Below are 67,734 nucleotides of genomic sequence, written 5' to 3'. Positions count from 1 at the left end.
ATGAACTGGACTGTCTGGGAGACAGCATACATCAGCAAAACACCTCAGGATTCAGATCACTGATGAAAATTGAGATGGAGTCACTGGGCAGAGCTGTGTAAAGGAGGAGGGAAGGGGAGGTGCATATAGCGTTTGCCTTCCCAGACATCTGTGGTTCTTCTGCCAAGAGCATCCCCTTTTAGGGTTGAACTGTTTCCACCTTACTTCAGTATTGTGGTTCAGTGGGTGCCAATCTGATTGCTCTGCTTTCCTGGGTACAGGATGGGTGTGTGACTCAAAGGTATTGAAGTCCTTGGGAGATGATGTTTAACCTGGAAACAAGGAAAGAGAGTTCCTTCTTCTCTCACAGCAAAGATGATACGATCACTGGCCATGGTTATACGCTTGAGGAGAATGCCAGTTTGAGTGGATAAAATGATGTGAAGAGAGAAGCAAAGTTAGAAAAGAAAGACATAGGCTGGGCGCAGTGGCTTAAGCCTATATTCCCAGCACTCTGGGAGGCCGAGGCAGGCAGATCACCTGAGGTCAGGAGTTCAAGACTAGCCTGGCCAACATGGTGCACCCTTGTCTCTACTAAAAATACAAAAATTAGCCAGGCACAGTGGTGGGCGCCTGTAATCCCAGCTACTAGGGAGGATGTGGCAGAAGAATTGCTCGAACCCAGGAGACAGAGGTTGCATTGAGCTGAGATCATGCCACTCTGCACTCCACTCTAGCCTGAGCAACAGAGTAAGACCCTATTTAAAAAAAAAAAAACAAAACAAAAACAAAAAACAAAGAAAGACATACACAGATGGTCAGGTGCGGTGGCATGTGCCTGTAATCTTTGCCACTTGGAAGGCTGAGGTGGGAGGATCACTTGAGTCCAGTAGTTCAAGGTTGCATTGAGCTGTGGTGATGCTACTGGACTCCAGCTTGAGCAACAGAGCAATACCCTGTCTCTAAACAAACAAACAAAACAGAAATAAAGCATACCGAGATGCACACCTCACAGCATTTTGGTTTTCCGTTTGGATTGACCCAGAAGTGCAGCCTTACCCTTGTCCACTCACCCTGAGGTTTGGTTTCAGGTTCCATGCATGGATCCATTTCTTTTCTGCCTAAGCTGGTTGGAGTTGGATATCTGTCATTTTCAATTAAAAGAGTCCAGGGATACAGCTCAGGGCATTAGACATACGCCACCCAGCATTCCTATAGGGTGGAGGAGACTTTCCTCTGAAGATGGACTAGGCTATTGCCTGCCTTTCATGAGAAAACAAGGAGTAGCAGGAAAAGGATCTTGAACCCTAGACTAAGAGCAAAGGAAAAAGATCTGGTTTCTACTCCCACCATTAATGTGTGGTTAGTCTTGGGTGAGTTACTTTTTGGTTTTTCCCTTTCTACACTCCAACTTTCTGTAGTATTTGAACATTTAAAAGTGATCATGTGGCCAGACGTGGTGGCTCACACCTGTAATCCCAGCATTTTGAGAGGCAGAGGTGGGTGGATTACGAGATCAGTAGTTTGAGACCAGCCTGGCCAAGATGGTGAAACCCTGTCTCTACTAAAAATACAAAAATTAGCCAGGGGTGGTGGCACACGCCTGTAATCACAGCTACTCGGGAGGCTGAGGCAGGAGAATCGTTTGAACCTGGGAGGCAGAGCTTGCAGTGAGCCGAGATCGCGCCACTGCACTCCAGCCTGGGTGACAGAGCAAGACTCCGTCTCGAAAAAAAAAAAAGAAAGTGATCATGTGTCACATTTGCCTCAGGAAACCTTAAAAGGGATAAAACCGTTATGGAACAACAAATGCTATTAACATTTTTCCTACATAAGGAGATCTAGAAAAACAAAGGCAAAGTATCAGATGTTTCTTCAGGTACTAAACAGTGTATAAACATGTCAAGTTCAACCAGTAGAGAAGAAGAGAGACTCTTCTGTTCACTGGGTCTTCTACATAAACACATCTCAAGATTTTTATTGCAAACCAATAGCTTCTCCTCTGAGCCATATCCCTAGGATAGTTAGACATTTTCCTATGGCACTCAGCAGTCGCAGAAACATCGAAGTCCAGGACAATGGCCACAACTAACTTGATGTTAAACAGACAATGAGAGGTAAGAATTAGCTGAGTATGAAAAGAGAAAAATGGAAAACCGTAACCCAGGCTGCTTAAGAGACTCTGGATAAAATCTGGGGGTGGCAGGATAAGGGGGCATCACCAGCAAAAAGCCACAGGAGCACTCTTTGAGGCCCTTGTCTCCTGTTTGGAAAGGATGCAGCATTTTATTGAGGGAGCGGCAGCATACCCAGGCAGCGGGGCAAGGCAGGGCATGTCATACGCTTATGCAACAGCTTCCTTGGCTCACACCCTTGACTTCTTAGATCCCATCTGATTGCTCAGGTTTAGTTTGTATTACTCAGAGCTTGCTCTCTTCTGGGACAATTTAAATGACTTTACTGACACCTTTAAGTGATTTTTAAAACAGGGCAGTGTTCCTAACAAAAAGGGTTGTATTCTTTGGAATACAAATGCAGTGATTTGATGTTCTCTCCATGGTTCAAAGCCCAGAACAGACTCCTGGTGATCCTGGACAAATCCTTGGTTTGGGTTTCAGCTTTTCCTTCTATGAAGTGGAAAAATATGTTGCCAGTAGGTTCCAGGACGTCCATGTGTGAAGCCACAGGTGGAAGAACTGGTCCAGCCTCGCAGCATCACTTTACCTCCTTGCATCATTTTTCTTACCAGAAATTGAAGGAGTTGGCCTAAATTTCTGAGATTTGTGAGTCAAATTGGATAATTCAATAACAAACACCCCAAAATATATGTAAGACACACTGGAAATACTTCATCTTTTGATACATGAAAAAGACCCTGTGTTGTCTGAAAGAGAGTGGGTGCTCTTGACATTTTTTGTCATAAGCACACTCGGTGAATTTCTTCGATCTCTAACCTTACAGTTTAGAGTGCTTGCAGAGTTCCTTTTGGCTCCTAAATTCTACATGGTCAGTATACCTGATTAGGATTCATTAATCATCTTCAGCTGTCCAAGGAGGTTTATGCATGTTTAGTGACTGGAGACATTGGAGCCAGCCTGGGGACACCAAGTCATTCTATGTTATCTAAGAGTTCCATTTTGGCAATGAAAGTTAAAGTATGCTGGGATATACAGAATCAGCATAAATGTTATTACTTTAAAAATTCTTTCATCTCACTCCTCAGTTCTGCAAGCCTCCACCCAAATCCTTGGGCAATCATCTAGGAATGGCTTTGTACTGATTTACAGGACAATGTAATTTTTCCTCCCCACTGCCTCTGGACAATGCTGGGAGACACTGGCTCTCAGAATGCATGGGTAGATGATTCTAGATGACATTCCAAGATTCCTTCCAGTTCTGTGAGTTTGAGAAACAAACATATGCTACCCTGTGGGCCTGGCTCTCTAACTCTTCTCCCTCCACAAAATACATTCCTTCAACAGCCTGCAACTTGCCACGGTCTGCCATGAACTTTGAGTTGCTGTGCAAATTCAGGCAAGTGTGACTGGATCCAGTGCAAGCTGAATGGAGGTGGATTATGTGGTGTATTCATCCATTCTTGCACTGCTGAGAACTACCTGAGACTGGGTGATTTATAACGAAAAGAGTTTTAGTTGATGCACAGTTCCATTGGCTGTATAGGAAGCACGGCTGCGAGGCCTCAGGAAACTTATAATCATGGCAGAAGGCAAGGGGAAACAAGCACATCTTAATATGGCAAAGTGGTGGGTGTTGGGGGGAAGTGCCACACACTTTTAAACCATCGATCTCATGAGAACTTACTCACTAGCATGAGAACAGCATGGGGGAAATCTGCCCCCATGATCCGATCACCTCCCACCAGGCCCCTCTACCAATATTGGGAATTACAAATCAGCATGAGATTTAAGTGGGGACACAGAGCCAAACCATAAAGCTCCCACATGCAGCTTCACTCAGCATTGAAGACACTGTTCTAGAATCCTAATTGCACGGCGACGTGTTAGGACTCGATGAGGCCTTCAGCCTCGGCAGAACTGACTTGTGGGAGGATGGGCCTGGGGAACCACAGGCTCTCAAAGGGTACAGAGTGGCATCCCACGATCTTCAGGGGTTTTTGGTGGTCTTATGCCTATCCTCACCTCACTCTTTTAGAATTATCAACCCAGCAACAGACTGTTATCATTTTCATTAATTTCCTTCTTCCTGCCCTGTACATTCACTCGAGAAATATTTATCAAGCACCTAATATGCTTGATACTGGGGATACAGCAGTGAAAAAGGCAGGTGCAGTCTCAGCTTATCTGGGAAGTTACGTTCTAGTGTGGAAATGGACAACAAACAAGTACTATTGCAGAGGCTGGTGAGTTTCCAGAGAAATAAACAAGGGCTGAGCCAAGAGAAGACCAAGAACCAGGCTAAGTAGGGTCTTGTGGGCCCATGAGGAGTCTGACAGTTGTTCTAAATGTAATGGGAAGTTGTTAGAGGGCTTTGAGCAGAGAAGCTACATGATCTACCTTATGTATGTTTTCAAAAGTTGACTGTGGTTGCAGTTTGGAGAATGGATTCTAAGGTGGTGATGTCAATGCAAGGAGTCCAGGCCCAAGAGTCTGGAAGAGATCATGGGAGCTTGGACGAGGCAGGCAGCATGGAGACAGAAGTTGATGGAGCAGAGAAAAGTGGTGAAGCAGAACAGATTGAATTTGAGGATGAGGAAGGATGAAATCTCCTTTGAAACCTTGCTGAAAGGGGTGCAGGATAATTAATAACAGTAAGCAGTGTTCTGTCTGTAGGGGTGAAGACATCAACTTTGGAACAGACCTCTCTTTTAGCAGAATTATCACAACAGGTATAGTATATGTAACCTCATTCTTTCATTCAATAAATCTTCACTGTATTCAGTACAGTAACATGCTGTATAGGCATGTAGTCTAGGAGCAATAGGCTGTATCATATAGCCTAGGTGTGTGCAGGCTGTGCCATCTAGGTCTGTGTAAGTGCACTCTATGATGTTCACACAACGATGAAATCGCCCAAGGATGCATTTCTCAAAAGATATCCCTGTTGTTAAGCGATGCGTGACAGTATTTGTTGAATGAATGAATCTGAATGCATTGGTTGATGTTCTCACTTGGGACCATAATTTGTTGTCTAAGTTTGAGTAGAATTTGTGACTCCAAGGACGTGGGCTTAAAAAAATTGTTTTTGGAGATAGTTAATCGTTGTGCTGATGGGAAGCAGCTTTTTCTTTCATTTCGATATTTCATACGAGGTGTATTCTTACGTCATTAAAAAGTCTTCACACACACCTGCTTGGATGTGCCTCAGATGCACACACCACAACATGCTGAACCAGTCTTCCCTCCCCTCCAGCTCCCTCCCCTCGGCCAGCTGCTCCCCTTGCCCCTGCCCAGTTCGTTTTGATGGTTACAGAGATGCCTTTCAGTCCTAGCAGTTTTGAATTCTTGTTATTTTTAATTAGTCTTTGCTGCCTTCCTGTACAAAACATAAGCCAAACAATACAATTAAATGACAGTCCCTGCTCATCTCGGAGGGAGTGTGTGTGGTTCTTTGGAGTTGGCACTCAGTTTGAAGCATGAGAAAAACAAGAGGAAGAAGCAAGACTTTTCACATCCTGAACTGGCTTCCGCTCCCATCATCCCTGGATTTTCTCTCTCTCTGTTTTGCCTTAGTATTTCCTCTGGCCTCATAAAGAAAAGGAAAGAATAAAACAACCCACAGATTATCAACTCTACAAAAGTCGTTCTCAAACAGACTGGATGGTTGTCTGAAATAGGCACGTGTTGACTTTGCACAGGTGGTGAAATGAGTGGTCTGTGGCTGGTTTTCAGGCTTCCACGTGGAACCCTTCTGTGAGGCAGCCCTCATGAAGAGTGCTGATCCCAAAAATGCACTCGCGTATGAGCAGAGCCAGCGGGGCTAAGAGTGGAGAATACCAGTGTGTAAACATGTTACAGAGATGGTGCGAGCAGTTATGCTCCTTTCTCTTAAAAACAAAAGAAAAAAGTAAAATAAATTCTGATGCTTTTTCCACTTTGGAATCTTTTTAGGATGTAAGAAGTAGAAGCAGTGTGCATCCCCTGTATAATTCTGCCCACTAGTCCACAGACAGCATGCCTCTTAAATAACCTCTTTAGGGATTTCGCTTGTGCAAAGCTTGCAGATCTTTTAAAGATCTATAATAATCTTTAAAAATAAAGTAAAACGAGGCGAGGGGCGATGGCTCATGCCTGTAATCCCAGGACTTTGTTGGACTGAGATGGGACGATCACTTGAGGGCAGGAATCCGAGACCATCCTGGGCAACATAGTGAGACCCCTATCTCCACAAAAAAAATATGAAGCACAATGGATAAACCTTGAAGACATTATGCTAAGTGAAATAAACCAGTCACACAAAAGGGCAAATTATTTATGATTCCGCTTACAGGCGGCACTTAGAGTGGTCAGTTTCATAGAGACAGGAAGTAGAAGGGTAGTTGCTAGAGCTGGGGAGTGGAGGGAGTTATAGCTTAATGTGTACAGAGTTTCAGTGTGGGAAGATGAAAAGGTTCTGGTGGTGGATGGTGGTGATGATTGCACAAAAATGTGACTGTACTTACTGCCCCTTAACTGTAGACTTGAAAATGGTAAATTTTATGTTATACATGTTTTATCACAAAAAAAAAATGAAGCAAAGTAGGTAAGGAAATAAACTGAGGTAAAGACAGTAGGATGGATATCTTCTCCTATCTGTTGGGGTCAGAATAAAGAAAGTAATAGGATTTTGGCTTTTGGTTTCTTTTTGCTACATAAACTATGATTACTGCCTCTCTCCCACTTTTTAAAATTGTTGTTTGTTTTTGAGACAAGGTCTCACTCTGTCAGCCAGGCTGGAGTGCAGTGGTGCAATCTCGGCTCATTGCAACCTCCGCCTCTCAGGATCAATCATTCTGTATGATTCCGCATACAAGAGGTACTTACCGTGGTCAGATTCATAGAGACAGGAAGTAGAATGGTGGTTGCTGGAGCTAGGGGCAGTGATTCTCCTCCCTTAGCATCTTGAGTGCTGGGACTACGGGTGCGAGACACCATGCAAGGCTAATTTTTAATTTTTTTTTTTTAGTAGACACGTGGTTTCACCATGTTGGCCAGGCTGGTCTCAAACTCCAGACCTCAAGTGACCCACCTGCCTAGGCTTCCCAAAGTGCTGGGATTATAGGCGTCAGCCACCGTGCCCAGCTTTCCTTCCTCATGTTCTCTGGAAATAATGATAAGGGAATTGGATCTTTAGCTCCAACTACAAAAAGGGCGGCAGAAATAATCTTGTCTCATTCCAAATAGATTTTCTCCCCTGAACAACAATGTTGCCTGCTTCTCTTCTCACTCCCCTCTAAACAGGATGGCTGGATCTGACTGGGAGTCACAGCAGAGCCCAGCATCTTTCACATATAGAAGTACTCAATGAATAATACTTGTGAAAATTGAATTTCTGCCTTTTTACAAAATATGTATTTCATAAAGAAGCTTCTTTGTACCTGCTAAATGAGAATCTTCTAAGAGGGGAGGATCCTTCCCGCAATGCAGGGGTTCCTCTGGACTGTCTTTACAGATCAGTGCAAAATAGGCAAGAAGGACAAAATAATATTTTGAGATTAAAGTATGTTTCCTCCTTTGCTGCTGCTTTATTCAAGCACTTAGCTGAGAGTGTTCCTTGTTGAACCGGAGGAAATTTGGGAGCAGAACACTATAAACAGTCCTTCGGAGAGCTTGTTACCTGTAGGCTCAATAAGGCCTCAGATAAGCTGGAGTTTGCCCCTCAGAATATTGATTTGTACAGTGTTTTGCTGAAATTTACATTTGTAGATGTTTAAAAATGAGGAGATGTCACATAAAAATCTGGGTTCCTGGGTTTTCTTTCAAAATGTGAAGATAGCTCAAGCAACTTCATTTGCCTGCTTGGCAACAACCAGCTGGATCTGAACTTCAGCTGTTGCATTTAGGATGGCGTATTAATTAGGATAATGTGAGCTGCCATAACAAATCGCCTCTCATATGTCAGTGACATAGCACAAAAGAATTTGATTTCTCACTTACATATGACAAGTCTGGTGCAGGTGATTCAGGGACCTGGGGCTCCCTCTTTGCTGTGTCTCCACTGTCCTTAGGGGCCAGGGAGTTTTTTGTTTTCAGCCTGTGGAATGGGAAAAAGGAAGTGGAGAAGCACACCCATTTCTTAACCGCCCTGGCCTGAAAGTGACACACATCCACTTGGCCCACATTCCACTGGGGGGACCCAGTCATGTGGCTCACCTAGATGCAAGGGGAGCTGGGAAACATGAAGCCGGTGTGGGCAGCCACTTCCTGCCACCAACCCTATCCCATGGATGGGGGAATCACAAATGTGCAGTGGCCGCTGCACCTGTACCGCAAATGGACAAATGAACTCAATTTGCCACAGTTCCCACTACTTGTTTCATATCCCCCAGTGGCCCTTGAAGGCATTTGAGTTTGTGGCTCTGGTTTAATTTGTGTTTGGGGACACAGTGTGAGGAAGAAACATGGAAAAGACAGATTTTCCCTAGACCGAAAATGAGATTGCCCCTGGGCGGGAGGAAGACAAACAGAGATCAGTGGGTCCTGAGGCTGAGGGTATGTGTGACTTGTGTCCCTGAAGTACGGTCTTGGAAACTGCAGGACCCCTGGGAGGAACAGCTGCAGGGAATGTCTTAGCAGATGAGGCAATAGCCCCACCCCAAATTCCTGTGCCCCTAGTGGGATACAGAAGTAGGAGGGAGCTCATCAGCCCAAGCAGCCACATGAGCCTGGGCAGTGGAAACAACTCAGTCATATTTTTTGGGAACAGAGGACCAAATGGATGTGCCGTCCCTTCTCCCAACCCACTACATGGGACTGTGTAAATCCCTGGTGTTAGGAACTAACTCCAGGAAGGATGAAGGCTGACTCCCTTACTCCCCAGTAGATTAGCTGCTAGGGGCAGCTACTAATATATAACGTAAAAATATTTTCTAATATATAATGTAAAAATAACTGAGTTATTTTCATAAAACAATGGATATGTGACGCTTCTTGCATGCCTGAGTTTCTGGGCTGAGACTTATTCTCTCTTCAGTGTTGCGGTTTTCTTAATGAAGTTGCTGAGGAACGCAGGGGCTTTGTTCATTTTGCCTTTTTCTGGAAACTTTGTCTTCCAATTCCCAGATCCAGAGCAGTGCCTCTGCTCTCAGCCCCATACTGCCCACATTCTCATCAGGAAAAGCAAACAAAAGCCAAAGTCCTGACCAATTACAAGCCTTCTCTAAACGGGGCAGTTGCATTGTGTATATTCCTGGCGCATCAATTTTACTCAGACTGGGAAAATATTTTTACATTAAAAGAAACTAGCTTAAATTATGGCACAGAATGCAAAATTCATAGTTTAAAAATGATGAAATTCCAGACTTCAAAGGAACTTCTTTCTTGCAGGGTAGGGGGAGGGTTTTCTGTTTCAGAACCCCATGCGGGTCTCCACTGGAGTTCTTTTTGAGAAGGGCACTTCTGTGGAAAAGTTTGAGCCGCTCTGGCCGTGCGCCTGGCCTGGCTAGGGGCCACCTTCCTCTGGTTTGGGCTGCAGCGCCCTAAGGGTATTGCGTTCTTGTTGTTATCTCCTCACGTTTCTCACAGGTTGTCAGCGCGGGCGCAACCTGAGAGCTGTCGCAGGGTTCCAGCTCACTCGTTTCACAAAGGAGGAAATGGAGAATCAGCGATTTTAAAGGGCTTGCCTGGCGGACATCCACGCTTGCCAGGCTATCGCTCCTCCTTGCGTCCCTGGCCACCTCCGTTCTTTAATCCTGCAGGAACTCAGGACCCACGTGCAAATACAAAGAACCTTATCCACCCACCCCCGGCCCTTCTTCATCCTGCGCTTCCAACCTTGGGGGGGGGGGTCCTCTCTCTCCACTGGGGTATCTGACGCCCGTGGGGGTGCTTAGAAAAGTTCGGTAGATTAGTGACTTCTGGTTCTGGAACAAATACATCACAGCCCAAACTGGGGGCTGGTGGTGGAGAGGTGGGTGGATGGGGGCGACAAATCTGTTCGGCAACTGCCCTTTCGGCCAAGAGGGAGGAGCTGGGGTCCTCTGGGGTTGGAGGACTGGAACCGGCCTGACTGAGGGCTCAAGGGGCGAAGGCAGGTTGGCAGGGGCAGCCTCTTCCCGCCGCCTACAATCCTCGGGCGGGCGCGCAGCCGAGCCGGCTCTGCTGGCTGGCGCAATCTCGAGCGCTCCTTGCATTAATCAAAAATGGGGGTTGAAACAGTAAACGCGAGGAGGAGCAACTGCTCGGACTCGGTTCAGAAGCGCGACCAATGGGGATGCGAGCTCCTTCGCGCGAACCAATCAGCGCAGGGCCTGCGACAGAGCGGGCCAATGGGGCGCCGACTCGGCCCTGGAACAGGGCAGGATTGCGGAGCCGGCTGCAGACTCTCACCGCGGCGGTCGGGAACGCTAGCAGTTCACGCGTTCGGTCCTCCTTGGCTGACTCGCCGCTCTAGCCGCCGCACCATGGACGCCCCGAGGCAGGTGGTCAACTTTGGGCCTGGTCCCGCCAAGCTGCCGCACTCAGTAAGTCCCCGCGAGCGGACGCCGGGAGTGAGGTTCAGGCGGGAGCACGCGCGCGGGTGGGTTTGCATCCCTGCGTGTGGCACTCGGATTCACGCTCCCCGCCTTGAGTCCCCTAGGCGCTTTGCATCAGCATGCATAGCGGGATCAGCAGCTCTGGCAAGCGGGCTTCGGCAAGAATGCAGTTGGTGAGGAAGCTCAGCGAGGCGTGCCGGTGCAGCTGCCCCTGGCCCTGACTGCTGGTGCGAGGCAGTGCACGACTCAGTTGGCCGGGGCCTGCTGCCCCGCCGGTGCCGCGCACCTGCAGACTCCCGGGCTGTGCCATCTCCTGGGCCGGGCCGGGCCGGGGGCTGGGGCGGGGCGGAAAAGAAAAAGCTCTGATCTCTTCGTTCGCCTCGCGCACTTGTGCGGCGAGCCCGGGCAGTGTGATGCCCGAGCGGATGCATGAATGGACATAGCGTGAATGAGTGATGAATGGAAATGAACCGATGGCAGGTTTTGCATATTGCAGTGGATCACGTTAGCTGAAAGGGGTTGCAAACTTAAAGGTCCGCGTGTGGGTGCCCCCCGACCCCCTACACCAGTGTTTGCTTTAGCGAGCACTTAGGAACACTGCTTTTCAGAAATGTAAATTTGAAAACCTTCAGTCCAACTTTCCCCTCCTTGTCCCCCATAGAACCTACCCTTTGCTAAAGCCTTTATCCCCACCCCTCTGCTTTTTTTAACCTGCTTGTTTGTCCCCTAAAGGCGTTCGAGTATTCGAACTCTGGTGGGCTTTGGGCTGCTTAACCCAATTATCTGTTCATTTGGTTCTGGAATAAACCGAATGATTGAATTCTCCCCCGGGCCACAATCAGATCTTGCTGGTGGAACTCACTCTCTGCCTTCCCAGGCCCCAGCCTGGCTCCTCCCCTCCCCCGCCAAACCCACCGTCCCCAGCCCCACCCGCAGTGAAGAAGGCAAAGTCTCTGATGTGCCTTGAGCTCATTGTCAGGCGGCTGCCACTGCTGTTAGACTTTTATTTTTCTAACCAGGATAGAGCTGATAATATGTTAGAGCAGCATGGGGCAGAGCCAAGTATTTTACAATTATCAATTGTTGAGCAGAGTAGAAATCTCCCCGGTACAGAGCCTTCTCTGTGTTGTGGTAAGAATGGAGAATCCACTTTTAAAGGGGAAAGAACGTCTTGCTTTTCTAGGGGCAGCGCTTACAGTAGCTGAGAGGACAGGGCTTATTTTTTCTCAGTGATTACAGTTCATTTTAGGCGAGATTCCCTGCTCCAGCTGTAGAAATGTTTCCTGTAGCCTCCTCCTTCAACCCTCCCCCCCCCATGCTTTGGAGTGTTCCCAATATTTGTTCCGTAGGTAATTTGTTATTAATTTATTGCTGTAATTGTAATGGCAATTGTCATCAGTAATACAATTATTTATTATTAATTTTTCTGGGAGGATTTTTTGTCCTTGGATTGCATGTAACCTGGGAGGTAGGAGGGCGGAGGGCGGGCAGATGTTGCTTTTTATGTGTTTCCTTGATTTAGTTGAATTGTAAAGATTAGAGAAGCTTTCAAACTTTTTTTGACTGTAAACTACAATGAAAAACGTGTTTACAAAATGACAAAGTATACACTTTGAATTGTAACAAAAATAAATGCCTTATGAAATGATGAGTAACCTAATTACCTGTGACATACACTATTTTGTATTCTATCCTGCTCTAGTCTGTTCTGTTTCATTTAAAAAGTTAGTCGTGAGCTGGGTGTGGTGGCGCAAGCCTGTAATCTAAGCAACTCAGGAGGCTAAAGTGGGAGGATCTCTTGAGCCCAGGAGTTTGAGGCTGTAGTGAGCTGTGATTGTCCCACTTCATTCCAGGCTGGGTGACAGAGCAAAACCCTGTCTCTTAACAATAGCAAAAGAAAAATTGGTTGTGATCCACAAGAGCAATGCATTCTTCAACTGGAGAAAAAAAAAAAAAACCGATTGGATTAGGAAGGTGTAATTTTTGTGTAGGAGTCTTTAAAACTCTTTGTAATTATTTTGGTTATAAACTTTTATAGATCTGTTTTCTGTGAATGCTGTCTATAAGAAAGATACAGCCTCAGAGCAAGTTCAAAGATTATTCACAGATGAATGTTTCTCTTTACTTAAAGGAAAGATTCACTCTAGTTTATTTGATCAGCTAGTGTTAACAAGCATCCAGCATTTCAGAAAACAATAACACATTCTTAGACCCAGTCGTCAAGGCAGTCTTTTTTTAAATCTAACTCTTTTTTTTGTTTTTTTTTTTTGAGACGGAGTCTCGCTGTGTTACGAGGCTGGAGCGCAGTGGCGTGATCTCGGCTCACTGAAACCTCCACCTCCTGGGTTCCAGCGATCCTTCTGCCTCAGCCCGAGTAGCTAGGATTACAGGCACCCGCCACCACGCCCAGCTAATTTTTGTATTTTTAGTAGAGACGGGGTTTCACCATGTTGGCCAGGATGGTCTCAATCTCTTGACCTCGTGATCCGCCCGCCTCGGCCTCCCAAAGTGCTGGGATTACAGGTGTGAGCCACCGTGCCCGGCCTTGTCTAATTCTTTATTGTTAAAATACTGTTTTTTGAGTCAAGTTGCAATCCAGTTTAAGTTATAGCTGTGTTTTAATGATGCCCTCCTTAGCAAGCATCTTAAAAAAAAGTGCCTCCTATTTGTAGACTTTCTCTGGTTGCTTTTGCACTTATTTTATGTTCATTTTTAAAGCTTTTCTTTTTCCCTTTATTTTTTATTATGGGATTCCTCACATACACAAAGATAAAAGTAGTGTAATGAACCTCCAAGGACCCATCTCTGAGACTCAATGACTATCAACATTGTGCCAGTCTTGTTGCAGCACCCTGGGACAAATCTTATTCACAGCAGGCTCTTCCTTCTTCCTGCCCACCCCACCACGCTTCCCAGTCTAGCACCTTACACCAAAAGACATCGGAAAATTGAGTTACCTGTGTAATCTGGACACAATTGTTTTTATTGTTGTCCCTTTAACCCAGAACTTTATGCATTCTGTACTTTAGCTTTAGGGGAGTGGTGAATGAGATTTGTGAAGGGGACATTTTCTAGGGGATTGGTAAATTCAGGACTTTGGAAAAAGTGTATCAACATCAGTTACATTGCCTAATTTCATGCTTACCTTGTGTGTAAGTTGCATCATCGCTGGCTTTGTGGACATGGGGAGGAAAGGGACTGGCTGTGGGTGGGGACGGATGCCTGGGGACCTCCCTGTAGACCCTTCCTCGTCCCCTCCTCAGGTTTGTATGTGCAGAGGGAAAGCCGTGTAGAGCATATTGAAATAACCTTATTTTCCTTTATTTTTTTTCTAGGTGTTGTTAGAGATGCAAAAGGAGTTATTAGACTACAAAGGAGTTGGCATTAGTGTTCTTGGTAAGATTTACTTTTGAATGATGTGAATGTCCAGGTTTCAAAGGAAGCTTTTTTTTTTTTTTTTTTTTTTTTTTAAGAGGCATGGTCCTCCTCTGTCACCCAGGCTGGAGTACAATGGCGTGATCATAGTTCACTGCAGCCTTCAACTCCTGGGCTCAAGTGACCCTCCTGCCTCAGCCTCCTGAGTAGCTAGGACTATAGGTACATGTCACCATACCGGGCTAATTTTTTAAAAATGTTTAAAATATTGGCCAGGCGCGGTAGCTCAAGCCTGTAATCCCAGCACTTTGGGAGGCCGAGACGGGCAGATCACGAGGTCAGGAGATCAAGACCATCCTGGCTAACACGGTGAAACCCCGTCTCTACTAAAAATACAAAAAAAAAAAAAAGTTTAAAATATTTTTTAAAGATCCCATGAGATGGGATCTGACTTTGTGGCCCAGGCTGATCTCAAACTCATGGCCTCAAGCAATTCTCCCACATTGGCCTCCCAAAGTTTTGAAATTACAGGCTTGAGCCACTGAGCCCTGGCCCAAAGGGAACTAATTTAAATGCATCAAATATAGAATTACATTGCCTACAGGGTCTTCCTATAGGCCTTTATAGATACACTTTTAAACTTGAATAGCTTGGGTTGCATGTTTGATAGAAAGCATTTTGAAAATAGCATAAATGCTGGTGAGAGGCTCTGACATCTCAGTTTACCCTGTCATAATTGGTTTTTGCTAATCATAGGATCTAGGATCAGAAGGTACTGTATATTTGCGTAATATTGCTTCTGAACATTTATAATATTGCTTTACATTTAATTTACAGTTTTTATTGTACTTAAATACAACCTCATTAAAGTTTAAAAGTACACACGCCTTTTATGAGGTCCTCGAACATTGATAATCTTATTAAGTTTCCCCTATATTTTTGGGGAAGAGGACCTCTGCATTCTAAAACTTCTTTTCTTTTATTTTTAGTAGTTCTGAAGACTGCATGGTATTAAGAGACCATAGGGTTGACTGTATTGCTTATTTCTGTTAAATTTTGTTCCTGTTGGTTTGGGACATATACTTAGATTTCTGTGAAGAGAGATGACAGCATGGAATTTTGTGCTGTAGACCTAAAGGGCAACTGTTGGACATGATTCCTGTTTGTGAGAAAGAGATTGTAAGAAGAATCACAGAGAGCATCATGGAGTGATGAATTAACAACTAGCTTGCTCAATGAATGTACCATTTGAAAAATCCTTCTGCTATGATGATAAAGCTAAATGTTTGCAATTTGAAAATCAGTGTGGATGGTCCCCTAAGCTGAGTGAGCCTTGGCCCACAATTTGAATGCAGAATAACTGAAATTTCCCTGTATTGTTGTTTACTTGCAAATATCATAGGTATTTCTGTTCACTTGATTTTGAACTGGCATTTTTGTTGTTGTTGTTGTTTATCTTTCCTTTCGCAGAAATGAGTCACAGGTCATCAGATTTTGCCAAGATTATTAACAATACAGAGACTCTTGTGCGGGAATTGCTGTAAGTTTAAAAAAGACCAAATTCTGTTACTTTTGTTAGATACTTCCTAAACCTGGATGTCTTCCATTATCTTCTACACTCTATTGTTTGTTCAGAATATTTCATAATTTAAAAGAATCCTTTTAAGATTCTCTCTAACTCACTATTAGTACATAATGCTTTTTACTTGTTCCCCATTCTGTTTGTATGTTTTTGTTTTTATTTTATGTGATATTTCCAAAGATTTGAAGTCACTGTATCTAGGGAAGATTTTTCAGCACTGTGGCAGTTAAACTGGCATGAAAGAGATAAAAATGACAAAGAAATGGTCATCTTTGTCAGCATAATTGACTATAAACTAGTTCAGTTGTTCTCGAAGTTTGAGTTTCATACCATCAGAGTCACCTGGTTAGTGGGGAGTATTAAAAAATTCAAGTGGGGCCGGGCACAGTGGCTCACGCCTGTAATCCCAGCACTTTGGGAGGCTGAGGTGGGTGGATCACGAGGCCAGGAGATGGAGACCATCCTGGCTACCACGGTGAAACCCCATCTACTAAAAAAAAAAAAAAAAAAAAAAAAAAAATTAGCTGGGCATGGTGGCACACACGTGTAATCCCAGCTATTCAGGAGGCTGAGGCAGGAGAATCGCTTGAACCAGGGAGGCGGAGGTTGCAGTGAGCTGAGACCACGTCACTGCCCTCCAGCTTGGGTGACAAAGCGAGACTCCATCTCAAAAAAAAAAAAAAAAAAGGAAAATGAAGTGGTGGGCACCACTTAGTCCTGCTGAATCAGAATCTCCGGAGAGACTTTGTTTTTAACAGGCTCTTTGGGTAATTGTAAGAGTTCTGAACTCTAGGAACTGCTGCCTAGACGAAATCTCCTGGGTTATCTGCACTGCCTTTCCTATCCAGAGGACACCTTATTCTTAAATAGATTGCTATTTAAAGGAGAGATTTTTATATATTATATAAACATGTTCATATAACATGTTTATGTTCACATAAACCTACAAATATGGCAAGTTTGAAAGCATACCATTTTTTTTTTTCCTGTTCACAAAAATAATGCACATTTATGGTAGAAAGTTTAGGAAAAACATTGTAGCTCACAACTCAACTGGAATTAACTTCAACCCCACTAATCAGGGATAATCACTAATATGTTAGGACCCATTCTTGCATCATTACATTAACAAAATTTGAATTATACTTATTATTTCAAGTTTTTCAAATTGCTTGATAAAGTGATTCAGATGGGGCAGGCTGGGTGGGATTTCTGTGAGGAGCAGCAGACGCTGATTGCAGTGTGAATGTTCAGAGCTGGTAGCCATCTGCTTGGCCTCTCCCATCCGTTGGCCTGCTGAGTATCATGTCACATTCATAGGACAATCCTGTCCTTCATGGAGTGGGTATTTGGAACATTAGCCTGAAGAGAGATGGCATTTGACCACATGGCTATGAACTTCCTCTGACCGGGGTCCCAGTTCAATTTAAGGACCTATGTTTTCTTCTCCTAACCTGGTTCCTACCTTGTATACCTGTACCTAGACCTCGGCCTGGTTTCCTTCCATCTAATTCTTGGCCTTGTTAACCGCCCTGCATCTGAATAATGTGAACCTGGAACTCTGTCTTGGGTTATCAGTCTTCCCAGCTGCTGAGAACCTCATGGCGAGACTCTCCTAAGACCTGCTGGTTGCTTGCTATCCTACTAAGCACTGAATGTAGGTCATGCATCTTTCAGGACAAGATATTTACGCACCTACCACCCCATTCCCCAAGACCCTGCCACGTTGCCTTGCCCTTTATTAATTTACCTCTAGATCTTTGCTGGAGCTCTGTTCCCAGGCCATCTGGCTTCTGTACACCTATTCCCAGGCTCTGACCTTACTCAAAGGCTTGGGTCCAGTTTCCATAGCCTTGTCCTTTTGGAGCTGGGCTTATTTCTACTGCCTGCAGCCATTCTCATCGTTATCTTAATTTTTCATCCTGGAGTCAAAGAATTTTGCTTTTTATTTTGATGTATAATAGATATATGGTTTCATGGCCAGACCTAAAACATTATCAAAACCTCCTGCCCAACATCCACCTGGTTCATAACATGGTGCATAGCACAGGATTATTGGTTGTAAGTTATAGGACCCGCAACTCACTGGCTTAAGTAAAAAAGAAATGTATTATCTCACCTAACAGATAAATGCAGGAGGATTTAGGTGCTTCTAAATGATTGCAGGAAGGTGATTTTCCCACATCTTCTGGCTCTGCTTTCTTATGTGTTCTCTTCATTGTGTGGCCACCACTGGTTGCAGGATCAGCTCCTACAAGTTTCTTCTTTCCCTCAATAGAAACAGCTTTCCTTTCCAAGAAGTTCGAGTAAAGGTCTCAGTACCAAATTCCATTGGCCAGCCTGGGGCAGGTGCTCATCCCCTTGAGCCGGGGTTGACCACAGTTGAACCATGTGGACTGAGAGTGGCAGAGGGGTAATTTCCTAAAGGAACATCAGGCTGTTGTCACTAGGAAGAGGAGGAAGACCTGCAGGTCCAACAGTCACCCTAGGCTTTCAACACAGTCTCCAGTAAATAGTTGTTCAAGGATTGCATAAATAAATGAGTAAATTAGGGAAGACAAAGTAGTATTGGAACATTACCATATTTCTTGTAGTAAATCCACCCAAGGTAAAGCACTTGGTAGAGCATCACTTGTTCTTAATCTTTGACCACATGAGTTTATGTATTTACTGTTGTTACCTGTGCTTCTGCCCAGAGCCGTTCCAGACAACTATAAGGTGATTTTTTTGCAAGGAGGTGGGTCTGGCCAGTTTGGTGCTGTCCCCTTAAACCTGATTGGCTTGAAAGCAGGAAGATGTGCGGACTATGTGGTGACAGGAGCTTGGTCAGCTAAGGCCGCAGAAGAAGCCAAGAAGTTTGGGACTATAAATATCGTTCACCCTAAACTTGGGAGTTATACAAGTAAGTTCTGGGAGCTGAGCTGGGTGGTGAAATGCTGACTGGTGGGTTACCCCAACCCAGGGCAATCTGTAGTTTTCAGTTCTTTTCTGCCCTTGTCAGTTGTTATTTCATTACCATTTAGATTGGGTGGCTGTACTAGCTAAAACTAGAGCCTATGCATACTCTTATTTTATTTTATTTTCTGTTTTTTTTTCTAGACAGAATTTTGCTCTGTCACCGAGGCTAGAGTGCAGTGGCATAATCTCAGCTCACTGCAACCTCCGCCTCCCAGGTTCAGGCAATTCTTCTGCCTCAGCCTCCCAAGTACCTGGGATTACAGGTGCCCACCACCACACCTGGCTAAGTTTTGTATTTTTAGTATAGACGGAGTTTAACCATGTTGGCCAGGCTGCTCTTGAACTCCTAACGTCAGGTGATCCGCCTGTCTCAGCCTCCCAAAGTGCTGGGATTACAGGCGTGAGCCACTGTGCCTGGCCTATGCATACTCTTACTGCAGAAGCTAGTGAGTAGTTAGTAGTAGTTTTTCAGCTAATTAGCTGAAAAAGTCCGGGGGCTGGTTTGGCTTTAGATGTGGCCTGATCAGGGGCCCCACCAATGTCTCCAGGACCTGGTGGCTCCACAGGCAGAAAAAGCTGTCCGTTTCTTGAAAGGTGGCTGCAGCTGCTCCTGACCTTATATTCTCCCAAGTTTCAATGCCTTTGTGGAGCATTGCCGGTGACAGTCTCATGTCTCCTGTGCCCTATTCTGAATCAGTCCCTGTGGCTGTGCCTGAGTTGCATCCTCCCTCTGGGCTGTGGGTTTCACTGGCCCCCCTGAAACTACATGGGCGAGAGTGGGTGAGGGCTGGGGTCCCAAAAAGAAGCTACTAGTCCATCAATGGATGTAGGGTAGATGGATACTGGGTGACAAGTAAAAACTCAGATATCTCCCATGCCTTTTGAAAAAATTTACTTTATTTTATTTTGCTGAGACACAGTCTTTGTATGTTGCCCAGGTTGGAGTATAGTGGCTCTTCACAGGCATGGTCATAGCACACTGTAGCCTGCAGCTCCTGGGCTCATGTGATCTTCCTGCCTTAGCCTCCTAAGTAGCTGGGACTATAGGCACATACTACCATGCCCACCCTCCCATGCCATTTTTGAAGATGATTTGTTCCCAGTAAAAGTCAAAAGGTTGGATCGCTCATCCTCTCAGGATGTTGGTAACGATGGTAACAAAAGATGAGATCGGGAGGGTGCTTTCACTTGTGCAATGCTTTGAAGTCAGTTGGTCTTTCCCTGCTAGGGGAGGCCTGTCATCTCCGGGTTGACTCCCATCTGTGTAAGAAAAGAGGAGAGTGAAAAGTGCAAAGTCTCAAACTTGTCTTCTATGATAGAAATTCCAGATCCAAGCACCTGGAACCTCAACCCGGATGCCTCCTATGTGTATTATTGCGCAAACGAGACAGTGCATGGTGTGGAGTTTGACTTTATACCCGATGTCAAGGGAGCAGTACTGGTTTGTGACATGTCCTCAAACTTCCTGTCCAAGCCAGTGGATGTTTCCAAGGTAGAGTATAAAAGGCAGGGTCGGGGGAAGCCACTGACTCGGTTTCTGCAGGGACATTTTAATATATACAAGAGCGGGAAGAACCATGGGTGTTTGGGGCCTGCAGAACCCCTGAGCCAGGGCAGCTGCCAGTGAGCAGGCTGCCAGGTGTGAATCCCCAGCTGTTGCAGTGCCTGAGTCCTGCTGTTCCCAGCCTCGTGATGATGATTGCCTCGCAGGATCCCACTCGAGTCCTTGGGGGACTACCTGCTTTTGAGAGTGGTTCTTAGAAACTTGTTTGGTCAACAGACGGGGAGTGACTCGTCTTCAAGAGCAGATGCAGATTATCCCGAGCCCAGGGGACCTGTGTGAGAGAGCTTCCCCTTGCCTGGTACCCACCTCCAGAAGCGTCAACAGGATACTGTTTTATGAGTGGCTCGCCAAGGCAGGGCAGTGGGACCCGTGCTCTAGATACATGCCCCAGGGGGCGATGTGGGTAAAGAATCTAAGAATAACAGTTGAACTGACTGAGTGGTATTCTGCCTTTTTACTTGGGAAAATATATACTTATAATAAAATTTGCCATTTAATATAAAATGTACTATCTTAACCATTTTGAAGTGTACTGTTCAGTGGCATTAAGAGTATTCACACTGTTGTGCAGACATCACCACCATCCACCTCCAGAACTTTCACATCTTACCAAATGAAAGTCTGTATGTTAAACAGTAACTCCCTCTCTCCCTGCCCCCCAGCCCCTGGCAGCCTCCATTCTAGTTTCTGTCTCTGTGAATTTGACTACTCTAGGTACCTCCTGGAAGTGAATCATGTACTATTTGTCCTTTTGTGTCTGGCTTATTGCACTTAGCAGAATGTCTTCAAGGTTTGTCCATGTTGTAGTGTGTGTCAGAACTTCCTTTCTTTTTTAAGGCTGAATAATAATTGTTTAGATATACTGTATTTGGTTTATGGCCTGCTTTTCATTATCGCCAGGCACTGGCAATTTTAAATAACTATAAATTACTTTCCCCCACCCCCAACTTCCTGCCGACGCTCAGTTTTCCAAAGGGTTTCATGGAGAGAGTCATGGGAGTGGGTTTTGTGTCTTGCACAACAGAATTACCTAAAGTACCTTTAAACATCTGTTTTCTATAATTTCTTCTCCCTCAGGCAGCTTGTCCCATCCCTTCTCTTTGTCATAGCAGTCCCTTGTCCCTTTCTCAGCACCTTCTGACTGTCCTTTTATACAGATGTAAATAGATTAAAAAATCTGTTTCGACCAGGCGCGGTGGCTCACGCCTGTAATCCCAGCACTTTGGGAGACCGAGGAGGGCAGATCACGAGATCAGGAGTTCAAGAACAGCCTGGCCAACATGGTGAAACCCCGTCTCTACTAAAAATACAAAAATTCGCTGGGCATGGTGGCGCACGCTGTAATCCCAGCTATTTGGCAGACTGAGGCAGGAGAATCGTTTGAACCCGGGAGGTGGAGGTTGCAGTGAGCCAAGATCGTGCCACTGCACTCCAGCCTGGGTGCCAGAGCAAGACTCTGTCTCAAAAAAAAAAAAAAAATCTGTTTCTTCTCTTCTTATTAGGGAGAGTTAAAAAAAAATCTGTTTCTTCTCTTCTTATAAGGGAGAGTTAGAGGCCCCACTTTAAAGATTGATTTGGGGGTAGAAAGGAGGTATGCAGAGCAAATGTGAGTATGTGCCAGGACCTTGCAGTGGTGGGCTTGGGTTAGCCCCACCCAGGGGAGGACCAGACCGACAGATCATCCTCAGGCTTTGGAACTCTGAATATGGGTTTGCCATCCAGATGGAGATTGCTTTAGAGAATCAACTCCTCCCTACGCAAGATACAGTCATTTCCTTAAAGCAATTGTGCTTTGGGAAGAGTTGGGAAGTTTGCATACATGTATGAAAAATGGCCAAATCCTTCTTAAACAGCATATCTTTCTCTTTTTAAGTTTGGTGTGATTTTTGCTGGTGCCCAGAAGAATGTTGGCTCTGCTGGGGTCACCGTGGTGATTGTCCGTGATGACCTGCTGGGCTTTGCCCTCCGAGAGTGCCCTTCGGTCCTGGAATACAAGGTGCAGGCTGGAAACAACTCCTTGTACAACACGCCTCCATGTTTCAGGTAACTCTGGGAGTCAGTCTTGTGGACCCAGGGAGGGGTCTCACTATTTTTCATCAAAGCAGAGGTTGTATTTTAAAGTAAAGCATGTAAGGCTGGGCAGGGTGGCTCATGCCTGTAATCCTAGCAATTTGGGAGGCCGAGGCGGGTGGACCACTTGAGATCAGGAGCTAGAGACCAGCCTGACCAACATGGTGAAACCCTGTTTCTACCAAAAATACAAAATTATCCAGGCGTGGTAGCACACACACCTATAATCCCAGCTACTCAGGAGGCTGAGGCAGGAGAATCGCTTGAGCTGGGGAGGCAGAGGTTGCAGTGAGCCGACATGGCACCATTGCACTCCAGCCTAGGTGACAGAGGGAGACTCCATCTCTAAATAAATAAGTAAAATAAAGTAAAGCATGTTTCCAGGAGCCGGTGACCAAATGCCCCAGATATCTTATCAAATTCTCTGCCCAGCTCACCTCTCCCTCTGTACCCTCTCTTTACTATTTGATCAGCTTTTCCTCTTGCTCTTTTTTGGGGATGTTGGTTTTTGTTTGGTCTTGGTAATCCAGGACCTGGTGGTTCACCATTAACCCAAAAGCTCTCTATACATGAGGTGCTGTGGCCTGCATCTCAAACAGCCAGTGCAGCTTTAGAGAAGAACTTTCAAAGGCTTTGCCTCCCCTGCTTTCATTTGTTTCTCTGCTGGGCCTGCAGGAAGCTGGCTGCCTGACAGAGAACATACTGGCTTAAATACCTTTCTGGGATTTTTGTTTTTGTTTTTGCTTTTTATTTTTATTTTTGAGATGGAGTCTCGCTCTGTCGCCCAGGCTGGAGTGCAGTGGCCAGATCTCAGCTCACTGCAAGCTCCGCCTCCCAGCTTCACGCCATTCTCCTGGCTCAGCCTCCCGAGTAGCTGGGACTACAGGCGCCCGCCACCTCGCCCAGCTAGTTTTTTGTATTTTTAGTTTCACCGTGTTCGCCAGGAAGGTCTCGATCTCCTGACCTCATGATCCACCCGTCTCGGCCTCCCAAGGTGCTGGGATTACAGGCTTGAGCCACCGCACCTGGCCTTGTTTTCATTTTTTTTTTTGAGACGGAGTCTCGCTCTGTCACCAGGCTGGAGTGCAGTGGCACGATCTGGACTCACTGCAACCTCTGCCTCCCAGGTTCAAGCGATTCTCCTGCCTCAGCCTCCCGAGTAGCTGGGATTACAGGTGCATGCCACCACGCCCAGCTCATTTTTGTACTTTTAGCAGAGACGGGGTTTCACCATGTTGGCCAGGCTGCTCTTGAACTCCTGACCTCAGGTGATCCACTGGCTTCTACCTCCTAAACCGCTGGGATTACGGGCATGCGCCACTGCGCCCGGCCAACATCTTTCTGTTTTTCAGCCTAATCTGGAGGGGTCCTCTTAGCCTGGCTCTCATTCGCTGAGTGGGGGCTGCGTTGCGGCACTTCAGGGAGAGCCAGGTTGCCCCGCCTCAGGATCCTGTAACTCCCAAACTTGGGTATTTTGAGAAAATCGTCATGACTCTTAAGATTTACAATTGCCTAAGAGAGTCTAGTATTTACTAGCTGTGTGACCTTAGGCAAGTCACTTAACATGTCTGTGTAGTAGATTCTAGAAGTAATAATAGTACCCCTTTCATTGGGTTGCTGTGAAGATTAAATGAGTTGGGATATACATATATTTTATTTATATATATACACACATTTATTTATATGCATGTGTGTGTGTATATATACATATATATATGGCCAACTGGGACACAAGAACTGGGCGGGCTGAGTGGTGAGGGTGCAGGTGGGAACCTCAAGTGCTGGCCTTCTGGAGAATGGGCCAAGGTGCCAGGCTGCACATGGCAGGTGGAGGGAGAGGAGGCCATACTTCCTTGTTTGGAGATGGGGCCAGGGCCTGCCTTGCAGCTAGAGGAGGCTTTCAGTGGAGCCCAAGACCATCACCCATTTCAAAAGTGAGAAGGTGGGAGGGGGCGGGGAAAGAGTGCTGTCCCTGAACTGTCCCACAGCCTGTAGGCCAGCAAGTTGTGATCAGGGTACAGCTTGGGGCAGGGCAGACAGTCACCCCGTGGTACCTTCTCCAAGGGTTACCTTCAAGAGCATTTTTTAAAAAAGGAATGAACATGGCTGGGCATGGTGGCTCATGCCTATAATCCCAGCACTTTGGGAGGCCGAGGTGGGTGGATCATGAGGTCAGGAGTTCAAGACCAGCTGGACCAACATGGTGAAACCCCATCTCTACCAAAAATACAAAAATTAGCTAGGCATGGTGACAGGCACCTGTAGTCCCAGCTACTCAGGAGGCTGAAGCAGGAGAATCCCTTGAACCCGGGAGGCAGAAGTTACAGTGAGCTGAGATCATGCCACTGCCCTCCAGCCTGGGTGACAGAGCGAGACTCCGTCTCAAAACAACAACAACAACAAAAACAAACAAAAAAAACATGCAAGTTAGAAAATCCTAGCTCACCCAATGAGAACAAGCTACAAATGGAGACATCAAGATGTGTGCAAAATGCCCTCCTCAGTCTGTGATGTGAGGCTGATGGGGTACCTGGAACCCTTCAGAACTTTGTATCACATAGTAGAGTTCTTGAAATGGCCTTACTTTTGAAAAGAAGCCATGTTTTTTTTTTTTCCCCCTTGAGTCTAATGACCATAGGCCCTGGGAACTTTGATTTAATTGTGCTGGATAAAACTGCCTTCAAATTGTTGCTCTGTAGCCCTGAGTGATGAACTGGAGTGGAATAAAGAACACGCTGCTGTTCTCTTTAACCCTTCAGTAGAACACACTGACCGCAATTAGTGGATAATAGAAAAGATCCCTAAACTTCCCTTCTGACCACACAAAATCTTTTTTACTTACCATGACTAACTGAATACACAAGCGTACATTTGTTTTAGCTGCAATATGAGGTGAAGTAACTAATAAAAATACAAAACAAATAGACCATTAATTTTAGGCCACCTCTTAAAAGAATGGGAACAGGCCGGGCGCGGTGGCTCACATCTGTAATCCCAGGACTTTGGGAAGCCGAGGCAGGTGGATCACCTGAGATCGGGAGTTCAAGACCACCCTGACCAACGTGGACAAACCCTGTCTCTACTAAAAATACAAAAATTAGCCAGGTGTGGTGGCACATGCCTGTAATCCAAGCTACTCAGGAGGCCGAGGCAGGAGAATCGCTTGAATCCAGGAGGCAGAAGTCTCGGTGAGCTGAGATTGTGCCATCGCACTCCAGCCTGGGCAAGAAGAGCAAAACTCCATCTCAAAAATAATAATAATAAATAAATAAAAGAATGGGAGCATGCAAATTAAGTCTGTGAGCCTGTTTGGAGGACTTCACTGGTCCCAGACTACCTTCTCTCAGTGGGATGGAGACGCCTGGAATCCTGGAATCCCCAGTGGGGTGTGTAGTGGAGCCAGTTTTGGGAACTTTCCTCTGGGAAAAGTGCTCAGCTCAGTGGTTACATTCACCGATTCCTGAGAAAACTGTGCCATAACATCAACTTCAGAAGCTCATCTGCAGAGCTGGAGTCTTAGAACAGCCAGGGAGAGTTTTCCGAGGGACTTTCTGGTGTCCTTTTCTAAGCCCTGGTGCACAGGGACTATTTTGTATTGCTTTAAAAATTTCTAACAGTAACATACTCTTAGGCTGGGTGCGGTGGCTCATGCCTGTAATCCCAGCACTTTAGGAGGCTGAGGTGGGCAGATCACCTGAGGTCAGGAGTTTGAGACCAGCCTGGCCAACGTGGTGAAACCCTGTCTCTACTAAAAATACAAAAATTAACCAGGGGTGGTGGCGTGCACCTGTAGTCCCAGCTACTCTGGAGGCTGAGGCAGGAGAATCGCTTGAACCTGGGAGGCGGAGGTTGCGTGAGCCGAGATCGTGCCGCTGCACTCCAGCCTGGGTGACAGCAAAACTCCGCCTCAAAAAACAAACAAACAAACAGTAACATACTCTCAGCAAAGAATTGCAAGTGGGCAGAGTCACCAGGGTAGCCACTATTCACTGCTTGCTTTGCATCCTAACAGACCCTTAACTGGGCATATGCAAATATACAGTCATATATTTAATCATGCAAATGGAACTTGAACTTTACTGTACAGATTGCTCTGTGAATTCTATTTTTCCACTCTACAATATACCATGGGCATTCTGCTATGTCAGCTCAAATGCCTATTTTTATTTTTTACTTTAAAATTTTATTTTTGTTAGAGACAGGGCCTTGCTCTTGTGCCCAGGCTGGAGTGCAGCAGTGTGATCGTAGCTCTCAGTAACCGTAAACTCCTGGGCTCAAGTGATCCTCCCACCTAAGCCTCCTGAGTAGCTAGGACTACAGGCAAGTGCCACCATGCCTGGCTACATTAAAAAAAAAACTTATGGTGACAAAGTCTCAATATGTTGTCCAGGCTGGTCTCAAACTCCTGGCCTCAAGCTATTCTCCCACACTGACCTCCCAAAGTGCTGGGATTACAGGCATGAGCCACCACACCTGGCCCTTTTTTGTTTTAAAATATATACGGTGTCCTGTAGAATGGACATACCTCGGTTTATTTAATCATTTAATAGGGAGAGTTAGGAACCCTATCCTGTGTGTTTGCAGGTATTTTAGAAATGAAGGCATAAATCTGTTAAAAATGTCACACTGGTAGTGAGAAGAATTGAGACCATGCTGTAAGCTGCATAAGCATTTTAGAGCTCTTGTGTTTTCAAGATTTTAGATTGTATGGGAGTTGAAACAGGGGTTAATAAAGAGCTGGAAGCCACGAGGGTCTTGTGGTAAGTAGAGTCACAGGGGCTAGATATCAGTGCTATGCAGAGGACTGGGTGGGAGAGGAGGGCAGGACCTCCTACCCCAGGCATGTCTTCAGTCTTCAGGATGGCCTGCTTGCTTCTGATTTGTCTGCCTCTTGTTGAGGCTTCATAGAGCCAGGTTATGGGTACTGGCTCCAGGCAGCCCCTAAAAGTGGGTGAGCTTTCTGCTAGACTTGCCTGCTCAGATTCATTCAGAAAGCCAGAGAGCATGGGCGGCGAGTGTGAGTGCAGCAGCCAGCTAGGGGTTCAGGCGTCGGTACTGAGGTCTGGCTAGGACGGTGAATCTGATATGGGCCCTTGCTGCACTTTGGATTTAGAGAAACCAAATCCACAGTGCAGCAAGGGCCCAGGTCAGCTCTGAAACCCTGGGATAGCACAGAGCTGCAGGCAAAAGTGAAGCTTGGTCACCTGGAAGTATTGTTGGTGACCTGGCACAGGGTGACGCTGCTTGGATTCAGTCACATGGCAGGGTGTGTTTCTGTGGTTCTGTGTGGAGGTAGGGGGTGAGCAGACTGCAGGTGTGGGAGAGGAGCAGTTGGAAGTGAAGTGGGGATTGTAGAGCATCTGCTGAACAGAGGGCTGGGCAGCCTTGTGTCTGGAATGCACACCCACATGCATGTGTGCAGTGGGCTGGACTTGGCCACTGTGACTGGTGTGTGGTGATAGCCCTGCAGTCCCACTTGCAGGGGAGCTAGTGACTGGGGCCCTGCAGCCCCTGGCAAAGCAGAGGGCCTGGATACTTGTGGGAAGAGCTTGCACTCTTGGAGTCAGACAGGCTGGAGTTGGAGTCCTGGCTTTAAGCTGCTCACCAGATGACTTGAGGCAAGTTAAGCTCTCTGAGCCTCAGTTTCCTCATTTGGAAAATGGGATGATGGTGTCTCTAACCCGAGGATTATTGTGATCAATGAAAATAGGCTGAGGCCACAGTAGACTTCAGGAAGTACTCATTCCCTTCTCTTATTTTCTCTCTTCTTTGTCTTTTGTCCCTCTGACTTCTTGGACGTTAGCCAGAGAGCTAGCGCTGAGGCTGTGGATTTCTCAGGGGCTGTTTTCTCTTCCACTCTGCCTTCCCTTTCTGCCAGCAGCCACTCTTGCTGTCTCTTCCCAGGGCTCTGGGGAGGTAGGCTGGGGAAGCTTCAGGAGAGGTTGTTGGGTGTCTGTGGATGCTGCCTGCTCCCTGCCTCAGCCCCCTCTGGGCAGCCCGGGGTTGGCTTTTGCTAACAGGAGCTGGCATGAGCCACCGCACCCAGGCCTTGGGGCTCACTTGAGACAGTGAATGAGCCAGTTGGTATAGGGGGCTTCCCTGTGACAAGCTGCTGGCTGTTAGAGCATTTTCCAGACCCCGTCACCTCCCCTCCTGTTAATAAAGGAGGAAGCAGCTGGGTATCCCCACCCCAGATCTTAGCTGAGCATCGACTCCCAATACATTTTTGCACAATTCCCATAGAGGACCTTTGATCCACACCTCTGGAGAGGGCATAGTTGGCCGCTGACCTCCAGACTCTGCTCAAGGGAGATGGTGTCTTCCCTGGGCAACCTCTGCTCCTGTGCCCTCAGCTTTTACTGAGTACACGTGGAGCCTTTAGCACCTTCTCAAGGAGAGGGGCTTTCAGACTGGGGAAAACCACGCACTGCTCCTCAGTGTTTCATATTTTCAGCTTGTTTGAAGGGACTACTGACTACCATTTGTGTGGCCCACCTGCCACGTGCCAGGCCCTGTGCTAAGCGCTGGTCTGGCAGGAAAAATTTGAAACACTTGGTTCAGAAAGGGACGGTCCTGAGCTGCGGGAAGGGCTGAGGTGCAGCTGGACTTCCTGGAACCAGGGACACGAATCCTCCTCCATCTGCTCTCCACTTCTGATCCTGGTTTCTCACAGCGGGAATGTTGGCTTCATTTTCAGATGGGTCTTCTTCAGATGTTTCCTAGAAACATGATTCCCTAGGGCTCTCATATCCTGTCTCGCAGTTGCACTAATATTCTGCCTCTTTCTCTGCTCTCCCCACTCCCAATTGAGAAAATCTCAGGGAAGGCCCTGATTGGCCCAGTTAGGTCCCATGCCCAACTCTGAGACCAGGGAGTCAGGGGCCTTGCTGGACCTGCATACTGGCTGGAGGGTGGAGTTGGGAAGAGCAGGGTGGATAAAATGCTACGTGTCCACCACAGGTAGGTGAATCTCCTGGTTCCAGATGGGAAAGCTGAGGTGACTAATCCTGGGTAGTTTGTTAGTGAGTGGTTGCCCTGCAACGGGAGTCAGGACTGGGACGGGGAACCCATCCTTTTAACCACTCTGCCACAGTGCTGTCTGCTGGCTGGAAGGCACTGTGCTAAGGCTGTGGGTAGAAAAGATGAACAGTGTGGGCTTCTAGCCTTCCAAGACCACAGAGGCCAAACCACAGGCACATAGAAACTTAAAATAAAGGAGCAAGTGGAAAAAAACGATGCAGGAAATATGGGCAGGTTGCTCTGGGCATTCAGGAAGTGAAGAGCTTGCTCTGGGTAGGGACAGGATTGGGGTCTGCTGATGCCTTCTGGTGGAGATAAGGAAGTGTGTTCTGGCTGTCAAGAAGAGTTTACATTAGGGCTTGAGCTGGACAAGGAGGGACTGATATGACATTTAGTGAAAAATCTCATTAAACCTTTTTCTGAATGGCCCTCAGGGGTCTAGAATTGGATTGACCCTAGTCCTTGCTTGATGACATGCTCTTGTTCACATGAGCCCTGCTTTTGTCTTGTGTATTTTCTTTATCTTTTTTTGGAGACAGGGTCTCACTCTGTCACCCAGGCTAGAGTGCATTGGTGTGTGTGATCATAGCTCACTGCAACCTCGAACCCCTGGGCTCAAGCATTCCTCCCTGCTCTGCCTCCCAAGTAGCTGGGACTATAGGCACATGCTATCACGCCCAAATAATTTTTCATTTTTTAATGGAGCTGGGTCTTGCTATGTTGCCTAGGCTGGTTTCTAACTCCTGGCTTCCAGCGATCCTTCCACCTCAGTCTTCCAAAGTGCTGGGATTATGGGCGTGAGCCACTACATCTGACTGTCTTGTCTGTTTCAAATAATGCCTTTAAGTCTGTTTTAATGGAAGTTAAACAGCAGTTTGCTTGAATATAGTTCTACTTTTGCAAAGATGAGCTAAACGGATTTTTAAAAAAATCTTCATTTTAGCATCTACGTCATGGGCTTGGTCCTGGAGTGGATTAAAAACAATGGAGGTGCCGCGGCCATGGAGAAGCTTAGCTCCATCAAATCTCAAATGATTTATGAGATTATTGATAATTCTCAAGGATTCTATGTGTAAGTCAATGGATTTTATCTACTATTTTACCTCTTGTGAATTTAAAACCATGTATATACTGTGTGTGTTTGAAAAGTGGACATATTCACCTTTCTCTGAGACATTAAAATGCTGGTGAGTGTGGGTGGTCCTGGGCTCCATGAGCAAGGGAATGGGTGGTGAGTTCTTCCCTCCTGTACCCCATCCCGGGGCTCTCAGGCTTTGGGACCTGTGTTCCAGTGGGTAGTGATGTTTCTCACACCAAAGACATCACCCTGGGGAAGAATCTCAGTTCACCCCCTGGGGTAGGTCCTGTCTACTCCCTGCTTGCTTTGTACATTTTCTGGGAAAAAACACATGTACTTTCTGGAATGTGTCAATTTAAGGACTCCTGTTAGAGATCTTTGGGATAAATACTCACTCCTGGCCTCCTCTTCTGCGTTATTTCCCTTTTTAAGAAAGTTCACTCCTTTCCTTATTATAAGACAGATGCTATTATCCCAGAGTCTGTGAATGGAATTGGCTTTGGCATGGGGTTGACTCCAGTTTAAATATTTCCATGACCAAATGATTAATGAGTATGTCTTACCCACTAGCCCTGCACCTGGGAATTCCGCAGAAAATGTGTGGGTCTTGTATTACTGTCCCGGGGCTGGTGTAATAAAGTACTACAGACTTAGTGGCTTAAAACATCAGAAGACTTATTCTCACTCTTCTGGGGCCAGAAGTTCAAAATCAAAGTGTCAGCAGAGTTTTGCTCCCTCCAGAGAGCCATGCCTTGCCTCCTTTAGCTTCTAGTGGCTCCAGGTGGTCCTTGATTTGTGGCTGCACCACTCCAGCCTCCATATCTGTCTTCACATGGCCTTCTCCTTTCTGCCATGTCTTCCCTTCTGTCCCTTAAAAAGAGAGGTCTTTGGATTTAGGGCCTATTCCGGATAATCCAGGATGATCTCATGTCGAGATCCTTCACCTAATGACATCTGCAAAGGCCATTTTTTCCAAATAGGTCATATTCCCAGATAGATTCTGGGGGTTCGGACATGGGCATACCTTTTCAAGGTCACCATTCAATCCACAGCATTAGGCCCTTCACCAAAATGCCAGATGGGAAGCACGTGGTGCAGTGCCTTGGATGCAGAGAGGTGTAACAGGTGGTATTGCTTTTCCCTTTCCCTTAAGGTGGGTACAGGTATACAAAGACCAGACTTTCCGCTGTGTGCATGTATGTGCGCCTACACATATACATAAATGCTTAAACTCACCAAACTGAGAACCCCCTTCTTAGTGGTCACTGCTCTTTGGGGTTCAGTCTATTGTAACAAAAATATCTGCTTGATGGTAAGTTGGAAATTTGTCCTCTGTCAGATAATTTAGTGGCCACATGGGACAGACAAAATGTTGCCTCAATCCTAACTTAGAATTGTACTTTTTAGCCAAGATTTAACTAACACATCTCCATAACCACCCATGGGTGGGCAGTGCTGGTGTACTTTTTGGAGGGCATGCTACTGCCACCTTTGTTCTTGCAATGCTTGTTGCCTGCTTTTGTGAGCTCTTGGCATGCAGTGGTCCTCCTCCAGCTGCAAGCCCAGGGGGAGTTAGGCTTGGCAGGATGCCTTGGCCTTTGGGCTCCTTTCCCAGGTATCATCTTGGGGAAGGGATATACACTCTGCATTACTGCCTGTTCTCTGGTTCTGTGCAACAGAGAAGCAAGTGCAGGCTGGGGGCTCGGTGCTGGGGAAACTTCCACCCTAGACCTTGATGTGTCAGTCGGGAGGCCAGGATACCCTGCCTGTGCTCACTGAATATTATATTACATGTAACATGCACAATTAGCAATAGGTATCCAAGGATTTCATAGCCAAGGGCTAAAGAATGTGGCATGAACCTGGAAAAGGGGATATTGTTTGGTTGGAGGTGAAGAGAGGGCTTTTGCATCAGCTTATTATGAGAATTAAGCAGAGAAGAGGGCAGAAAGGTTTAGAGTTCTAACCTTTAGAAAGGTTAGAATCATCCCTGCAAAGGCACTGAGGGAAGAGTGTACAGTGTGTTTGGGGAGCAGAGCATGGGCTGCTTGAAGGGGATGGCTTATGCTGGGATTGGAAGGAAGGTCTGTGGAAGCGTGTGAGGATGTGTTTAGTCCACCTATTTATTCATTCATTCGTCTACTCACCCACCCATCCACCCACCTACCCATCTATCCATCCACTCATTCACTTATTCATTCATTCATTCATCCATCTGTCCACTCATTCACCTATACATTCATCCTGTCATCCACTCATCCATCCACCATTGACCCACCTATCCATCTATTCATCCACCACCCACCTACCTATCCATCCATCCACCCATTCACTCATCCATCTACTATCCATTACCCACCCATCCTTCCACCCACCTATTCACCCATCTACCCATTCACCCATCCACCCATCTATCCACCCGCCCATTCATTCACCCATCCACTCATCCATACATCCATCTGTCCACCCATTCATCCATCCATTCATTCATCCATCCACTCATCCATCAATCATCCATCCATCCATCCATCCATCCCTCCCTCCATCTGCCCACCCATCCATCCATTCACCTACCCATCCACCCACCCACCTATCCATCCATCTACTTACCCATCCACCCTTCCACCTATCTACCTATCTATCTATCCATCCATCCATCCATCTACTCATTCATCCACCCATCTACCCACCCACTCATCTGTCCATTCACCCTTTTACCTATCCACCCGTCTACCCACTTGTCCATCCATCCATCCATCCATCCATCCACTCATCCATTCTCCCACCTACCCACCCACCCATCCATCTATCCATCCATCCATCCATCCATCCATAAAATGACTCCTGAGCACCCACTCTGTAGACTAGCCTTGTTCTAGGCTCCTGGAAGACCAAGAAGAATAAATCATCTTCCCTGGCTCCCTAAAATGTGCTGAGAACCTGAATGTGAGTAAAAGCACTTGGTGGTTATAGTGGATGGAAGACCAATTTTTCTATTAGCTTTTAGCTCTATATATTTCTCAGGAGATGTATAGACATGATATTAGAGGACAGAAAGAATGGTGATACCACTGGGAAAAAAATTAAGGGCATCAGGAACAAAATAAGAAAGCATAGAAGGAGTTCTGGGAATCTCCTGAATCCCCCCCGCCGCCCCTAGGTCCTTTAACTTCAAGCACTCAACCTGGGCCTCTCCCAGAAGGCAGCCTGCCAAACTAATGTTGCAGGCGGGTCATCTCCTGCGGAATCTGGTCACCCTTCACACCCAGAGCTCTTCACTCATTTATGAACCGCCTTTACCCAGGACTTCCGGTCCTTTTTCAGAATAAACCTCTTTCTGGGAACTCCCACTACCCCTTCGGCTGCCTGCCTGGAAAGCATCATCCCAGGCACTTGGTGTCCTGTGGAACCTTGTTACTGGAGTAGAGAGGAGGCTCTACTCTGTCTCTCCTCTGTTTACAGCTGGAGACTCCCAGGCTGTGCCTGAACTCACTTAGGTTTTCAGGAAAGTCTTCTGTTCTTTGGAAGTATGGAAATAGTTGAGCAACATGGCGCCATGGGAGGCGTGCACTTTTAAAGAGGAATACCTAGAATTAGAATTAGCAATTTACCACCACCTTTGCTCCTCATTTTTGTCTCTGAGAAGATGCATCCCTCCCCACTTCCATGCCCCTTGACTCGTAAGCCAGCTCCTTTACTTAACATGGTTCCAGGTTGTTTGCTGGGGGTTTCACCAGCCCTGCCGGTGACCTTGGCAGGGAATTCTGGGACTAGATAAGACAACCTTCGAAGCCTCTGAGTTGATTCCATAGCCCAGTCACCCACACTGTACTGTGCTGACTGACCCCATGTTGAGCCCACGAGGGCTGTTTAGCATCTTGGGCTTAGAAGCCTCACTTTGCCACTGCGGTGCATGTGACCTCCCGCAAATGACCTAACTGCTCTAAGCCACGGTTTTCTCATCTGTACCATGGAGGTAATGATACATACTTCTTAAAATTGTCAAGAGAATTAAAAGGAAATGCTTCTGAATCAAGAGTATATAATATAAGGATCGAGAGCATTTTTACATTAAGGATTGAGGACTCTTGTGCTGGTTAATTTGTATAAAGTGCTAGAAACAGTGCTTGGCACATAGGAAGCATTCCTTGCATGTTAGCTCTTAATAGCATTATTTGTGGTTATTGTTATGTAAAGCAATTATGATATTCCTGACACATAGTGCTTATATAATATAAGCTTATGTAATATAATTAATTATATAAGTATATAATAGATATTCATTTTATTATATAAGGATGTGCAAGTGACAGATTCCATGTCTGGATCTGAGGTCAGCTTTATCACCTTATGTGGCTACCAGGCCTTAGGAAAAGAAGGAGGCACGTGATGGGTCTAGTGAAGACCCTAAAATAAAATGAAGCAGGCAGAGTCCTAGGCACCTTACACTTGTGAATGCCTTTTGTTGTTATCACAACCCTGTGAAGTAGACACTGAGCCTATGCAGCAGAAGCACAAATAGGACAAGGATGCAGCTGGGAAGTGGGAGCAGCCAGGCTATGAACATGGGGCTGGAAGGCTCGTTCCAGAACCTCTGCTGCTATCTAAGTCCAGGAGTGCAGAAGACCTTAAAGAGGCCATACAACTTAAGCCATAAAGTAAAAGAATGACATATTTAATTACATGAACAATTTAAAGTTTTATTTGGCTTAAGACATCATAAACAGAATTAAAAATGACAGAATGAGAAAGATTTTGTAGTATATAACACATAAAGGTTACTATCCTTAATATAGGCAAGAACCCACAGATGAATGAAAAAGGGTAAGGAAATAAAAGTGGGGGTGTGGTGGTTGCTAACAGTATGAGGAAACAACTCAGAAGAAATGCAAGCTGCCTCATAGACAAATGGAAAGATGCCACCTTCATTAGTTCCTTAGGACATGCAGATTAAAACCGTGAGATATGTTTTGCCTTTGATCTGCAGACATTAAAAGGATTGATAACATCTGGTGCCAGTGAGGGAATGCACTTTTGCTGAGAGTATAAATCTGGACAAATTTGGAGTATAAATCTGGACAAATTTGAATTATAATGAGATTGCAGCACTCATTATAATTCAAAACTTACATGTGCTTTGACCAAGGATTTTTATGTCTACACATTTACCCTTCTGGCAGAATTCCTTCTATGCTTTCTTATTTTGTTCCTGATGCCCTTAATTTTTTTCCTAGGCACTCTGCCTGGGTACAGTGGTGTGCACAAAATTAGGGACCAGCAAGTCCACTGTAGGATGTAATGGTGAAAATATGGAGACGTACCCATCAGTAGGGGTCTGATGAAATAAATTAGGATCTGTGGGTAATATGGAATAATTGCATTGAGAAGGATGAAGCGAGTCTCTTAACAGACATGGGAAGATGACTGTGTTATGTCATCAGACCAAAAGGAACAAGAGCAAATATAGAAACAGACAAATCTATGAGTCTTTAAAAACTACAACAAGGCCAGGTGCAGTGGCTATGCTTGTAATCCTAGCACTTTGGGAGTCCAAAGTGGGAAAATTGTTTGACCTCCAAGGAGTTCGAGACCAGCCTGGGCAACATAGTGAGATCTTGTCTCTACAAACAATAATAATAATAAAAAAAATTAGCCGGGTGTGGTGGTGCGTGCCTATAGTCCCAGCTACTTGAGAAGCTGAGGTGGGAGGATTGCTTGATCCCAGGGGGTCGAGGCTGGAGGAGGCTGAGATTGGACCACCACACTCCAACCTGAGTGACAGAGTGAGACCCTGTCTCAAACAAAAACAAAAACAAAAAACCTACAACAGTTATATATAAATACGTATATACACATAGACACACATACATGTATACTCGCATATACACACAGATGTACGTGTATATCTAAAACGATCCTGAGGAATGCACAGCAGACTGTTAGGTGAGCCACCTCTGTGGGAAGAGGGGTGGCAGATCTTCATATTTTTATTTTAAATTTTCATAATCGTGTACAAATTTAAAATTAATTCTTTGTTGACAAAACCAGGCAGTAAGGAGAGGCCTACATAGGGTTGCATTTGGTGGGCTTCTCTTCACGTACTCTTTTTTCGCATTGCCTGTGTGTCTGACACATCCTTTCAGAGGGGCCTGACGGTGGAGTGATGTTTCTTCATCGCCTTCTCATCTCCTGTGACTTTCTTGCGTTCCCTTCTGAGCCTTACCACCTTTGTGGGATGGGTGTCCCTGGCTGAAGGTGTACCTCCGCCATGTTCCCCTCCTCCAGTACCTTGGGAAGTCTCGGTGTGTCTCTGAGCAGCGTGTCTCCTTGGGGACTGTCTAGAATTCTCATCCCCACAATAGGAAGCATTTTTCAGTCATGGGGGATCACTGCATTCCTGTCTGACTTCCTGGGGTTCCTCATTTATGTGGTCGCTGAGCCCTTGAGAGGCTGCAGGAAGTCAGGAATGAGGAGGCCTGCCTAGCTCTGTGAATGCAGCTTTCCTAAGTTTCTCTGGCCATGAAACCGCTTTCCCAGAACGCCTGTTGACATCTTCTCTGTGCTCCACCTAGACGTTGGGAAGCGTGGCTCTTTCCCTGGCTCCCACTTGGACTTTCTCCTTAAATCTTTGCAGCCCTGGGATTACCAGCTGGTTCCATGCCCATCCATAGCCCACATAGCCTCTCAGTCTACCTTGGCCCCTTCTCCTACCTCACCCCTCAACTCATTCAAACAGCAAACTTAGTCACCTCTGAAATTCGGTGTTAACTCCAGGGACTGCTCACTGGGGAGCAGGAGCTAGATCCAGCCCACAGTGGTGCTTGACAGGGGTCACCCGTGTTTAAAAACACAATTGGAGCCAACATTGGGCTCTTGGAAGATACTTAGAGATCTGGTTTCTTATTCCATAATCCATGTGCCTCTGAAATTGGGAAAAAGAAACTTTGACAGAGACAGCCATATGTTTCAGGAAAAAAAAAGGGAGAGCCTCGTTTTCAGACTAGTCCTCCACATTTAAAATGTGAGAGCTCGTTTGCACCTTCCACATCAGCCTGTCCTACTCATTTATGTGAGTAGTGCGGGGACCTGCTGGCTTTGAGTTTGCCGCCCATGCTTGAAGCTCCTCAGTGCTGGCACCTTGGTACAGGCCCTAGCTCTTTTGACCTAGAAAGTTGTTTGTTTTTTTTTTTCAGCCATTTCCTTTTTTTAGTTTACAGTTTGCATTCAGTGCAAACCCATAGCATGAGACATTACTATGAATCAAAGCGTAAATATACAAACACAATATACAATCCAAAATAGACGTGCAACCTTCAGGAATGAAGCAGAAAACAGGTTCATTCACATGCACAGTAGCATCAGGGCTGTGTGATCTGGTTGTTCCCATGTAGCTTCCTAAAAGTGGAAAAAAATGACTTTGGTCATTTTAGACTACTGTGGCCATATTAGATACTGGAACCCTAGAAAGTTCTTCATAAAAGCTTTCCAGCAGGTCTGTGGGTTCCCAGTTTCTTCACCCCTCAGTCTCTCCTCTATGTGCTATAATTGTTTTTCTAAAACACAGACCACATTTTGTTATACAAACTGGATTACTCCTCATTGCTCAAGGATCCAGTCCAGTTCCCAGCAGGGCACTCCACAGCCCCGGCCCTGTGGGTCTTCCCAGCCACCCCAGCCAGGAAGCCAGTGCTCCAGTTAAGTCAGCGGACTTGCTGGAAGCCTTTGTGCCTTTGCAGATGCAGCTGTCTGCCAGATGCCCTTTGTCATCTGTTGTAACCACGCTGTGTCCCCTCCCCTGAAAGCTGTCAACCTTGCCTCTGCATAATTCCTTATCTGGCATCTCTGCCTTTGCAGCCCTTGGCTGTCACAGCACTTCTTACGTATAATTGTGATTCCCTCCGGAGCTATCTCTCTGTAGATTAGGAGCAGTTAATTTCCTTTCATCTTTTTTCCTACCCCCAGCCCCATACTAGAGACATTCTCCCATGGGTAGTGCATAAATATTTGTTGCATGACAATTTAGTCTTTAATTTCTCGCTTTTATGACATTATTGTTTTGTAATATCTTCTACTTTCATGATAGAATGGGTAAATTGGAGGGAGAGGAACTGTAAATACAGATGCTTAATTCTTCCTGCTTTCAACTTTTTTTCTCTTAAGTTAAATGTGCTTTTTATTGCTCTACGTCTCTGATTGGAGCCTCACATTGGGAGCCTGAGGCAGTGGAATATCAAAAGAGGGTAGCCGCTGAATGTTTAATTTCAGTGTCAGCCATGAAACCTACCACTTTGAATAGTGGGGCCTGGAATTCAGGCTCAAAGTCTTTTCCACATATTTGGTTTCCCCTTTGGCCTCTCTTTTGCTCGAAGGTGTGTTCTAGACTCTCATTAACTTTAATAAGAATTATGGATGTGCCCTTAGGGGGCCTCTCACACTGCCTTTATTTGCTGTAATTGTAATGAATTCTACCCGTAGAAGTGTAAGACTAGAATAGGATATACTTGAGCAAAGGGAAAGAGAGGGTTATTACACATTGCACCTTTTTTTTTTTTTAATTGCAGAGTAATGTCAGCTATTCTTCCATTTGTCTCCTTTGGTTGCAAAATAATTTTGGCTGCTTATTTTCCAAAGCAGAAACTGAAGTCAAACACGAACCTTTCCTAGACAAAAATTCACTCATAATCATTTTTGAGAGTCGATATGTACCTTATGCAAGGTGCTGGGAATAAAAAAATGAATTTATTCCCATAAAGACATACACCTACTATGTACCCAGAAAAATTAAAAATAAAACATTGTAAAAAGATAAATGTATTAACAGGTACTTATATAGCATTTAATGTGTTGCAGACACAGTTTTAAATTGTGTCAGTTATTTATTTCTGCATCACAGAACACCTTAAAAACTTAAGTGACTGAAAACAACCACCATTCTCTTGCTTGTAGTTTTTTGGGTCAGCAGGTTGGGCTGAGTTTAGCTAGGGGGTTCTTCTGCTGGTCTTGGGATGTCTCATTTTACTGAAGTCATCATCTAGTTATTCGTTTAGAGCCAGATGGTCTACAGTGGTTTCACATAATCTGGCAGTTGGTGCTGGCTGTTGGCTGGGACACTTATCTCCAGCACACTAGCTCAGACATGCTTAAGTGACAGCAATACATATATATATATATATATATATTTTGAGACAGAGTCTTGTTCTGTCACCCAGGCTGGAGTACTGTGGTGCAATCTTGGCTCACTGCAATCTCTGCCTCCCGAGTTCAAGCAATTCTCCTGCCTCAGCCTCCTGAGTAGCTGGGATTACAGGCGTGCGCCACCATGCCCAGCTAATTTTTGTATTTTATTTTTTCAGTAGAGACAGGGGTTTCACCATGTTGGTCAGGCTGATCTCAGACTCCTGACCTCATGATCCACCTGCCTCGGCCTCCCAAAGTGCTGGGATTACAGGTGTGAGCCACCATGACAGTGATATTTTAAGAGATTAGGAAGAGAGGCTGTAAGGTCTCTTGAGGCCTAAGCTTGGAAGTTGCAAAGAGTCTGTTGTAATCTCTTGGCCAAAGCCAGTCAAAAGGCCAGCTCAGATTCAAAAGATGGAAAATTAGATTCCACCTCTTCTTATTTTTAAATGGGCCACAAAAATTCTCTATAAAGACTGACTTATTTAATGCTTACGACAACTTGAGGTGAGATAGGTTCCTCTATTATTCCCACTGTTCAGAGGAGGAAAGTGAGGCATAGCAGAGAGGTTAAGTAACTTGCTCAAGGTCACACAGCTTGGGGCAATACCATGGTAAGTCCTTTAAAGTTGCTGCTCATTATTTTTGCCTTACAGCCTCTATAGGACCAACTTATCATTTCTCCGCAGCCTTGCAGAGAATATCTGAAATGGAGATATTCTTATTCCCAGTTTTCAGGTGAGGAAACTGAGGCTGCTGGAAATTAAGTGTAAGTTATACAAGGGGATGATAACCCACTGTTCCATATGCAAGAATTTGGTTTCCTTAAGTAAACAATAAATGTGCTGGGGCAGATTTTTTGTTTTTTGTTTTTTAAAAAATCTTCTGCTTGCATCTAGGAAATGTTTTAAAAAATCTGTTGATTTGTTTATGACAGCCCATACATTTCAGAAAAGTAGCTGGAATAATGAACATGTTTTTCAGATGTCCAGTGGAGCCCCAAAATAGAAGCAAGATGAATATTCCATTCCGCATTGGCAATGCCAAAGGAGATGATGCTTTAGAAAAAAGATTTCTTGATAAAGCTCTTGAACTCAATATGTTGTCCTTGAAAGGGCATAGGTGAGTACATCTGCAATCTACAAGCTTGGCAAAGAATTATCTTAGTTTTTCAAATGCAGAATAAAACAAATCTGTAGGAGCCTGCTTAGCTTGGAGTAGCAGTTATATACTTTGTTGGGCCAACCCAGCTGTTATAAGGATGTGCCTTCTTCCTGTTGTTTATGGAACCCTTTGCGTAATTCCCCAGCTGAGAGTATAATGATGCTCCATCTTCCGTGGGGGTTTTGGCAAAATTACCTTTGAACAATCTCTAACACTGCTCGTGTAGCACAGAGGTTACCATTCCATCTCTGATGAGGCCAGCACCAGTCTGTTCCGAAGGTAGAGCATCATTATTATTCCAACTGAACATCAAATTAGTAGCTAGTCTTGCATGCTCTATGAAAAATAAATGTCCTCACATGAGAATAGCAGCAGGGAGAGGCCTGGCCCCCATCTTGCTGGCACTGTCACGGCAGGCTCATGAATGGTGAACAGAATCGCTATCTTCATCTAGCTTATCTTCGCTTCCTCTTGTTTTCTTTCTTTGCTGAGAGTGAATAGTTCGAATGACTCTCAGTTAAATGTGAGCATGGTGAACCTTCACAGCTTAAGGGAGAATTTTCTGATGACTGAGACGCATGAACCTCTGTGCCAGGTGTCGGGACTTCTTAGGTCGGAGACTGGAAACGATGGTCTCAGGTGCTGCAACTCTCAGGAGCCAGTGGCTAGAAAAAGTTGTTTTGGTGCTAAATTAGACGTTTTTGTTCTCAATGCCTGGATCTTTGGTCATTCTAGGTCTGTGGGAGGCATCCGGGCCTCTCTGTATAACGCTGTGACGATTGAAGATGTTCAGAAGCTGGCCGCCTTCATGAAAAATTTTTTGGAGATGCATCAGCTATGAACACATCCTAAACAGGATATACTCTGTTCTTGAACAACATACAAAGTTTAAAGTAACTTGCGGATGGCTACAAAAAGTTAACAAACACAGTATTTTTCTTAAATGAACATGTTTGTTGTAGATTCTTCTTTTTTGAAAGAACAGCGAAACATCTACGGCTCTGTAAAGCTGGTGGGACCTAATGTTCACCTTAATTCTGACTTGAACTGGAAGCATTTTAAGAAACCTTCTTGTTGCTTTTCTAACAAATTCCTGCTTATTTTGCCTTTGCTGCTACTTTTTCTAGTTAGATTTCAAACTTGCCTGTGGACTTAATAATGCAAGTTGCAATTAATTATTTCTGGAGTCATGGGAACACCCAGCATAGAGGGTAGGTGCTTCTAAGTGCTGAATCTAGACATCTGTGGAATCTCCTGGGTTCAGCGGCTGTTGATTCAAGGTCAACACTGATCACTGAAGGAGCGGTTTAAGAGCACCAGGCAAAGGGCAAACTGTAGATCGATCTTTATACTGTTATCACAAGAGAAGTGACATACTTTATATATGTTTATATTAGCAAGGTCTGTTTTTAATACCATGTACTTTGTATCTCTATACATTTATATTTCTAATAATACGGTTATCACTGATACATGTAGACACTTTTAGAATTTATTAAATCCTTGACCTTGTGCATTATTCCATTAGCAACAGTTGCACCCCCTCCTCAGCCTTCCCCTTCCTCTTTTTAAGCTGTTTTATGAAAAAGATCTAGAAGTTCTTGATTCATTTTTACTGTTCTTTCCAGAGGTAGAAGAGAAAGTTGATTGGTTGGTTGTTTTTCAATTATGCCATTAAACTAAACATTTCTGTTAAATTACCCTATCCTTTGTTCTCTTGACTGTTTTCTTTGTAATGTTTGACGACGAGAGTGATACTTTGCTGAAAAGTCTTTCCCCTATTGTTTATCTATTGTCAGTATTTAATGTTGAATATGTAAAAAACATTAAAGTCCTAAAACATCTAAGTCCTTGTCAATGACTTTCTCTACTTGCTTTTTGGACAAATCGTTCTTTTTTAAACTTGATGATAGGAAAGCTTGAGGTCTGAAAATAGCACCTGCTAAGGGTAATTTAGTTCAACCAAAGATCTAAGATTTAACTCTTGTGCATCCATTTAGAAAAATTCAACACAGTGTGGGCGCTTTCCATTTGCTTTTGAAACGGGCATTATCAGCAAACCACCTTCCATTGCAGTTGAAGGTGTAGAGTTCTCTGAGCTCTGTCCCATTTGCCCCAGAAATATGCCACTAGGACTGTTTTGAGCTATCTTCCTGTTTCATTTGATTGTATGATGAGGACTCCACCAGTGTCCTGTCCCATTTCTGTTGGCTCCCCTGTTCAGGTCACAGCCTCCAAGGCTTGGTTCTGTTATCTGTAAAAGGAGGGTTGAAATAACTCCCCCATTTACCTTAAGGATGTTTAAAAGGTTAAAACAAGGCCTCGATGCAAGATGTGAATAATAACCACAATGAAGTCTTAAGTAGCAAAAACCAGGCAGTCCATGGATTACAACTAAGTGTTCACACATAAAAGTCACGCTCAGAGTCAGCCTCCCCTCCTTCCTCACCCTTTCATATGTGGTTGCACATCCCTGTCATCTGTAACTAGACCTGTGCTTCTTAAATATCTGCTTATTTTCGTTCCATTGCCACGTTAGCTCTGCTGTGTCAGCCCTCAGTGGATCGTTCAGCAGCCTCTTCCACCCCCATATTCCTGTCCCACCAAAGCCAGTTGGACTATGACTTCCCCTTGTGCTCCTTGTTGATGCATACAAAGTCCAGTTCACCTAGCCTGGCAGTCAGTCAGGACTTTGTAGCACGGGACCTGGCCTCTTGCACCTCTCCTGTGTTTGTGATTGTTGGAAAGTGGCATGCATTTGCCCATACTATGACATAAGCCTGGAGTTTCTGTGCCCACTCGGGAAGACCAGATGACAACCGCCAACCTCTTCCTAAACTCATTTGTGTCCTTTCCATTGGGACTATGTTCTTTTCCTTTGTTCTCCCCAGGGGGATCCTTTTCTTTCATCATACCATTTCTGTTTTGTTCTTTACTGTGCCGAGGTGGCTGCATATATGCCTTCCTCCATAGAGCAGCATGGAAAGAACCATGGTTCTCTACCTCCGGCACCTAGTGTCCTGCCTTGCCCTTCAAGGTGCTCAGTAAAGCTTACTTACCCAGTGAAGTCTGTTTTTTTTTTTTAGAGACAGGGTCTTGCTTTGTCACTTAGGCTGGAGTGCAGTGGCATGATACTAGCTCACTGCAGCTTCGACCTCCTAGGCTCAAGTGATCCTCCTGCCTCAGCCTCCCCAGTAGCTACGACTACAGGTTTATGTCACTATGCCTGGCTAACTTTTTAAAATTTTTGTAGGACAGGGTCTCGCTATGTTGCCCAGACTGGTCTTGAATTCCTGGCTGCAAGTGATCCTTTAGTCTTGGCCTCCCAAAGTGCTGGGATTACAGGTAAGAGCCACTGCGTCTGGCTGAATGAAAAATCTTAATGTAGGTCATGTTGGTCTTCCTGAGTATTGTAAACTGAGCTTGGAGTAAAGGCAGAGAGGTATGATCTTTCACATAACACAGACATTTTTTTTTTTTAAAAAAGATGGTGTCTGGCTCTGTTGCCCAGGCTAGAGTATAGTGGTGTGATCTTGGCTCACTGCAACTTCTGCTTCCTGGGCTCAAGTGATTCTCCTGCCTCAGCCTCCGAAGTAGCTAGGACTACAGGCACTTGCCACCACGCCTAGCTAACTTTTATATTTCTAGTAGAGACAGGGTTTTACCATGTTGGCTAGGTTGGTGTCAAACTCCTGACCGCAAGTGATCCACCTGCCTTGTCCTCCCAAAGTGCTGTGATTACAGGCATGAGCCATCACCACATACATGGACTTTTAATATATATATTTTTTCAAGAGCTTAGTATCCAATTTCATTTTCTACTAAAGCGGTCAAATATGATTCTGTGGTTGAAAGAGGAAATTTAGTATCTTGTGAGTTCCCCCAGAACCATCTTTATAAATCTGAAAGCTTTTGGAAAATGGTTAACTACCACATACGGACAAGGGGTAATCTCTGGTGTCTGGCCAAACAGAGAGGTTCTGGAATAGATATTGCTGGAAAATATTCATCAGAGCAAAAAACTTGACCTTTGTATGTCTCAAGGAATGAACTGATGCCAACCTGCTGACCATGCAGAGAGGGATGAAAAGGGGAGATAAAGGTAAAGGCTTCTGGGTCAGCAAGCTGCAGGAGCCAGAACTGGTTGGTCTTTCCTTGAAGATTAAAATGGAAAGCAAGGTAGATTGACAGGTGTCTTTGCAGCCTTGCAGAGGCTGGGAGAGGGGCTGACTTGTGTTCCTTTGGAGCCTCTAAAGTATACTTCTTCCCCAAATGGAACTTGGAACTTTTTTTTTCTTTTAAAATTAGTTAAGGCTGGGTGCAGTGGCCGACGCCTGTAATCCGAGCACTTTGGGAGGCTGAGGTGGGTGGATCACCTGAGGTCAGGAGTTCGAGACCAGCCTCACCAACATGTGAAACCCCATCTCTACTAAAAATACAAAATTATCTGGGCGTGGTGGCACATGCCTATAATCCCAGCTAGTCAGGAGGCTGAGACAGGAGAATCACTTGAACTTGGGAGGCAGAGGTTGCAGTGAGCCAAGATTGTGCCATTGCACTCTAGCCTGAGCAACAAGAGCGAAACGCTGTCTCGAAAAATAAATAAATAAATAAATAAATAAAATAAAATGATTTACAACTTGTAATCATTCTAATGCCATACAACCAAGAAAAAACATTTTTTTTCTTGTGTTCCTTGTGTTTACCTCTATGCACTGCTTTGTCTCCAGTACTGCAATTCTGTTCTTTGAACCAGAAACAAAATCCAATACTGCAATTCTGTTCTTTGCACCAGAAGCAAAATCGTGTTCTGTCCCTACGGCCTGAATGCCCTGCTAGAGCCCGTTGATTGAAATGCCTAATGCTGTCTCATCATAACTGACCTGAAGCTGGCAGGTTTGGCATGCACTTAAGTGAATTATGTGAGGTAACAAAGAAGTAGTCCCTCCTCCTTTCTTTTAGAGCTGAAGGGGCTCTACAAGCTGAAGATGCATAAAACATCAGATGTTGTCCAATTCTGCCAAAGGCATTACCAGGTCTGGCCTTGCCCTCCATGATTAATGTTTGTTGTATCACGTTCTTTGGAAGGAAAATAAAACGAGGAAGAATTTTTTTCACATTTGAGGGGAATGAGTATAATTAAAAAGTGAAATGCTACTGAGTCTGCAAAGAAATCAATCATTTTAATTGGAAGGAAGATTCCTGGTTTCTGTCAGTAATTGGGCTCTTGGTAATTTAAAGATGGAATCCCTGACAGTTTGTGATAAATTGGTTTCTTTTGGGCTAAAGAAGGTAAGAAGTTCTAATTACCCCTGGATTATTATTCCGGAGTGGACAGAATCTTGATCTTGATCCTGATCAAAGAGATTGGAAGAGAGATAGAAAAGCTAGCAATGAGCAAAGGCTTATTGAATTTATTTTAAGAAGCTAAAGAATAAAATTGTTCATTTGATGTGACAGAAATAAGAGCTTGTAGTATCTGAAATCCTAGAGATGTTGATTGGATTTTCTAAGAAAATAGGAAATAGGGCATATTAGAAGAAGTTTATGTTTGCAAAAGTTGGGTTAGGCAGAAAGTTCTACTTATTTGTTAGCACACACAAGAATATTAAACTTAGACCTCACTTGGGGACAAGTATGGAATTTGTGCTTTGAGTGTTTAAACATATAAGAAATATGCATTAGGTTTAAGGAGGTGTAAAATGTTTTAGTCTAGTGAAAAAATAAATTAATAGGAATATAGGCAAGGCCCTGATTAATGTATCCACTGACCCTGTCTCTGTGGATAGCCTGCCTTTTTTTCTATATATATTGCCTAAGAATACCTGAACCTGGGGGGCGTTTCAAGATGGACTAATAGGAACAGCTCTGGTCTGCAGCTCCCATGTGATTGATGCAGAAAACAGGTGATTTCTGCATTTCCTACTGAGGTACCTGGTTCATCTCATTGGGACTGGTTGGACAGTGGGTGCAGCCCATGGAGGGCAAGCTGAAGCAGGGCAGGGCATTGCCTCACTGGGGAAGTGCAAGAGGTTGGGGGATTTCCATTTTCTTAGCCAAGGGAAGCCATGACAGACTACCTGGGAAAACGAGACACCCCGTACCCAAATACTGCACTTTTCCCAAGGTCTTAGCAACCAGCAGACAAGGCGATTCTCTCCCATGCCTGGCTCAGTGGGTCCCATGCCCACAGAGCCTTGCTCACTGCTAGCACAGCAGTCTGAGATCAATCTGCGAGGCAGCAGCCTGGTTAGGGGAGGGGCGTCTGCCATTGCTGAGGCTTGAGTAGGTAAACAAATTGGCCAGGAAGCTCGAACTGGTCAGAGCCTACCGCAGCTCACCAAGGCCTGCTGCCTCTAGACTCCACCTCTGTGGTCAAAGTATAGCTGAACAAAAGGCAGCAGACAACTTCTGCAGACTTAAACATCCCTCTCTGACAGCTCTGAAGACAGCAGTGGTTCTCCCAGCATGGCATTTGAGCTCTGAGAATGGACGGACTGCCTCAAGTGGGTCCCTGACCCCTGTGTAGCCTAATTGGGAGACACCTCCCAGTAGGGGCTGACAGACACCTCACATAGGCAGCTGCCCCTCTGGGATGAAGCTTCAGAGGAAGGATCAGGCAGCAATATTTGCTGTTCTGCAATATTTGCTGTTCTGCAGCCTCTGCTGGTCCAGGCAAACAGGGTCTGGAGTGGAACTCGAGCAAACTCCAACAGACCTGCAGCTGAGGGACCTGACTGTTGGAAGGAAAACTAACAAACAGAAAGGAACAGCATCAACATCAACAAAAAGGTCATCTACACCAAAAACCCATCTGTAGGTCACCAACATCAAAGACCAAAGGTAGATAAAATCACAAATATGGGGAGAAATAGAGCAGAAAAGCTGAAAATTCTAAAAATCAGAGTGCCTCTTCTCCTCCAAAGGGTCACAGCTCCTCGCCAGCAATGAAACAAAACTGGATGGAGAATGACTTTGACAAGTTGACAGAAGTAGGCTTCAGAAGGTCGGTAATTACAAACTTCTCTGAGCTAAGGAAGGATGTTTGAACCCATCGCAAGGAAGCTAGAGACCTTGAAGAAAAATTCGATGAATGTCTAACTAGAATAAACAGTGTAGAGAAGACCTTAAATGATCTGATGGAGCTGAAAACCATGGCACGAGAACTTCGTGACACAAGCACAATAGCTGATTGGATCAGGTGGAAGAAAGGATATCAGTGATTGAAGATCAAATTAATGAAATAAAGCGAGAAGACAAGGTTAGAGAAAAAAGAGTAAAAAGAAATGAACAAAGCCTCCAAGAAATATGGGACTAAGTGAAAAGACCAAATGTATGTTTGATTGGTGTACCTGAAATTGATGTGGAGAATGGAACCAAGTTGGAAAACACTCTTCAGGATATTATCCAGGAGAACTTCCCCAACCTAGCAAGGCAGGCCAACGTTCAAATTCAGGAAATACAGAGATCACCACAAAGATACTCCTCAAGAAGAGCAACCCCAAGACACATAATTGTCAGATTCACCAAGGTTGAAATGAAGGAAAAAGTGTTAAGGGCAGCCAGAGAGAAAGGTCGAGTTGAGTTACCCACAAAGGGAAGCCCATCAGACTAACAGCGGATCTCTCAGGAGAAACCCCACAAGCCAGAAGAGAGTGGGTGCTCACCAAGGTTGAAATGAAGGAAAATGTGTTAAGGGCAGCCAGAGAGAAAGGTCGAGTCAAGTTACCCACAAAGGGAAGCCCATCAGACTAACAGCGGATCTCTTAGGAGAAACCCTACAAGCCAGAAGAGAGTGCGTGCCAATATTCAACTTTTTTTTTTTTTTTTGAGACAGAGTCTCGCTCTGTTGCCCACGCTGGAGTGTGGTGGCACAATCTCTGCTCACTGCAAGGTCTGCCTCCTGGGTTTACACCATTCTCCTGCCTCAGCCTCCCAAGTAGCTGGGACTACAGGCACCCGTCACCATGCCCAGCTAATTTTTTTTTTTTTTTGTATTTTTTAGTAGAGATGGGGTTTCACTGTGTTTGCCAGGATGGTCTCGATCTCCTGACCTTGTGATCTGCCCGCCTCGGCCTCCCAAAGTGCTGGGATTACAGGCGTGAGCCACTGTGCCCAGCTCAACATTCTTAAAGAAAATAATTTTCAACCCAGAATTTCATATCCAGCCAAACTAAGCTTCATAAGTGAAGGAGAAATAAAACCCTTTATAGACAAGCAAATGTTGAGAGATTCTGTCACCACTAGGCTTGCCTTACAAGAGCTCCTGAAGGAAGCACTAAACATGGAAAGAAACAACTGGTACCAGCCACTGCAAAACCATGCCAAATTGTAAAGACCATCAATGCTATGAAGAAACCTCATCAATTAATGGGCAAAATAACCAACAAACATCATAATGACAGGATCAAATTCACAAATAACAATATTAACTTTAAATGTAAATGGGCTAAATGCCCCAATTAAAAGACACAGACTGGCAAATTGGATAAAGAGTCAAGACCCATCAGTGTGCTATATTCAGGAGACCCATCTCATGTGCAAAGATGCACATAGGCTCAAAATAAAGGGATGGAGGAAGATGTACCAAGCAAATGGAAAGCAAAAAGAAGCAGGGGTTGTAATCCTAGTCTCTGATAAAACAGACTTTAAACCAACAAAGATCAAACGAGGCAAAGAAGGCCATTACATAATGGTAAAGGGATCAATTAAGCGAGAAGAGCTAACTATCCTAAATATATATGCACCCAATACAGGAGCACCCAGATTCACAAAGCAAGTCCTTAGAGAACTACACAAAGACTTAGACTCCCACACAATGATAATGGGAGACTTTAACACCCCACTGTCAATATTAGACAAATCAACGAGACAGAAGGTTAACAAAGATATTCAGGACCTGAACTCAGCTCTGCAATAAGGAGACCTAATAGACATCTACAGAGTTCTCCACTCCAAATCAATAGAATATACATTCTTCTTAGCACCACATTGCACTTATTCTAAAATTGACCACATAATTGTAAGTAAAGCACTCATCAGCAAATGTAAAAGAACAGAAATTACAACAAACTGTCTCTCAGACCACAGTGCAATCAAATTAGAACTCAGGATTAAGAAACTCACTCAAAATCACACAACTACATGGAAACTGAACAACTTGCTCCTGAATGACTACTGAGTACATAATGAAATGAAGGCAGAAATAAAGATGTTCTTTGAAACCAGTGAGAACCAAGACACAATGTACCAGAATCTCTGGGACACATTTAAAGCAGTGTGTAGAGGGAAATTTATAGCACTAAATGCCCACAAGAGAAATCAGGAAGGATCTAAAATCAACACCCTAACATCACAATTAAAAGAACTAGAGAAGCAAGAGCAAACAAATTCAAAAGCCAGCAGAAGGCAAGAAATAACTAAGATCAGAGAAGAACTGAAGGAGATAGAGACACAAAAAAACCCTTCAAAAAATCAGTGAATCCAGGAGCTGGCTTTTTGAAAAGATCAACAAAATTGATGGACTGCTAGCAAGACGAATAAAGAAGAAAAGAAAGAAGAATCAAATAGATGCAATAAAAAATGATAAAGGGGGCCGGGCGCGGTGGCTCAAGCCTGTAATCCCAGCACTTTGGGAGGCCGAGACGGGTGGATCACGAGGTCAGGAGATCGAGACCATCCTGGCTAACACGGTGAAACCCCGTCTCTACTTAAAAAATACAAAAAACTAGCCGGGCGAGGTGGCGGGCGCCTGTAGTCCCAGCTACTCCGGGGGCTGAGGCAGGAGAATGGCGTAAACCCGGGAGGCGGAGCTTGCAGTGAGCTGATATCCGGCCACTGCACTCCAGCCTGGGCGACAGAGCCAGACACCGTCTCAAAAAAAAAAAAAAAAAAAAAAAAAAAAATGATAAAGGGGATATCACCACTGACCCCACAGAAATACAAACCACCATCAGAGAATACTATAAACATCTCTATGCAAATAAACTAGAAAATCTAGAAGAAACGGATAAATTCCTGGACACATATACTCTCCCAAGACTAAACCAGGAAGAAGTTGATCTCTGAATAGACCAATAACAGGCTCTGAAATGGAGGCAATAATTAATAGCCTACCAACCAAAACAAGTCCAGGACCAGATGGATTCACAGCCGAATTCTACCAGAGGTACAAGGAGGAGCTGGAACCATTCCTTATGAAACTATTCCAATCAATAGAAAAAGAGGGAATCCTCCCTAACTAATTTTATGAGGCCAACATCATCCTGATACCAAAGCCTACCTAGAGACATAACCAAAAAAAAAAAAAAAAAAAAAAAAAGAGAGAGAGAGAGAATTTTAGACCAATATCCCTGATGAACATCGATGCAAAAATCCTCAGTAAAATACTGGTAAACTGAATCCAGCAGCACATCAAAAAGCTTATTCACCACGATCAAGTCAGCTTCATCCCTGGGATGCAAGGCTGGTTCAACATACGCAAATCAATAAATGTAATCAATCACATAAATAGAACCAACAACAAAAACCACATGATTATCTCACTAGAGTCAGAAAAGGCCTTCACCAAAATTCAGCAGCCTTTCATGCTAAAAACTCTCAATAAACTAGGTATTGATGGAACGTATCTCAAAATAATAAGAGCTGTTTATGACAAGCCCACAGTCAATATCATACTGAATGGGCAAAAACTGGAAGCATTCCCTTTAAAAACTGGCACAAGAAAAGGATGCCCTCTCTCACCACTCCTATTCAATATAGTGTTGGAAGTTCTGGCCAGGGCAATCAGGCAAGAGAAAGAAATAAAGGATATTCAGTTAGGAAATGAGGAAGTCAAATTGTCCCTGTTTGCAGATGACATGATTGTATATTTAGAAAACCTCATCACCTCAGCCCAAAATCTCCTTAAGCTGATAAGCAACTTTAGCAGTCTCAGGATATAAAATCAATGTGCAAAAATCACAAGCATTCCTATACACCAATAACAGAGAGCCAAATCGTGAGTGAACTCCCATTCACAATTACTACAAAGAGAATAAAATACCTAGGAATCTAACATATAAAGGATGTAAAGGACCTCTTCAAGGAGAACTACAAACCACTGCTCAATGAAATAAAAGAGGACACAAACATATGGAAGAATATTCCATGCTCATGGACAGGAAGAATCAATATCATGAAAATGGCCATATGGCCCAAAGTAATTTATAGATTCAATGCCATCCCCATCAAGCTGCCAATGACTTTCTTCACAGAATTGGAAAAAAACTACTTTAAAGTTCATATGGAATCAAAAAAGAGCCTGCATTGCCAAGACAATCCTAAGCAAAAAGAACAAAGCTGGAGGCATCACACCACCTGACTTCAAACTATACTACAAGGCTACAGTAACCAAAACAGTATGGTACTGGTACCAAAACAGATATATAGACCACTGGAACAGAACAGAGGTCTCAGAAATAATGCCACACATGTACAATCATCTGATCTTTGACAAACCTGACAAAAACAAGAAATGGGGAAAGGATTCCCTATTTAATAAATGGTGCTGGGAAAATGGCTAGCCATATGTAGAAAACTGAAATGGGATCCCTTCCTTACACCTTATACAAAAATTAATTCAAGATGGATTCAAGACTTAAATGTTAGATCTAAAACCATAAAAACCCTAGAAGAAAACCTAGGCAATACCGTTCAGGACATAGGCTTGGGCAAGGACTTCATGACTAAAACACCAAAAGCAATGGTAACAAAAACCAAAATAGACAATTGGGATCTAATTAAACTAAAGAGCTTCCACACAGCAAAAGAAACTACCATCACAGTGAACAGGCAACCTACAGAATGGGAGAACATTTTTGCAATATGCCCATCTGACAAAAGGCTAATATCCAGAATCTACAAAGAACTCAGACAAATTTACAAGAAAAAAATGAAACAACCTCATCCAAAATAGGCAAAGGATATGAACAGACAGTTTTCAAAAGAAGACATCTATGCAGCCAACAGACACATGAAAAAATGCTCATCATCACTGGTCATCAGAGAAATGCAAATTAAAACCACAATGAGATACCATCTCACAACAGTTAGAATGGCAATCATTAAAAAGTCAGGAAACAACAGATGCTGGAGAGGATGGAGAAATAAGAACACTTTTACACTATTGGTGGGCGTGTAAATTAGTTCAACCATTATGGAAAACAGTATGGCAATTCCTCAAGGATCTAGAACTAGATGTACCATATGACCCAGCCATCCCACTACTGGGTATATACCCAAAGGATTATAAATCATGCTACTATAAAGACACATGCACACATATCTTTATTGCAGCACTATTCACAATAGCAAAGACTTGGAACCAAGCCAAATGTCCATCAATGATACACTGGATAAAGAAAAGGTGACACTTATTTACCATAGAATACTATGCAGCCATAAAAAAGGATGAGTTAATGTCCTTTGCAGGGACATGGATGAAGCTGGAAACCGTCATTCTCAGCAAACTATCACAAGGACAGAAAACCAAACACCACATGTTCTCACTCATAGGTGGGAACTGAACAATGAGATCACTTGGACACAGGGTGGGGAACATCACACACCAGGGCCTGTGGTGGAGTGGGGGGCTGGGGGAGGGATAGCATTAGGAGAAATACCTAATGAAAATGATGAGTTGATGGGTGCAGCAAACCAACATGGCACATGTGTACCTATGTATCAAACCTGCACATTGTGCACATGTACCCTAGAACTTAAAGTATAATAATTTAAGAAAAAAATTTTAAAAAAAAGAATACCTGAACCTGAGGAATAGTTTGGATTTTAGGTTGATGCACTGGATTATCAACTTATTTTGAGTGGTGTGTATATTATATATTTGCAGCTATCTATCTATATCTCTATATTATATGGATATCATTTCAAACTTAGAGAAAATTTGCAAGATTAGTATACATACCTCTTATTCTTTACTTCACCCATATTCACCAATTATTAACATTTAGCTTCATTGCCTTTGGCATTTACCCTTTTCGTGTATACATATTATTTTCCTGAACTGTTTAACGATAAATTGAAGACATTGTGCCCTTTTGTCTGTAAATTGTGTTTATTTCCTAAGAACAAGGACATTCTCATACATAATTACAGCACAATTATCTAAATCAGAAATTTAACAATGATACATTTAACTAATCTACAGTCCATATTCAAAGTTTGCCAGTTATCCCAGTAACATCTTTTGTACCTATTTTTTCAGCTCAGTATGCAGTTCACAGTCATGCATTGCACTTACCTTTCATGTCTCTTAGTCTAAATATGAATTAGTTCATCAGCTTCTTCACTCTTCATTTAATTGATGATTTTTTAAAGGTATAGGCCAGGCTGGACACAGTGGCTCATGCCTGTAATCTCAGCACTTTGGGAGGCCAAGATGGGAGGATTCCTTGAGCCCAGGAGTTTGCGACTGGCTTGGGCAACATAATGAGATCCCATCTCTCCAAAAAAAAAAAAAAAAATTAACTGGGCTTAGGGGTGCCGTGTGCCCGTAGTCCCAGCTACTTTGGAAGCTGAGGTTGGAGGATCACTTGAACCCAGGAGGTTGGAGCTGCATATTGGTCTGCTGCACTCCAGCCTGGGTGACAGAGTGAGACTCTGTAAAAGAAAAAAAAAAAGAAAGAAAGAAAGAAAAGGAAAGGAAAGGAAAGGAGAGGAGAGGAGAGGAGAAGAGAGGAGAGGTGAGGAGAGGAGAGGAAAGGAAAGGAAGTATAGGCAAGTTGTGGCATCTCTCAGTTTGGGTTTGTTCAAATTTAGTTCTTCATGACTGTTTCAGGTTAAGCATTTTTGGCAAGGTTACCATGGAATCGATACTGTGTCCTCCTCAGTGCATCCTGGCAGGAGGCACCTGAAGTTGGTTTGTCTTATTGGTGATATAATCGCTGGCATCTTGGTTCATGTGGTGTCCATGAGGTTTCTCCACTGTCAAGCTATTACTTGTCTCTTTGTAATTAATAAATGACTATAAGGAGATGTTTTAAGACTCTAAATATCCTGATATTCACCAAAGAAATTGTATAAATATTCCCTAAAAAGGATAATACAAGAGGAATTATTTGATGGGAAAGGTGAAGTGATTACTGCTTTTCTACCAGTATTTTTTGCAACCTATTCTTCCTTCTCCCCCCCCCAAAAAAAACCACCCTAAAATATAAGCAAAAGTGTGCAAAAACTACATTGGGAAGTCAAAAATCAGTAGTTGTAGGATATATATTCCAGCAACCCTGAGAGTAACAAATACATTTTGAGAATGTAAGTAGTCTGGGAAAGTGTGCTTTTTGGTGAACCAGGAAAGGAGGAAAAGAATTTCCTGACCAAAATATAGGTACTCAACTTGTAGAATTTTCATTCCCTGTCCAGTCAAGTTTGTTTATCTCTCAGTATTTTCAGAAGTGCAGCCCTTTGGCAACACATACCTTTGATCGAATAGCCAGATCATGAACCACACAGCCTGATTATACTTTGAAAGATATCATATAACAACTTAAAGTTAAAGTTGCCTCTGATGGCTCTAGCTCAGCAGAATAGTCCCCAAGAGAATAATAAAATCTTGGCTTCCATCTAGCTGGGTAAAAAGCCTAAGGCATCTTAAATGCCTGAGAAATGAGACTTGAAGTTGAAATCTAAGAAATTACAGGTCATTTAGGGGGAGAAAAAAAAAGATTATCTTATCCAGCAGAGTGAATGGCAGCTAGAACTGAATCATTCCTTTCTGCTCCCTTCTCCCAGTTTAAAACCCTGGTTTTTTGAGGTTGAAAGTCCAGGGTTGAAGCAGAAATATTCAGGAGTCACTGGGAAATGACAGGTGAGCAGGTTAATAATCTCAGGTAGCAAACATTCTGCTATAAAGTACACAGGGAACCACTTTAGATTTCAGATGCATTTAAATCTAGGGCAATGTTACACATTTTGTAAGGAAATAGGTTCAAATTAAGGCTTCAGCTGTCCACCTCCTCTATGAAGCCACCCCAAATTCTCCCGGCTGCACATTATACAACAGCTACAGTAGTTAGTCAGCATCTTCCATGAGCAGGGTTCTTATGGATACAGGGACAAGCAAAACAATGAAGGTTTTGTAACAATTAGGATTTGATGCTCACAATAAATAGAAAACTTGATCCAAACTACCTAAAGCCAAAAAAAGAAGAAAAATTGTTGATTGAGATAATCTGCTCTTGCAGTCAACGATCCAGTCCCACAAGAACAAGAACGCACTCTCTCTGGAGAGACTGAATTAATCCCTCATGAGGGTGGATCCTTCAAGACTCAAACACCTCTTTTCCAGTTTGTCCCTGGATCTAAACCAACCAACCAACCAACCAACCAACCAAAAAGATCCCACCACCTCTCAACACAATTACATTGGCAATTAAATTTCAACATGAATTTTGCAAAGCCACACCATATCTAAATCAGAACTCAGGGCCAGCTCCAGGTCTGGTTCGCTCCAAAGGCCCGCCTTTTTAGGGCTCACTGACTTTTCCCTTCTTAATGTCTTGTTTTGTTCTAACCACAGGGCACAGACATTCCTGACATTGCCTCTTCATATGAGGTTGCCCAGGTGATAAAAACGGGTATCTCAGCCTCCCCAGTGATGGTGTTGAGGCTCGTTCCAACTGGACCAGCTTAGGTCAGGTTCTCATTCCTAAACCAATGAGGAAGGGCTATGCTAATTGGCAGGAATAAAAATCAGGGCCTACCTTGGAGCTGGGTGTGGAGTCAAGCACACCTAAGCCATGTGGAAGCCTGGGTAGTTTGCCAAGTAAACTCTGCTTTCTTTTACCCTCTTGGAGCTTACAGCCTAGTTGGGGAGCCAGACATTAACAAGTAACCAATTGGATGTAAAATATGAAGTAGATAACACAGAGCTGTGAGACTATATATTAGAGGGGCACCATCCAAACTGGGAGGTGGGAGGTAACATTTGAGCTAAGATCTGAACGTTAGAGCAGGAGTTAGTTTTTTTGAAAAATGATTAAGGAGAGACGAGCAATTTGGGCATCTTTGAAGGGACATTTTTCATTTGACTTTCTCTTAAGAGAGATCATATGTGACACTCAAAATACACAAGCAATATGGTACCCTCCAGAGGCTGCCGTTCTTACAAGTGGCCACAGGAACAAGCACTCTCATATATTTTTGATGGGAATACAAAAAGGTATAACTGATGAAAGGCAATTTGGCAATGTATTAACAAATATATATGTATTTAACATTCGACCTGGCAACCCCATGTCTAGGAATTTATCCTGAAGACGTAATTCTAACAATATGAAAATATATATGCACAAAACGTTATTTGATTGCAGCATTATTTACAGTTGCCACACATTAGAAACTACCCAAAATGCTCGAACAGAGGAAATGGATTCAACAAACTATGGTACATTCACTAAGTGAGATAACACCATGCACCTGTAAGATGGTCCACTCACTGGGATGGGGACAAAGGAAGAAGTGGGTATTGTACATCATTTGCCTGTTTGATTCAGGTGCACTCCCTGGCTTTCCACTGCTCTGCTCAGTGTCACAGGGAGCTGACCCTGAAAACGCCACCTCCCAGAGCTCTTTGTCAACTCTTCCGGGTAGGTTCAGCCAATGGAAAGCATTGGCAGGAGGCTGGAGAACGGGAGCAAGAGAGAAGTCAGCGTGTTTCTTCCTCTCTGTCTACTCAGGCTGTTCCAGCAGCTGCAGCTGTGGCAGGGCTACTGGCTGCTCTGTCTCTGGAGTCCCCACCCTCACCAGGCAGCTCTGTTCCAGGTCTGTGGCCACACCATCTCCTTCATTCCCTGCGAGCTATGGGATGGCTGTGGCTTCCAGCTGTTGTGACTCTTTGGGCTGTCTTGACCTCTCGTTTGGCCTTTTGAGTTTTCCTTCATCAGATGAAATATGCTTCGTTGAATGACCTTTCATGGGCTGTTTTTCTGACTGAACATCAACTAATATGGGTGAGTTGAGTTTCAACTGTCCGTATGAGACATCCAAAGGGAGATATTTCACAGGACGTCATATATAGAGGTCTAAAGCTGTGGAGAGTGTTCTTGGAGCGAGACAGATTTCAGCCAGGGGAGTGGAGGAGCTCCTCCAGGGAGACAGCTGAGGAAGAGAGCAGACAGAGGACCTGACACAGAACCTGAGAAACACCAACAGGAAAGAAGCTCAGAAGAAGACCGAGAGGGCATGGTGCGAGGGAGAAAACCATCAGGAGGGTGGCAGCACAGAAACCCAGGAAAGAGCTGTTTTCAAGCTAGAGACATCATTTAAGGGGTTCAACTCTGCTTGGAGGTCACAAAAGATAAGGATTGAGACATGGTGCTTTGGATATGTCAACAAGCAAATCATCATGGGCTTCAAGGAGAGCAGTTCCTGTAGAATATTGGAGCAGAAACCAGACTGCAGTGGACTGAAGAGGAGGGGAGAGGAGCAACAGGAGGCAGATGGAGAAACCCAGTGGTGGAGGGAAATACTAGAGGACTGGACAGAGGGATGCCAAAGACAGAGGACAGGGAGGGCATTTTCCTCTGAAAAGAGCCTGTGGCTATTTCAACATGGGCGGGAAGGAGTCAGCAGACAAGGAAATTGTAGGATGTAGGAAGAGAAGATGGCCTGCTGAGCCCACAGGACACTGGGCTCATGTCTTCTCTAGGATGTCACTAACTAGATGGTCCCTTTCTGAAGTTTTCCACAGACTCGCTGGAGGGTGCTCCTTGACTCCTTGGGTTGGCAGCCCTTGATTCATTTGCCTTTCTTTCTCTTCTATTTCAGTACATCTAAGTCATATGCTATGGGAAGGTTAGATTCTTTTGCAAAAAATTGATTAGTATTATTATATTTTTTCAGAAATGGGGTCTTGCTATATTGTCCAAGCTGGTCTTGAACTTGTGAGCTCAGAGACCCTCTCACTTTGGCTTCCAGAGTAGCTGGGACTATAGGCACGTGCCACAGTGCCCAGTGATGAATTTTAGTTTTTTAATTGACAAATAATAATTGTACATATTCATGGGGTACATGGTGATATTTTGGTACATATAATGTACAGTGATCAGATCAGGGTAATTAGCATATCCATCATCTCAAACATTTATCATTTCTTTGTGTTGGGACCGTTCAATATTCTTCTGGCTATTTGAAACTATATATCATTGTTAGCTATAGTCATCCTACAGTAGTATTGAACATTAGGACTTATGTTTCCCGTCTAGCTGTAATTTTGTAGCCTTTAACAAATCTCTCCCTATCCTTCCCTTCCCACTATGGGAAGGTTAGGCTCTTGAATCAGTACATCAGACCAAAAAAAATTCCATTGATGTTGGTTAATTATTTTTGGAAAATTCCCTAGGCCTATACCATTCGGGAGATATACATGATTGTATCTCAAAGAGCCGAAGAAGTCCATTTTTTCCCTAGCATTAGGAGAGATTGCCGTTTCTTTGAGAACTAGACGAAGGGGTTGCTTGCCCTTAGGAATAATTTTGTTTGTGTAGAGCAGGCAAAACTCTACCTGTACCCTCTTAGGGTCATGGCTGGGCTTGAGAACTAAATTGACGTAAGATAGATGAACAGGAGAAAAGCATTTCAGTTTTTTGTGACATGGGAGCCCTTACAAAGAAATGAGGCCCCAAAGAAGTGGCAAAACCCACATGCTTTTATATTAGGTTGAACAAAGAGAGGCAGTTGTGAAAAAGTAACTAAATTATATGGGGAGGCCTAAAGAAGATAAGAATTATTTGAACAAGGTCTGTGTGTACAGAAATCTCCTGGCCATGGCTCCCCATCGAAGAATGTTTCTTTTCCCCTGGCGCATCTTTCATGTGGGAGTTTTTATCTTCTGCTTTTAGGAAGAAACAGGAAGATTAGGATGTTCTTCTTGCATCTGCTATTTTTAAAGTGCCCTTTGCTCAAAATAATTCTTATACCAAAGTGGCATATTTTGGGATGCATATGCTGTCAACCTTCACTTGAAAAATGCAAAAGGCAAGATGCTTCTGGAATGAGAGGCTTCTGAGGACTGGGACTTCTTGAATGAACAGCAGATTGACACTTTCCATTTCCCTCTGACTCTAGGCTCTGAGCTCATTAAGCGGATGGGTGAGTGACATCACGGGCATGGTTTCCATTATCATTTTTTTCTCGTTTTAGTTCAGAGCAAATTTAATTGAGTTTATATAAGATACATAAATTAAATATCCGTATTATGGGTCTTGGCTGTATCCTCATGATCGCCCTTCCCTTGTTCTTTTCCTACATCTGCCTCCTTTGGGCCTTCAGAACTCAACCCCATGTCCATCAGTCCACCCAGATGCTCCACTGAGCATGTCTTCCTCCTTCTCATCTGGTTGTTGGTGACAACCTGTGTTTCTCACTGACTTATGGTGGTCTCATCCCTCACTGGTGGCTGTAAGCCCAGGGAGATGGACTTACTTTGAGCAAGTGGCTATCAACTCCATGGATAGGTGGAAGTGATGAGGCCACCTGAGTGAGCCAACCCTGAGTTATTTATAGTGATGGGCATCACGGAGGATGGAGGAAATAGCAGCCACACAGAGCCTCAGAAGTGTAGAAACACACATGCTGGGATCCACATGTTACATACCCAGCCTTGCCCTTTGCGGTTCTCTGTTTTGACTCCAGTCAGGTTTCTGTCCTTTTCGTTTCTTCGGAAGGTGAGTACCAGCCCCGGATAGTCCCCTGATTCTTCCTACTGCCAAGCCCTAATTCAGTTTCATATCCACCTCATTGGGTTGCCCTGTCAATCATTTTAACATGGGGAGTGACTTCCTGCCCTAGGCTACCTTTCTGGCATCCTTCTTTATTGATTATCTTAATGCTTTGTTTTCTTCCCTATATGTACAACTCATATAGTGCATTTGTAATCAAAATTATACAAAGAACCAAACGTATACTTTCCATTATACCCTAGAGGCACCAGTTGATGTTAAATTCACTTTTTCTTCCCTGCTCTTATTCTTTGGACTGTGTTTTCATCCAAGTCTGTTTTTCTTCAGATGATTGCCTGAAGAAAATTTATATATATTTATATAAATATATAAATATATATACATTAAACATTTTGTGAGTTTGGATAGATGATTATATTTTACCCTCAATTTCAATTTACATCATTTACTCTCTAATAATCATTGAAGTGCTATTTCGATATGTTCACACAGGGATTCACAATAAAAAAATGCTTTTGAAAAATAATATGTTTGCAGAGGAGCTCATACAGCATATTCACATACAAGAGTAAATTCTTAATTCTTTCCCAAAACCTAGCTGGAATTGCTTCTGCATCTGTGGGGTCAGCTAGGGGTTGAGCTCTCAGCGCAGCTCATAGGGCTGATGAGCCACGTCTCTCATCATCCAGCAGGTCGCAGGGGCTGGTGCTTGTGGCTGCAGCAGGGCTCCAGAGGGGAGAGTAGATGCAAGTCTTCCAGAGGCCTGGGCTCCCAAGTGGCCCACCATCATTTCTGCTACATTCTTTTTTTTTTTTTTGAGACAGGATCTCACTATCACCCAGGCTAGAGTGAACTGGTGTGATCTCAGCTCACTGCAGCCTCAACCTCCCCGGCTCAAGTGATCCTTCCACCTCAGCATCCCAAGTAGCTGGGACTACAGGTGCGTGCCACCATGCCCTGTTATTTATTTATTTATTTTTTGTATTTTTTCTGGATATGGGGTTTTGTCATGTTGCCCAGGCTGGTCTCGGACTCTTGAGCTCAAGCCAGCTGCCCGCCTTAGCCTCCCAAAATGGTGGGACTACAGGTGTAAACCACTGCACCTGGCCATTTCTGCTGCATTATATTGGCCAAAGCAAGTCGGAGTCAACCCAGATTCACAGGATGGAGAAACAGACTCCATCTCTTGATGGGAGAAGCTGTAAAGTCACATTGCTAAAGGGGAGAATATAAGGAGGAGACTAGTTGTAACCATTTTTGCAATTTTGGAAGATAACTGCTATCTTATTCAAGGAGGTCACACAACCTCTCACTTTTCAAACATCCCAGATTTCTATAAATCTTCATCTCTGGCTTGGTGGTCCCTAAGAATTCTCAATCCATTTTGGTGAGGGGACATTTAGTGATGAGTGTTGTCTTGTTACATGAGTAGTTCTATTATTGGCATTCCCTTGCTACTCATCCATTATTTATAATGCTTTCCTGTATGTATGTGCAATTATATTTCTGTGTACATTTTGGGAAATAAATTGTACAGGTTGCTTTTCTTTCTTACCCCCTAGAGATGTTATAGAGGCAGTAAAAGTGTCCAAATTTGTGAGAAATTGGAATAATCAAGAGTTACCTGGATGGAATGCTATTAATGATAGCAATTCATGCTAGAGTTCCTTTCATCTGAGACACTCAGGGTCTGTTAACAGATTAAAAGTACTAAAAGACACCAATCTAGAGAATTTTCATTATCTTGTGCTCTGAAAACTCAGAATTTCATTGGTTTGAATGGGCCTGAAAATACATTTTTATTACTAGGGGCATAGAAGCCTCTAGCAGCATTCTTAATAAAGCAAGGTGAGTTATAAGCAATCCTTGGATGAAGGGTAAATGTACCATACTCCATTTTAAGAAAAATACAATATAAAAGCCTTAGCATGGAAGAAAATCTTTATATGATCTTTTAAGAAAACTCAAGAAAAATAAAGACATGACACAATATTAAATTTAAAGCCAGGGACTTAGAAGCAAAGAAAAGCAAAGACAGTCTGATTAAAGTTGTTGCATTGTTCTGGCATTTTTTATGTCTCCCCTGTTTCTCTGGCCTTTTTAGATCATAAGCTTTTAGGGCACATAGAACAACTCCATCTTGATGTAATACTGAGCAAATGCACCAAGAGGTTCTCAATAAATGGGCATTAAATCCTAAGTCCAGAAGGGACCTTGAGATGCCCTCTGTTCACTCCCTACTACACCTGGTGGTACTGTGTTTTAAGTAACCCAGAAAAACAGATTCCTTTTTCTTTAAGTCTCCAAATTCAGAGACTCCACAATATGAATTTGATTCTCACCTTTGCCTTGTGTTCTTTTTCAATGTCAGTTTTTTGTATTGTGTTAAAAAACACATAACAAAATTTACCATCTTAACTATTTTTAAGTGTCTAGAATAGTAGCGTTAACTATATACACAGTGCTGTACTACAGATCTCTAGAACTTTTTCATCTTGCTAAACTGAGACTCTACGCCCAGTGAACAACCACCATCCTTCTTCCCTTCCCTCCCAACCCCTGGCGACCTTACTTCCTGTTTCTAAGAGTTTGACTGTGTTAGATACTTCATATGCGGTATTTGTTTTTTTATGATCTGCGTATTTCACTTAGCAAAATGTCCTCAAGGTTCATCCATGTTGTTGCATGTGATAGAATTTTTTTCCTTGTTTTTTTTTTTTTTTTTTTTTTTTTGAGACGGAGTCTCGCTCTGTCACCCAGGCTGGAGTGCAGTGGCCTTATCTCAGCTCACTGCAAGTTCCGCCTCCCGGGTTCACGCCATTCTCCTGCCTCAGCCTCCTGAGTAGCTGGGACTACAGGCGCCCGCCACCTCGGCTGGCCAGTTTTTTGTAATTTTTAGTAGAGACGGGGTTTCACCGTGTTAGCTAGGATGGTCTCGATCTCCTGACCTCGTGATCCACCCGTCTCGGCCTCCCAAAGTGCTGGGATTACAGGCTTGAGCCACCGCGCCCGGCCGAATTTTCTTCCTTTTAAAGGCAAAATAATATTCCATTATATGTATAGACCCCATTTTGTTTATCCACTCATCCATCAATAACATTTGGGTTGCTTCCACCTCTTGGCTATTATGAATAATGCTGCTGTGAACATGGGTGTACAATGTCTCTTTGAAACCCTGTTTTTAACCCTTTTGGATATATTCCAGAAGTGGGATTGTTGGATCATATAGTAATTCTATCTTTAATTTTTTGAAGGAACGTTCATACTGTTTTCTATATCAGCTGCACCATTTTACATTCCCACTAATGGTTCACAAGGGTTCCAGTTTTTGTGCATCCTCTCCAACACTTGTTATTTTCTGTTTTTTGTTTTTTCTTGTAGTGGTTTTCCTAATTGGTGTGAAGTTATAGCTCATTGTGGTTTAGATTTGCATTTCCTGAATAGTTAGGGATATTTAACATTTTTTCATATGCTTGCTGTTCATTCGTATATTTTATTTGGAAAAGTATCTATGTAAATTGTTTGTTCGTTGTTAAATCGGTTTATTTTTATTTTTGAGACAGAGTTTCATTCTTGTCACCCAGGCTGGAGTGCGGTGGCATGATCTCAGCTCACTGCAACTTCTGCCTCCCAGGTTCAAGCGATTCTCCTGCCTCATCCTCCTGAGTAGCTGGGATTACAAGCACCCACCACCACATCTGGCTAATTTTTATATTTTTAGTAGAGATGGGGTTTCACCGTATTGGCCAGGCTGGTCTGGAACTCCTGACCTTGTGATCTGCCTGCTTCGACATCCCAAAGTGCTAGGATTACAGGCGTGAGCCACCATGCCCGGTCAGGACGTTAATTTTGAGTTAATTTTTGCATATGGTATAAGATAAGGGTCCAGTTTCATTCTTTTGCATGGGAATATTCCATTTTTACAACACCATTTGTTAAAGAGACTATCCTTTCTGCATTATGTAATTTGGCACCATTGTGGAAGATCATTTCACCATATATGTGAGGGCTTATTTTTGGATTCTTTATTCTGTTTCATTGGTCTATGTGTTTGTCCTTATTCCAGTACAATACTGTTTTGATTACTGTAGATTTGTAATATGTTTTGAAATCACAAAATGTCTGGCTCTAGGTTGTTTTTCTTTCTCAAGATGGTTTTGGTAATTCAGGGTTCTTTGGGATTCCATATGAATTTTTAAAATATCCCCCCTATTTCTGCCAAAAAAAAAATGCCATTAAGGTTTTCATAGGAGTTGTGTTAGATCTATAGATTGCTTTGGGTAATATGGATATTTTAACAATATTAAGTCTTTCAATCCATGAAAATGGGATGTCTTTCCACTTATTTGTGTCTTCTTTAATTTCTTTCAGCTTCGTTTTGTAGTTTTTAGAATACAAGTGTTTTGTCTCCTTGGTTAATCCTAGGTATTTTGTTCTTTTTGATGTAATTATAGATGGCTTTATTTTCTAAATTTCCTGTTTCAGATTGTTCATTGTTAGTGTATAGAAATGCAACTGATTTTTATGTGTTGATTTTGCATTCTGACCCCAGGAGTAGAAAATATCTGCAATGTGAATACTATAATCCACTTGCTTCATGAGTGTTGGCCTGTACCACAAAGTCAAAGTGAGCAGAAGAGCCATGTAGGCCTTGACTCCAGCTCCAGGCTGCCAGAATTAGAGGTAGATGATCTGGGTTTAAAAACTGATTCTCCCAATTGCTAGCTGTGTGATCTTGGGTAAGTTATTCAACCTCTCTGTGCCTTTCTCACCATCAGCAGCATGGGCATAATAATGGACCTTCCCATAGGAGGCTGGGTTGTTGGAATTAAGTGAGATAATAGATGCATGCCATAGCAGCACTAGAACAAAGCAAGCATCCGGTGTATGTTATCTCAGCTCTTATTTTTATTAGGAGACAGGTATTGTTAGAAGATACAGTGTAAACAGGAGTAAATACACTCTAAAACAAAAGCTCCTACAAAAATGTCAGGCTCCTTTCTTCCGGAAGCTTGCACAAACAGGAAGGGAATGGCTGGAGTAAATAACCCCACACTGGGGACCTCTTGCCTCCAGCAAAGAATAGCTACAAAGGCAGGTATGTCAGTCCCTGTCACTCCAGGCCTTCCCTTTGATTTCTCTCCCTTATCCTCTGTGCGTGGATTTCCCTTTTATTGCAGGAAGAGAGAAGGAACTTGCATTAAAACGAAATCTATGCTTACTTGGAAACTTCATGATTTTTTAAATTGAAAAAATTCCTGACCAAGAGAAAGGAGCCAATTCAGGATAGGCTTTAATTGGCTATTAGAGTACTTACTGGGTGGTGGAAATTGCTCGGCCTTTGGCTTCAGGCCGTGTGGGGCACCCATGGCAGGCATTAATAGCCCATTAACACACACCCTGTCACTGCTTTATTTCCTAATTAATACTGCCTGCTTTAGGGATAGCAGAACATAGCTATAAAATTATTTTATCTATTGCTTCAGCAATGAGGGAGAAAAAAATGTTATTAGCATCTCAAGCCTGTCACACATTTGTGTGTGGCTGGACTAGAAAATCAGAAGGATCAGTATGGGATTTATTTTCTGAATCTTCACCCCAGGGTGGAGAAAGGTCAATCCCAAACCAAACCCCAAGGAGGCTTGAATTTTGATGGTATTGTCAGCTCTTGGGTTTCCTTTAGCATCTTAGAAATTTGTGAAGTAGAAAGAAATGATCAAAGGCAGGGCAGATTAGCCTCATTCTCCTTTCAGGCTTGAGGAGAGAGAGAAGGGGAGGAGGACTGCCACATACAATTGGGCAGGTTGTGCACTGTGCAAGGGCTGGGGGGTGAGGGGTGCCTCTAAGACAGCCCAGTTTATACCATAGATGTAGAATGTTTATATAGCTTGCCAGGAGTGGTGGTTCATGCCTGTAATCCCAGCACTTTGGGAGGCCAAGGCAGGTGAATTGCTTGAGCTCAGGAGTTTGAGACCAGCCTGGGCAACATGAAGAAACCCTGTCTCTACAAAAAATACCAAAATTGGACAGGCATGATGGTGTGTGCCTGTGGTCCCAGCTACTCTAGAGGCTGAGGTGGGAGGATTGCTTGAACCTGGGATGCAGAGGTTGCAATGAGTGGAGATCGTGCCACTGCACTCCAGCCTGGGTGACAGAACAAGACCCTGTCTCAAAACAACAACAAGCAATCTTATAACTTTCTGACAAATCTTGTAACTTACAAATCTTATAACTTTCTGACAGATGGAAATAAATATCTTAAAGTAGTATTTTTTTCTTCTGTTTCTCTTATAATGTAGAAGAGTGTTTCTCAACAGGAGTTATTTTGTCCTCAGGGGATATTTGGCCATGTCTAGAGACATTTTTGGTGTCACAAGTAGGCAATGTGCTTCTTGCATCTAGTTGGTAGAGGCTGGGGATGCTACGAAACATCCTACAGTGTGCACGGCAACCTCCCACGACAAAGAATTACCCAGCTCACAATGACACTAGTGCTGAGGTGGAGAAGCTCTGGTCCAGAGGATAAAGGCAAGGTTCTGTGTGTCTCAGTCTGACATCTCTTCTCTGCTCGTCCTGGTTAAATGACTGCTGGAGAGGATGTGAACCGTTTCTGACATTATGCTCTAGCAGCCCATGGCGCACCCTAAGTGCCTGCAGGGGCCAACACATCGAGAGGAACATAAGGCCACCTGACAGCCTGGCAGAGTGGAGGATCAGGGTGGCAGCCATCCTGAGAAAAGCCTTCCTGGCCTGGGGAATCTCAGTTCACCAGGTTCAGGTGTCTCTTCTTTTCATCCTGTGGCCTCTGAGATGAACCAGCTTTCCTTGTCTCTCCAAAGCTTCCCAACTTGTGATTCCTTGACTCTGAAGAGCGGGACAGAGTATTCTCAGATTTGCCTTCCACGCTGCCCCCAAGCACTACTTTGGAAGGTTTTGTGGATGATCAATTGGGGAATAGGGGCAGTAATTTTGAGACAGAACAGAGAATTCTCTGGCTGGTGACTGGGTTTCAATCCCAGCTTTTCCACTTGCCAGATGCATGGTCTGTTCACTGAACCTCTCTGTGCCTCAGTTTTCTCATCTGTAAAATGGGGTTGATAACAATAGTGCCCATGTCGCTGGGTTTTGGTGGGGATTGAGTTAATACATGTGATGTATCTAGAGCAGCTTTTGGCATGTAGTAAACACTACATAGGTATTAGCTAATCTAGGCCTCCTTTTACATTCATATTTTGGGTACCGTTGATGGCAGTGGCAAACCATCCAGAGCGGCCACTACCATCACGCTGGCTGCAGCAGGAGGCACAGGCAGTGACGGCAGGAGTGGCTGTGGGAGCAGCGTGATCAAGCATGGAGAGGTGGGCAGAGAGGGGCCCC

General features: G+C 44.1%; 1 protein-coding gene across 1 annotated transcript; it reads left to right on the top strand.

Moving 5' to 3' along the window:
* Positions 1-10,453: 10,453 nt before the first annotated feature.
* On the top strand, positions 10,454-42,465 carry PSAT1 (phosphoserine aminotransferase 1). Its single transcript, XM_033237035.1, has 9 exons — positions 10,454-10,618; positions 13,966-14,026; positions 15,476-15,545; positions 18,284-18,489; positions 19,865-20,037; positions 21,983-22,152; positions 30,143-30,271; positions 40,439-40,576; positions 41,354-42,465. Exons 1-9 carry the CDS (start codon positions 10,559-10,561, stop codon positions 41,457-41,459), a joined length of 1,113 nt encoding a protein of 370 aa, XP_033092926.1. The 5' UTR covers positions 10,454-10,558; the 3' UTR covers positions 41,460-42,465.
* The last annotated feature ends 25,269 nt before the right edge of the window (positions 42,466-67,734 follow it).

The sequence above is a fragment of the Trachypithecus francoisi genome, unplaced genomic scaffold (assembly GCF_009764315.1).
Source record: "Trachypithecus francoisi isolate TF-2019V2 unplaced genomic scaffold, Tfra_2.0 Lachesis_group16, whole genome shotgun sequence".
Classification (NCBI taxonomy): domain Eukaryota; kingdom Metazoa; phylum Chordata; class Mammalia; order Primates; family Cercopithecidae; genus Trachypithecus; species Trachypithecus francoisi.
This window is presented reverse-complemented; position numbering and strand designations above follow the sequence as displayed.

Coding starts and splice junctions, on each gene's coding strand:
- PSAT1 (XM_033237035.1), top strand. CDS start 10,559: ATGGACGCCCCGAGGCAGGTGGTCAACTTTGGGCCTGGTCCCGCCAAG. Junction 18,490..19,864: donor TAAACTTGGGAGTTATACAA/GTAAGTTCTGGG, acceptor CTTCTATGATAG/AAATTCCAGATCCAAGCACC. Junction 40,577..41,353: donor TTGTCCTTGAAAGGGCATAG/GTGAGTACATCT, acceptor TGGTCATTCTAG/GTCTGTGGGAGGCATCCGGG.